Source organism: Sorghum bicolor, chromosome 1 (genome assembly GCF_000003195.3).
Source record: "Sorghum bicolor cultivar BTx623 chromosome 1, Sorghum_bicolor_NCBIv3, whole genome shotgun sequence".
NCBI classification, from domain to species: domain Eukaryota; kingdom Viridiplantae; phylum Streptophyta; class Magnoliopsida; order Poales; family Poaceae; genus Sorghum; species Sorghum bicolor.
In genome coordinates this window covers 52,965,492-53,029,117 of record NC_012870.2, presented here as the reverse complement: position 1 = coordinate 53,029,117, position 63,626 = coordinate 52,965,492, and the positions used below count along the sequence as shown (strand labels likewise).

General features: G+C 42.0%; 3 protein-coding genes across 7 annotated transcripts; all 3 read right to left on the bottom strand.

Moving 5' to 3' along the window:
• On the bottom strand, nt 5,774-11,848 carry LOC8083614 (probable ascorbate-specific transmembrane electron transporter 1). Of its 3 annotated transcripts, XM_021449752.1 has the most exons (9): nt 11,828-11,848; nt 11,174-11,292; nt 10,982-11,085; nt 10,638-10,723; nt 9,431-10,510; nt 9,277-9,325; nt 8,669-8,868; nt 6,054-6,304; nt 5,774-5,892 (listed from the first exon to the last, which is right to left on the bottom strand). In XM_021449752.1, exons 5-9 carry the CDS (start codon nt 9,593-9,595, stop codon nt 5,829-5,831), a joined length of 729 nt encoding a protein of 242 aa, XP_021305427.1. In that variant the 5' UTR covers nt 9,596-10,510; nt 10,638-10,723; nt 10,982-11,085; nt 11,174-11,292; nt 11,828-11,848; the 3' UTR covers nt 5,774-5,828. The 3 variants fall into 3 exon arrangements, with proteins under 3 accessions (XP_021305427.1, XP_021305438.1, XP_002464798.2); XM_021449763.1 differs by having other exon boundaries at nt 5,774-6,304; XM_002464753.2 differs by lacking the exons at nt 10,982-11,085; nt 11,174-11,292; nt 11,828-11,848 and having other exon boundaries at nt 10,638-10,974.
• LOC8083613 (uncharacterized ATP-dependent helicase C29A10.10c) lies at nt 11,368-21,697 on the bottom strand. 3 transcript variants are annotated; one of them, XM_021449743.1, is made up of 9 exons: nt 21,358-21,697; nt 19,287-19,416; nt 17,553-19,097; nt 16,860-17,048; nt 16,680-16,775; nt 16,403-16,571; nt 14,399-14,525; nt 12,539-14,314; nt 11,443-12,438 (listed from the first exon to the last, which is right to left on the bottom strand). In XM_021449743.1, the coding sequence occupies exons 3-9, from the start codon at nt 18,976-18,978 to the stop codon at nt 12,040-12,042; spliced, it is 4,182 nt and encodes a 1,393-aa protein (XP_021305418.1). In that variant the 5' UTR covers nt 18,979-19,097; nt 19,287-19,416; nt 21,358-21,697; the 3' UTR covers nt 11,443-12,039. The 3 variants fall into 3 exon arrangements, with proteins under 3 accessions (XP_021305414.1, XP_021305418.1, XP_002464797.2); XM_021449739.1 differs by lacking the exon at nt 19,287-19,416 and having other exon boundaries at nt 11,368-12,438; XM_002464752.2 differs by lacking the exon at nt 19,287-19,416 and having other exon boundaries at nt 14,399-14,522.
• LOC110432059 lies at nt 30,408-31,175 on the bottom strand. The gene has a single exon (XM_021452056.1). It carries the CDS (start codon nt 31,173-31,175, stop codon nt 30,408-30,410), a length of 768 nt encoding a protein of 255 aa, XP_021307731.1.

The following is a 63,626-nucleotide window of genomic DNA, read 5'->3' as shown; positions in this document are numbered from 1 at the left end:
ACGCACATTCTCCATTCATTATTCTTTTTGCGTACAAGGACCGGATTGGCGAGCCAATCGGGATGATACACTTCTTTTATGAATCCGGCTGCTAGAAGCCGTGTTATTTCTGTCCTAATAGCCTCCTTTTTGTCACGAGCGAACCGTCGCAGCTTTTGCTTGATTGGTCTTGCGGTCTTCGAGACATTTAAGGAGTGCTCGATCAGGTTTCGTGGGACGCCGGGCATGTCTGCGGGTTTCCATGCGAAAACGCTCACGTTGTCCCTTCGAAACCTGACGAGCGCGTCTTCCTATTTGGGGTCCAGATTGGCCCCGATGAGGGCCGTCTTCTCGGGGCTGCCGTCGACCAGTTGTACTTCTTTATACTCCTTGGATTTTGAATTCTTTCTGGCGGTCTCCTGCTCAGGTAGTCGGAGCTGGTCGGGAGGTAGCTGTGCGGCTTGGGTTGCTGTTTCTGCCATCTGGATTGAGAGGTCAATTGCTTCGGTGAACTTGAAGCTCTCTTCCTCGCAAGTATATGCAGTGTAGACATTGCCTATGATGGTCAGGACGCCCTTCTCAGTAGGCATTTTGAGGACCAGGTATGAGTAATGCGGGACCGCCATAAATTTTGTCAGCGATGGTCGGCCCAGTATAGCGTGGTAGGTCCCATCGAAGTCGGCGACCACAAAGTTGACGAACTCTGTCCGAAAGTGGTCGGGCGTGCCGAATTGCACAGGCAATGTTATCTGTCCGAGAGGCACTGAACTCTGACCTGGCAAGACTCCCCAAAATTGAGCGTCGTAGGGTTTTAATTGTGCCGGAGATATCTTGAGAGCGGGCAAGCTGTTGCGGAAGAGGATGTCAATGGAGCTTCCTCCGTCCACGAGCACGCGCTCGAATCTGATGTTGTTGATGCAAGGGTCCAAGATTAGAGGGAAACGACCCGGTTCCGGGATAGCGACCCACTGATCCTTCCTGCTGAAGGAGATTTCCCTGTGCGACCAGGAAGGAAATTTTGGATCGGCGATCAGACCATCAGTGCTGTCTATGTTAAGACAGGCTCTCTTTAGGAGCTTTCTTTCTCGTTTAGACTCGATGGAGACCTTGCCTCCGAAGATGGAATGGACCACGTCAGTAGGACTGACATACTGGTGTTGTGGGTCCCTATCCTGGTCTTCGTCCTCGTCTTCGTGATCGCGCCCATCTTGTTTCCCGTTTTTCTTGGAGGGATCGTCTTGGGCAGCCCGCCACGTATAGATGCTTTTGAGGACGCGGCATTCTTCCATGGTGTGGTTGGATTTGGGATGTAGTTGGCACGGTCCCTTCAACGTCTTGTTGTAGTCCTCTTGGTAATCCCGCCGTCCGTTGGGGCGCTTGACCGTATTCACCTCGTGGTCGTGATCGCGAGGGCGCTTGCCTCTGAAATCGTCGCGGTTGTCGCGGCGCCTGTCCCAGCCCTCTCTGTGGTCCCGGTGATCGGGGCGGCGATGGTTTCTGTTGTCGAAGCGGCCGCGACTATCGTTCCGCCGAGAAGGCTGGTCGGGACCTCTGGTGTCATCTCGGATGAGTTTTTCTGCGTCATCGGCGTCGGCATAATTTTTGGCCGTGGCGAGGAGCTCTGTCATCGTTGTTGGCCTTTTGCGCAGTAGCTTGAAGCGCAGCCCCTTGATGAAAGCAGATATAGCCTCGTCGTGGGAAATCTTCGGGATTTTTAGGCGCATATCCGAGAATCGTCGGATGTAGTCGCGCAGAGGCTCATTTTTCCTATCTCGTATCCTTTCGAGGTCGTACTTGTTCCCAGGCTGCTCGCAGGTGGCGATGAAGTTGTCGATGAAGGCTTGGCGTAGTTCTTCCCAGGAGTCGAAGGAATCCTCGGGCAGGCCTAGAAGCCATTGGTGACCGGCCTGGTCGAGGACTACCGGAAAGTAGTTGGCCATGACATGCTCATCTCCAGCTGCTGACCGGACCACGATCTCGTAAAGAGTGATCCAGTTCTCTAGGTTTTCCTTGCCGTCATATTTTTTGAGTTTCTCGAGCTTGAAATTGCGAGGCCACACGACCTGGCGGAGGTGTGAAGAGAATTGCTTCATGCTCGGGGGGCCGTGGGTTGCGTCATACTCGATACGACGCAAGTTTTCGTGAACTGCCCTTTCCGTGGCGCGCCTGTTGATGCGGTCCCGGGCGTCTTTGGGAGAGATGTTGTATCGAAGATCCCTGTACTGGTTTACTTCTTGACCACGCCTGTGACTCTGCTCGCGGTGACCGCCAGTGTCCCGACCGCCATCGTCACATCGTGAATCTTTCCGATGATCGTCGGGGGAACGGCTGCGGTGGTGCCTGCTGGGCTGCGGTGAGTCTGGTCGGAGGTGGCCTCTGTATAAGAGACGCCTTAGACTCTTTTGAGTAGAGTGGCTGTTTGCCCCATCGCGGCGATCAGGTGTGCTCGTACGCTGGTTCGGACGCCCTGGCACTCGGGAGTATCAGGGAGCCGATCTAAATTGGCCATGGCGACGGCCACATTGGCGCTCGGCGTTTTATAAACTTGCTGATCTCCGACCATGTCAAAAGCGTCGCTTAGATTATGCGGCGGGATTTGACGCTCCTCGTCCGCGCGTCGTCGGGCGCGATCGGCGTTACGCTGCTCGCGGAGCTGCCTCTGCTCGTTTGTTTCTCCGTCGACGACCGGCTCGTCGGCGCTGACGTTGAAAACGATGTCTCCTCGCCGGGGTGGGAAGACCGGGAAACGAGGGAAGCCCGGAGGATGTGACGGCAAATCCAAGTCGTAGTCCTCGTCCTCGGAATTTATGACTTCAGTGGGGACGGAACCAGTGCTCGAATTTGTGCTGGAAGCCTGGCCGTCCCGTAGCTCTTGGATCGTCACCATGTTGACGTAATGACGAGCTGGTCGACCGCTCCCCTTTGGCAACCAACCAGCATTGTTAAAGAGGGATCGGATGTGTCTCGAGTAGAGAGAGGCCGAGTTGTTCAGACCGCAAGGATAATCTTCCTCCGAGTTGGCCTCGATCTTGACGGATCGTCCTGAGGGAGTTGAGGTTATCGTCAGAGACGTCCCCAGCCGTTCGTGTGTAACGACACAAGTTGGCCGGTGGGAGTTGAAAGAATCCGCTAGAGCGGCTTGGTTAGGCTGGCGCGAGATCCTATCTATCAGTTGAGAAGCTTCGAGTAGCTTGGAATCAGCGCGATCAAGTGCCTGGAGAAGGTCCGAGCAGTCGATCTTCTTCCCCTTGTAGAGCGGGAGCGGTGGTCGGGCGCTCGATGCCGTCATCCGAGTGGTCGGAGCTGACGTCATCCCAGATTGGATCTGGGTTCCTTCCGAAACCGTGGTCGTGAGACCACCGCCGCGCGTCGTCCACGTGATCTGGCCGACGGTGAACGTGAGGCCTTCAGGCACGGCCGCGGAAGCTGGAATTGTGACCATCTTGTTCGTCGGAGAAGTTGTACGCACACCCCCTACCTGGCGCGCCACTGTCGACGAAAGCTGGTCGGCAGTCTACCTTGGGGTATACCCACGGTAGTAGTTTATCGGTAGACGGTGCGCAAACTACGAACTCGATGGTGACGCAAGACACAGGCAAGCTTTTTATCTAGGTTCGGCCGCCGAGTTGGCGTAATACCTACGTCCTGCGTCTGATTGTATTGATTTGTGTCGAGAGAATAATGTGTCCTAGGGGGATCCCTTGCCCCAGTCCGGAGGGCAGGGTTACAGATGTGGAAACTAATCCTAGTCGGTTACAATTGCCATTAATGCTAATGCATCTCTTGTGGTACTGAGCAAATGCAGGAACCAAGATAAGGGCGGAGGTCGTGAGCGGAGAAGGAATGAACCTTCGAATCCTCCCGCGACGAAGGATGGCCGAAGGAATACCGGAGGACGCAGCAGGGCCGGCGAGCCTTCGGAGCGCCTGCGCCAGGGAACCTCCGGCGTGGCCGAGCCGAAGAACCTTCGGCGTAGAAGCGTCGAAGGTTCAGCGGCCAGGCGAAGGATTCAAGCCTTCAACAAGCTGAAGCCCTAGGCGAGGAGCGCGCGAGGAGCTCGTAGTGTGAAATTACATAAGTGGCTTAGGGTCAGTAGACTGTAACATAGGAATATGCCGGGATATTCCTCCACCGTCACAGGGCATTTTTTTAATCACCTTAGGTCGGTTTCCGAGCCCTATATAAAGGGAGTGAAGCCACTATTAAGAAGAGATAGCATTTTACTGTTTCCACCTACTGTTCAGCTCATTGTTTACTGTTGACTGAGTCTTTCACTGCAACGTGTGAGGAGGCTCTCAGTGCACCATGTGCTGAAAAGTGCAGTGCGCATTTTCCCAACACCCACAAGCAGAACCTAGATATCCACAATAGGGAATATTCTCAGTAGATGCTCAATATTGTGGCCCTCAAAAATTTGACAGATGAGCTTATCCACTTACTCATTAATGCATGCTTTGCCCCCTTCGGGACAGTTGCGGCGCGGGCGTTTAGGCCTTATTTTCGAGACCGTAATACTTTTATTTTTATTTAATAAATATTGTCTAATTATAAAGTAATTAGATTTAAAAGATTCATCTTGTGATTTACAGGTAAATTGTATAATTAGTTTTTATTTTCGTATATATTTAGTGCTTCATGTATATGTCATAAGATTTGATGTGACGGAGAATTTTAAAAAGTTTTTGGATGTTAGGGTGAACTAAAAAAGGCCTTAGAGGCTGTGGCGGTGGTGACAGGCGGAGGAGAATAGAACGAGGACAAGTGCGAAGATAGGGTTTGGTGATTTTATATCTCAGGATGTGGGACCACGGTGCAGGCGTCCATACTTTTCCACGTGAGCCGCGCGCCGAACGATTCGTAGTTTGGCCTCGTTGTCAGGAGTCGGATGTATTCCGAACGGTTTTCTATGGTTCATGTGGCCTTAGACTCTGTTTAGATCCAGGATGAAAATTTTTTGGGTCACATCGGATGTGTCGAAAGGATGTCGGGAAAGGTTTTTAAAAACTAATAAAAAAATAAGTTTGTCAGGAAACTGTAAGACAAATCTATTAAGCATAATTAATCTATCATTAGCACATGTGGGTTAACACTTAAGGCTAATCATATAGTAACTAGGCTTAAAAAGATTCATCTCGCGATTTTCAACCAAACTGTGTAATTAGTTTATTTTTTATCTACATTTGATGTTCCATGCATGTGTCCAAAGATTCGATGGGATGGATGAAAATTTCTTGGGTGAGTAACTAAACAGGGCCTTATTTAGTTCTAAAAAATATTACAAAATTTTTCAGATTTTTCGTCATATCAAATTTTACGACATATGCATGAAGCATTAAATATAGATAAAAGAAATAACTAATTATATAGTTTATCTGTAATTTGTGAGATGATTCTTTTGAGCCTAATTAGTTTATGATTGGACAATATTTGTCAAATACAAATAAAGTGTTGCAGTACCTATTTTACAAATTGTTTTTGAACTAAACAATGCCTGGGTTTAAAAGAATTGACAGGAATATTCGTGCCCAATCCTAACGGTTTTGAATAACCGACAGGAATCTGCTAAAGTCCAAATGGTAGACAAAACCGCCGATAGCTAGGAAAAACTTCTGCTCTGGTGTCGTCCCAAACGTTCAGTTTGGCAACTATTCGGTTGGCGGCGTGCTCATTCATTTCGACAACGCTCCTCTGCTTTTGCGCTATGGCCAGGTTTTAACCCTTGAAGATGCGAAAACAGAAAGGGAGATCTATTCGCTAATAGAGCAATCTAAACTTTTTAGTGGCACGCACACAAAAACAATTGACTCGTTTTTTCTTTCATATAACAATGCACAAACATTTGCCTAGGTTCACAAAGTAAAAAATTGATCAATTTGTGCAGGACATGAAGAAGGATCCCCGTTGCATAGGGGCCTAAAAGGTAAAACGACAATTAGATGGCATTACTAGTATCATATCAAACTTATACGGCTAGCAGCAGCAACAGCAGCAGCTTTGTAAATGAAACAATATATCAAAATCATGTCAACACGCGCCTAATCAAACAACATGAATCATCACTTGCTAGCTAGTACCTTGACGGAAGGATGACAGCCAAGATGACAACAAGGCCAAACATGAGGATGGCGATCCCGGTGAAGTTGATGAGAAACACTTCGCTCGGGTAAGCGATGGAGCCGGAGACGAACTTGGCCAGGCCGGTCTCGGCAGTGCAAACGGCCATGAGGAAGATGGCGAGGCCGAAGAAGATGTGCCATGGGGCGTAGTCCGCCCTCATCGTCATCACGGCCCCCGGGAAGACAAAGTACACGAATGCCACCAGCCACTGCGAAATCAAACAATAAAATGAGCAAGTGCTACAGGGAAGTTATGGTTGGTTTGTTGTTGTGTGCTTGCTTCGTGTGTCATGTTTTGTTGGCTGTAGTGCACTGGTCTGGTGTGCACAGGAAGTACAGAATTTTCATGAAATTTTGGAGAAAACAAAAGTATCCAAATGAACTACATATGTTTGCTGGGCTGTGCCTAAAGGCCATGTGGATGATGATCAGCCCAGACACGCGGCCCAAACTTGGCCCACAGAAACTCTCAAGAGGGACATCTCTTAATTTTTTTAAAAAAAGAAAAGAAAAGAGACCATGGCGCGCTAGTGCTACCATCAATCCTCCACCAACAATGTGCCAAGGCGATTCAAGTCGATTATATATTATTTTCCTTTACGGAAAAAAGTTGATTGTTTCTCCTTACAGCTTTGTAGGCTATGGATAGCTTTTCTTTGAGGGAAGAAGTCCTTTTTTAACTCCATGACTCTGTGTGAAGTCCAATTTTCTTTCTTCATCTATAAAGGGGTGCTCCTGGCATATGTCTCATCGTCAGTTGTCGCAGAACGTAATCAAGGGCTGAAGGTGATGAGCCTACATCCTATGAGTGTACCTTCGATATTTCTCTATTGATTTAGATGTGTTTTGGACTGGTTCAAGAATGTTGGATCTTGCATGCATATCTAATATTTCGGAGTTGATCATTGAATCTGATATAAGGACTGCACTTTGGGTTTAGTCTTCAACAAGGTTTTCGTCGTTTGCGCCGAGAAAAATCACTATGGAAGACATTTCAAATTTTTTTCCTATACAAAATTGGGGGTATATTGTGTTGAGTTTTAATATAATTCACCCTTCCTTTCAAAAAAAAAAAGAAAGTTATTATACAAATATTTTTCTAGACACTTATCCAAAAAAATTGGAGAAGCTATACAATTAAAAATTCTAACTTCTCATTTAAACTTTACAAAATTCATAAAAAAAGTTGTTTTATCTTAGGAAAATATGAAACCATTTTCACAATTTTCCTAAAATCATGGTCTATGTTCAAGTGCGTACCTCCCTCGTGTCTGATGTGGCGTCCAATAGATTAAAACATCATTGAAACCGAAAACAAAATGTTTTAAAAAACATTAAAGAAGGCAAACGGATGGTTTTAATTTTATAAATGGAGGAAAATCTGATCTCGTGCATAATGTAGAGGACTTTTCCTTCTTTTTGAGAGAGAAGAAGGAAAGAGGGACAGGGGTGGGATGAGGCCCATGCATAACAGGGTCATGGGCCATGGTGAGGCCAGAATGAGTAACTTGTGATTGCAGCCTATACGTACGTGGGCTACAAATTGGGCTCACAGCAAAGAAATAAAGTAGAGCCATCCTTTTGGTTAGGAAGAAGTCCACTTTAGGTCACTCAACTTTTGCAAAAGTCTGTTTTTCATCCCTGAACTTCAAAACCGGATAAAATACATCCCTCAGTTTTTGAAACCATGCATATTATGTCCCTGACATGGTTATGAGCGGTTTTGAAGGCAGTTTTGTCTTTTTCATTTTTATTTATTCTGGCTAAATATTTGTAAAATTATAGTAAATCACATAAAATTCATAAAATAGTAATTCTAACTTTGTTGAACTTCAGATAAGTAGATCTACATAGTGAACATATAATATAGTATGCTTTAGTACAAATTTTTTATTGTAGCTTTAGATCTGTGTTTTTCTATAATTAATTAGAATAATTCATAGCTATAGTTTGTATGGTGCAATTGTGGTGAATTTTTTATGTTAGACTAATTATTATATATTTAAACTATGGTAAAAATTTCATACTCATTAGATCATGTATAACTTAGTTATAGATTTATTATAATTTAACAAGCATAAACCTAAATAAATCTATAACTAAGTAATACGTGATTCAATGAGTATAAAATTTTTACTATAACTCAAACATAGAATAATTAGCTCACCATATAAATTTCATCACGATTAGACCATAGAAAATGTAGCTATAATTAATCTAATTAATTAGAGAAAAACATAGATCTAAAGATACATCAAAAAAATTTGTACTAGAACATACTATATTATATATTCAATGTGTAGATCTACTGATCTAAAGTCTAACAAAATTGAGTTTTCTATTTTATGATTTTTATGTGATTTACTGTGATTTTTCAAAAAAATCAGCCAAAATAAATAAAAAAAAAAAGGTAAAACCGCTTTCAAAACCAGGTCAAGGATGTAATGTGCATGGTTTTAAAAGTTGAGGGATGTATTTTGTCCGGTTTTAGAGTTCAGGGATGAAAATTAGACTTTCACGAAAGTTGAGGGACCTAAAGTAGACTTTTTCCTTTTGGTTATACTTGACTTTACCTGAAGAGCATAGAGCGCTATGGTGGCAATCCCAAGCCAAGAATGCAGGGAGCGGATGTCAGGGAGGCCGTTGTCATGGTGAAACTTGACGGCGGCATACAGGCCGACGGCGGCGAAGGCGAGGGCTACGAGGTGTAGCAGCAGGTGCACCGCCTTCTTGGCTGCCCTCGGGCCCAGCACGATCCTGTACGCCATCACCGCTGTGTCCACAAATAATACATGAGAGCATCAGTCACTAAAGTTTCCCAAACGTGCTGGCACGGCACTACACAACCCTAGCCCAGCTGAGCATAATACGCCTTGGTAACAGGCACGGTATATAAAGCATGTCGTGTCACCCTGCCGCAATGTTGGCCCAGGCACGGCCCTAAGGAGTCTGAGCCGTGCCTAGCGTGCTACGCCGGCACGTTAGCCCAGCGTGTCCGTGCTGGCTCTGGCACTGATTTCTTAAAAACACTCATTCAATTTAGAATTTTACATAGATAATTTCTAAGTCATCAAAATCATCACAGAAATTCAAGGGAAAAAAACAGAAAAGACGTTACTATTTCCTTGCATCACTTTGGTTTCGCAGGCAGCAAAGACGTGCGTTTAATTTGTTGGTTTACCTTCTCCGGTGCAGATGATAAAGCCAATCACCATGAACAGAGGGTGTGCCTGACAAAAATGGTGCGCATGTTGTTATTACTCCAACTGTTCAAAAATGAAAAAAAATATATATGTATACCGTGCGATGCATGGATGGATTAATATTATTATTACCGTATAGACGAGGAGAGATTTGGATGTGGGCTTCCATGAGACGCCTCCACGAAAGTGCAGCACCCAGACGAGCGTGAGCGCGAGCACGGCAGCCGCCAGCAGCTGCGCCGTCAGCAGCATAGGCAGCGCCGTCATGCGGAAGCTGGCGCTGCTCTTCACAGGCATTATGGCGCGTCGTTGCCCTCCTCCTCGCCGCCGGCTGCCCGACGGCTACCACCACCACGGCCGGCTGCGTGATGGCATATATGTATGGTACGGGGGTTGACAAACAGGTGGATGGTTAAAAGGCCGTGTCCTGGTGACGGATCCAAGGCCGGTTCATGTAAACGAGGCTCCGGTGGAAGACAAGTCCAAGGACAGGAGGATGTGTAAATAATAAACCGGAGGAAAACTCTGGTTTGGCCTTTGGAGCGTTGTGGTACGTCTCCTTGTGCTTTGGGTCCATCTAATGGGGACAATTGTCGTGGACATGTTCGGACGGCAGAGGAAGAATAGCTCAGAGAGACTCTTCATCATCGGAGCATTAAATTAAATAAAAGAGACTGAAAAATAGATTGATGAACAATCAGGCCGAGTCAAAAACGTTTGCCGTCCAATGGAAATGGATGTGCACAAACGGACAAGTAACAAGCTAACAACAAAGCATGTTATCCCTCCGACTAGTAGCTGGTCCACGAATTGGCAACAACCCTAGTTTGTCCCCATTTGGAACATCAGCTGATTCTATATCAGCTCTGCGCAAACTAAGTTTTCTCCAAACAAAGTAAATGAACAAAGTACTACCTTCCCCTAGTAGCTGGACCTGTTGCTGCTTGTCTCCGGTACAAAAGCAAGTCGTGCTAAGATGCAAGCTATGCTTCTCCAAACAATCCATTAGCTCCCAAAAATCATTCATATACATACGCCTTAACGTGTAAATTCAACACATAATAACTGCCATATCATCTATCTGTACTCCCATATTCTTTCCTCCCCTGTTTTAGTCCGGTAGAGTTCTATCATGTAGGCTACCATGCATTCCAGATCACAACTCACACAGCTGCCAAAACTGCATCCGTTACCACTATGACATCACGGGCCCTGCACATACAATCAAGCACAACACCAGAGTTTATCAAAGATTAGCAAGACAATAAAGGACGGACGAAAACAACATTAGCAAGACAATCAAAGAAGAAAACAGAAATAAAAACCAAAGTGCTGCTACCTGGGATCTCTTCTCAAAAGATAATCAGAATGGAGAGTGCCACCAGAATCCAAGGAGAAAAACTAAATTTCAGAACTTCAACTGGCCTGTGGCATCAGATATAATGACCACCCTAAATTTAACTTACAAAATAAAAGATATCCCAAAAACAATATTTGCAATACAACAGTCAACCGCTTCTCTAACAACCAATATTGCAGTCTACATGCTACTTATCGCAGCATGTACACAAGAAATTCAGAATTAAGTCGCCACTTAAAAAGAACATCAAGAAACCACTAGATGAATCGATACTGAAGAAACAAAAATATGTGCACCATGGTAGGGCAAACAAATGCAGCTACCTGGGACTATGGGAGTGACACTGAGAGGACATCCGAGAAACCCGCGAGCAACAAAGTAGAGATGATTTCGAAGGGGCAGTTCAGATTTCTGGGTGCCTGTAATCCTGAAACATCACGTCCTCCCGTTCAGTTCTCTAATATATATGCATCCCAGGAAATATGCTTAATTATTAGAATAACTGTATCACTAACCTAAAGTATCTGTTAGCTTTGACATGCTAGTATCAGAAAAAGCAAATGGTTTGCAGAAACACTGACAGGTCAACTAAATACATGACTGACACAGACATCAGCAGTACAACATGTTATCCCTGCAAAGTGCCAAAACTAATCCATAGATCAACATACAAGCAGACAATCATGCCACTGATAATCAGGAAAATCACTACTACAAACATGGTAACATCCTTCAACAATATGCACAGAACATGTTAACAAGAACAAAGGGGAACAACATGAGCTGAATGAAATAATGAACTTTTTTTTCTCTAGATCTGACCCTGTATACAGAAGGAACTTATGTCATATGGTACAGAAGCCCTGCCTATGTTAGCATACTGATCCTACCAGACATATCAAGCATGCAACGATCGCAGCAGCAATCAGGCAACAATGCTTGATACCTACCCTGCTCTAGAGCCAGTGAGCTTTCTCCTGGCATGTTTCAAAATGGAAATGCCCATGCATGTATATATCTACGGAAAGATGGAGCTGGCTAAAGCAAGGACCACAATGTCAAAACACAGCAGACAGCCTTGTTCTAAGAAAGAAATTCCTAAGAACTCCATAACACTGAAGGCTAGCAGCCTTTCTTCAACCTGACATCAGGAGCCTTTAATCACCCACCATGAAAGCATCTCGATCCACTGACTGACATCATGGTAGATTCACACATCCTCTGCTGATATCAATGCTTTCTTGTGACCACCACACCACATGGTGCAAGGAATCTAACTGATCTTCTGAACATGCATCTGCACCTTGCTGAATCTGGACTGTCCCAGAGCTCTTCATCATTGTTCCATGCTGTACCAGAGTTGTAGATAGCAACACACTCCTTAAACTTCTCTCCTACCATTAGAAGAATTTGGCCTCCTGGGAACTCCAAACTGCAGATTATCCCTGGGGCGATCACCAGGTCGGCCAAAATCATCCAAATTCCTGTAACTACCATTTCTTGGAACAGAATTCAGACGCTCATCTTCATCAGGCCTCATGTTCATACCAGCTCTCGGTTCTGAGAACATGTCCAAGTGTCTTGGTCTAGGTCCACCACCAGTTCTCATGTTCCGGATGTTGTTGGAAGAATTCCTACCTGGAGTATTAGATGGAACCTTCATGGGTAGGAAATCCTTGGGAATGCTATCCAGGTCCATAAAACATTTCCTGGCCTTCGCATCCGCTATTAGTGATGCCCAGTCCTCAGACTGCATGAGAGCATTAGCATTACCAACAACCTGAAAAGCAATAAGACTATAAGTAACATGGGGTAAATCAAAAAGATCATTGAAGAACAACATTAGAACGCACTTAATGCATATTGTAGAGGAGACATACCCATAGAGCTCTCCTAGCTCGAGTTAGAGCTACATTCATACGGCGTATATCAGCAACAAAACCCACACCATGGTTTGAAGCACGGACACATGACATAATAATGACGTCACGCTCCTGGCCTTGAAAAGCATCAACTGTATTTATGTAGATATCCTTCCCTTCCTCAGTATTCATAACATCCTTAAATTCCCGCTGAAGGCATTTCAACTGCAACTTATATGGTGTGATTATACCAACAGAAACCTTCTTGGCACCATTTGCTTTCAGGAACTTCTGAAGGTGCTCATACAAACGCAATGCAAACTGCGCTTCATGAATATTCTGATATGAAGATGACCCACCCCTATGAGACTCACGGCCATGTGACATGTCATAAAAGATATAAGGTGCCATAAGTGCATCTCTGTAATATGCTTCATCAGGTAATTGAACAACACTCTCACTATCTGTAAGGCGACCTTGATAGAAGTATTTCGATGGAAATTCTCGGATCTGGGGATGCATCCTGTATTGCACTGACAACAAAATGGTAGGACAACCAGCCTGCTGAAACCTCTCGAAAAGACTCCTACTGTAAAGCAAAGTTCCAGCTGCTTTGCTAATAACAGTAGCAGGGAGCTGCTGTGGATCACCAACCAGGACACATCTAGCTGCACCAAGAGCCAGTGGAGGGAGGACTCCTACTTCACTAGCCTGAGCAGCCTCATCAATGACAACCATATCAAAGCCATGAGTCAGGCGAGAAAATAACTTACGCCCACTACTTGACACAGTTGTAAAAACAATCTCAGCTTCATTGGCAAAACTGGCTTCAAGACTTGCCCTAGCATCTTCCATATTGAAGTTACTGCCAGGACGGAACCTGCTTTCTAATATCAGCAGCCGTGACATCTCCACCAATACTTTATCCCTGCTTTCAACTGATGCAGCAAGTTTCTGTAGCAGAATATCACGGTTACGATCCCTTTGAGCAAGAACATCAGGATCTACCCCTACTGAACCCTGGGATCTACCAGCCGCTGCAACCATATTGAGTTCCCTTTGAAAATAGGCAATCTCCTGTGATAGCTGCTGCTCACGGCCTTTCAGCTGATGTAGCCACCCAATTACTTCATCACGGCCCTTCATTAAAAGCTGATCTGTCCTTCTTTCAACTGAAACGGCTTGTGCAGCACGAGACTGTGAATCAACTCCAACACGAGCAACATCAGGGCGGTATACCTTCATTTCACCATCTATAAAACCACGGTCAAGAACACGAGCAAGAAGCTCATCTGTTGCAGCATTTGATGGGGCACATACAAGCATCCGAGGCTTAGGGCAAAGCTTGGGAAGAGTGCGAAATAGATTCTGATCCATGCTCTGCAATAGTTCATCAATTGACCCTGCCGCAAAAGTCTCCGAACTGGTACTAGTACTACCACTTACTTGCTTGTAACTTTCAGGAGCAAGTTTCTTGAGCAAAGCAGCATAGTAATGTTGATACTGAACAAGATGGATAACATTTAGCATCCCCCACACAGTATGAGTTTTCCCTGTCCCCGGAGGACCTTGTACCAGCGTAAAAGGCCATGGTTCTTGTTTCTTTACAACACCATTGCTTGTGCCAGCAGCTGTATGTGTTGCAGCCCAATGAATTGCCGACAATTGAGGACCATTGAAACTACGATGTAGATGATCAGCAAAATTTGGGGTGAAACAGTCTGGCATGGCAGGTGGTTGCTCTTGATACTTTGGGAAATGCTCTGGACTTGGTTTAAGTATTGCATTTTGCATCTGAAGGAAAAATTTTTGTCAAAAACGACTGATATATAAGTTAGTAATAAAGGAAGATAATGGTTAGGTGTAATATAGCATTACCTGCCCACTAAGACGGCGGAACGCGTGCAAAGCAACATATTCTCTTTGCGTTGTTGCAAGAGAACCGAGTCCTGTTAGATACCATGTACTCCGAGGTTGGAGTTTCCTCAGAACATTAGCCTCACTGCTATGGATAAAACACAAGAAGAGCAAGACAACTTAGCAAACAAATACACAAGTGATGGAGAACAAGTTATGAATATTGTTCCGAAATGAAACAACTATAGCAAAGCAATTTGAAGTTGTTTCATAGTTAGCAATCAAGCACATAGAAGATAGAACTTCATAAGGGCTTGTTTGGATGCACATGTATCCACCTCAATCTGGATTGAGGTGGATACATGTGCATCAAAACAAGGCCTAAAGGGGTTTTGTTAATCAGCTAACAGGCTCCTAGGATTAAATGGGGAAGCACTACCCAAAAAGCTATAATAGACTTGTCAGTTCATAAATCAGTTTTAGCTCAATTCATCCAAATAGGCTGTTATGGTCAAGTGAGGCGCAGCCTACAAGGTGGTAGCGGCCTCAATGGAGGCCCTGTTCTCAAGTTGAATTTGGGCCCTATAGTATCCTGTTTGTAGTCAACAAAGGACTGTCGACTAAGAAGATAAACATTTGAACTTTGATACACTAGAAACATTTTACATCTACAGCACATTGCAACCTTTTAAATCACACATTACACTCCTACTGTAGTTTCCTTATCAAATTCTCTTATAAAACTTTGATTATAGCAATCGTTCACAAATTATCTTGAACACCAGAGGACAAATGAGCCTCAAAGTATGGCATGCGCCTTTCGTTTTTCTGACTAATGACAGAATTATTCTGTCTTCAATACTGTGGCGATGGGATCAATAAGCAGAGAAGCAAAACATTGGACATGACATTAAGAGCACAAGCATTCAAATTCTATAGCTGAGAAGCACCATCACTTGTGTGGTAGTGAGAAAACAAGATGATACAAAAGCCCCCAAAAGGCATATTAAGAGCGGCAGCAATCCAGCAATGCACATAAGCCTATGGCTTGCTTAATTATGATACTAAGAGCATCTCCAACAGATTATGTATCCCACGTCTCCTAAAAGTCTATATATGTGATCTCCTATTAATAGTAGTGTACCTTTTTCTTCTTCTCTCCCAACAGATTACCAATACCTTTAATGTGGATAGTGGAGAGGAGTGGATCTGTATTATAGGGATAGGATGAATAATCTGTTGGAGCAATAAAATACCTTATATTGCATATTTTTAGTATCGGGGATGGATATAAATAATCTGTTGGAGATGCTCTAACCATATCTTACAAGAAAACTACACAAGAAAACATCAGTACTCTATGTGGCTACCCGCTTCGCTGTGCTGCTGCTTCATGGCCCTGACTACACATATATGAACAAGCCTTGACCTATTGTGCTCAAGAAAATAGAGTCAAGAAAACTGCAGTAAAATGCAGAACAGTGGGTTCAATCTCAACCATTCAACAGAATTGTGTGTACCAAGAACATGAACAAAAACACACAGTACAAAGGTTATGTTAGAGAAGAGTTACTTATTTTATTTACCCAGAGACACGAAACTACAGTTTCCAACAAGTATAACCCTATATATGTTTTCTAGTGCATTCTATAGGAAAGTCTATATAACAGATATCCCTACTTCCTTAGGCATAGTTAAACAAAATAAGATTACCTATCATAAGCTGAGCTAGAGAGAAATCCATCTTAAATAGTATTGTTTTGTGGAGTGTGCACAATTCAATGTACAAGTACCCAAAAACACATTATATGATTTATAATTCTCTCTCATAAAACAACTTCAGTGACAGAAACATAAACAAACCAGTCATAAGATCTTTCCAAAGATATACAATAGCTAAACAAACATAGGTTCAGATGCTTTGGGAAGTTTTGGCCATGATAAACGTGGTTGCGAAAATGGAACTTGAAAGATATGACAATTGACAACTACAAGAACAATCAGATATTACAAAATTTGGCATACCTGTTAGAATCAAATAAATCACCAAGATAAAAATGGATAATAGCTCCAATAGGTTCACGTGTATCAATAGGCATATGACGCCTAACAGTACCGACAAGCCGTCCACATTCTGATTCAGCATCCTCATTTGAACCCATAGCCCTCCTACTAGATCGGCCTGATTGAGCGGCTGAAAATATCAACACAATAGCTAAATAAGAAAAACATTCTAGAGAGCTACATACTAACACAATAATTGTTGCAAATAAAAAACAAAAAAAAAATCGGTAAAATATACCTGAACCAGGCCGTGGAAATGACAGAATAGCGACATCACCTTCTTTGAAATTCCATTTATATTCATGCATCGGTAGAACAACAACATCATACCATCCTGGATGCATTAATAGTCAGGTGACTGCTGTGATTGGATATTCAAATATCTGTTCTAAAAGCGCAACAAACCAATCCCACATACCTCTTTCACGTCTTTCCACAGTTTTTACTCGCACCGCTACATGTGCATCTCTTCCCACAGCCTCAAGACTCTCTTCGTATGAACTATAAAGCTGAGCTCTGCATTCCTCAAAAAGCAAAGGCTCAAAAACTCTAATGTACTCCTCAGCAGATTCAAAGCTTCCAGGAACACACTCAAGTTCAGCCTCCTCTGTTTAGATAAGAAATATATGTCAAATGCCAAATTACAACAACAAAGGTGCACATGCAAACACAAGAGTGATTTACATTTTCTGGAACGGAACAAGATAACATCAAAAGTGCGATCATTAGTGAGGAATACATTGACCAAAATATCACTGGATATCCCAATAGGCAATGCCTGCATTGTAACATGAACAGTGAAACACATGCAACTCTACTTTGACCAAATGTAAACAATCTTCAGTACTGCCACATTTTTAATATATCATTTTAAAATGGATGAACAGGGGAACAATCTCCCTGTGTCAAGTCATGGTCCAACTTGTGTTAAACTGTTAATGAGGACACTAAAACATGGGGCAGTAATTGTTAAAAGGCAGGACCTAAGCAAATTCCACAAAACTTGCATGCATGTAATAAAATGTATATTTCACAAAGAAAAGTTCTAAATTTTCCAGAAGGTGCAATCGTATATATATAACCAAATCAAACAATGACAACAAGAAGCAACCTGGATTGTGCCAGAACTTGTCATTTGTCACCTCCCTTATAAGTCGCTCAACAGATGAGTCCTGATACTGTACATTGTTTACAAAAGTTTGCTTTTTGGAAATAGTAGACCTTTTGCTGGCTGGCTTCTGATCAGCATTGTTTTGTCCTGTTAGAACTGTTCTTTGGGAAGAGAATGGTCGACTCTTTGTTTGCTTCAAGTCCATGGATTGCTTCAATGAAGCTTGTCTTTGCACAGGCTGCTGATAACCATCTGAGGCTGGCTCTTCTGTATTCATTTTCTTTGACCGGCCCTGGGTACCCAACTCAGCATCACCATTGGATTCAGTGTGTTGGTCACTAGGATCTGCAGAATTGCTTCGTTCTGATCCCATCATTTCAGGTTGTCTCTGATCCCTGAATGCTTGCTGATTTTGTTTTTCTGCAGCCTTTTCACCAGCACCCCGAGAAGCTTCCTTCACAGTACGTGTAACAATCGGTGCTGGAAAGGATGACTGCCTCCTGGGTGTTGATGTCTTCATTGTTCCAGCTTGTTTCGCATCCTCCACATTGATGAAGACAGTTTGCCTAGCTCGTTTTTTGCCTAGCATGGCCTCTTTGTGTTCATTTAACTTGGGTCTCTTTGCGGGGTTGCTCGCAAACCTCAAAGCATAATTGGCTTCCACTCCTTTAACATCCTTTGACCTGTTGCAAGGATCTAGATCATCACCAGCCTGATTTCCTTTACATTCAGAGTTTTGCATGTCCTCTGATCCTGTGGAACCATGAACCAGATCTTTAGATACATCAACCATTTCAGCATCACTACATTCAGCAGTCGTATCATCTTTAGTCACATCACCAGATTTAATAAGATGGGGCTCACTCTCTTGGGATTCTTTCTTCAAATGAGTGCTTGCAGTACCAGTGAACTCATCTTTGTTGCTACTCCCTGCATTTTCAGAAATGCCATCTGCATCAGACCATTCTCCTTCTTCTCTTTCAACGGATTGTGACACCTGATTGCAAGTCTCAGCCTTTGGAGCAGCACTATCAGTGATTTGATTGTTCACCATGGACGGTGATGCTATACTAGAGTTCTGATTATCTTCCACCTTCATCGGCTCCTTTCTATTGTAGTCTTTGTTGTTCCTCACAAAAGGCTGAAAGCCGGAACCAATGGATGCATGCTTAAAGGCATTATTGTTCAATATCCCCTGCGACTGTGATCCTTCCCCTGGCTGAAACAATGTTGGGCCATACGTCGTCGGAACAGGAAGGGATTTCTGAGGTTGTGACACGACAACAGCAGCTTCTTGTGACGCGACAACAGCGGCTTCTTGTGGTACGACAGCAGCAGATTCTTTTGGTACGACAGCAGCAGATTCTTCTTCAGCTTCTGTTGGGAGTTCATTAAGGTCAAATAACATCCTTCCTCGAGAACCCATGTCATGTGTAGATGCATATAGCTTGAAACTTTCAACTAGTGGAACCAGTAGTGATTTCCTGGAATATAAGAGCACCCAATGGAGGGAAGTTACTATTGCCTTTCTGTTGGGACAAGCATCTGCAACACAAACATGCATACTATGTCAGTAATACAGCAAGAATAGGAAACTTCAAAGGTTGCTTGGATGCTTCGGTCCGCTAGTGAGGTGGTCAGCCAACAAGGGATGAACTAGGAAGTGAACAGAAACAGCAGACTGATCATTTCTTGGTACTGCAGGGAAGAACAATTTCAATCAGGTGGTGCAACCTGAATATCATTCTCCGCTGGATTCTTTTCATGTTCTGACCCAGGCCATTTCCTCCTCTTGTTGTCCACTTCCTACCCATCTCAAGAATTTGGATTATAGTGATACAGGATCTCAGCATCCAGGCCAACCCTTTTACAGACAAAGTAAATAAGTACATATACATGCCAGGAAAGAAGAAAAGATTGTGCATATTGCATATATGTAAAAGTTATGATGGCTACGCAAGAGCATAAGCTAGTCTAGACGCGGTATCATTTCTCCAAGGGAAACCACAAAGCAACACCATACAGACAAAAGCAAATGCGATAAGCATGTGTTAAGGTTTAGGAAGTTAATAAGCTATACAAAAGCAACAGCACAAAAATAGATTGTGTCAGGATCAGAGCTGGCTAAGTCCATTCTAAATAAAATGATTTTTCCAAACAAACAGAAGCTATGGAAAGAAAGATAAAAATGAAAGGAAGACAACTCCACCTAATCCTGCAGTATTAAGTATTAACACATTAATAAAACATCAACTACTTGCTTAGATTGTCACCCGAAGCACACGGTCCAAATGATGACGTATTACATGGTATTCAAGTCTATATGCTACCAAAAAACGACATAAAACATCTCTTCAAATTATCAAAACAAACACATAGCTAATACTCCAAATTAAAAGCCAAGAAAGTGAATAAGCTGAACTCCAGCATCTCTAAATGCAAAACCTGACCAAACTGTACAACCACTCAAAGCTAATTGAGAGCTAACTAATGCAAATAACTGATAATCTCCTTGTGTTGACTCAACAGGAACATAGATGATCCAGAGCCATCCAGACAGAGCCGGATTAAACAGAACATGTCATACCCTACATGTATGGCCAACAAATAACATCTCAACCTACAATTTTACACATGTACTCAAAATGACAAGCCAACAATACAGGATGTACGCTATACATTACATGTTTGACAAATGTACCTAGAATCAGTCCAATTCTAACACAGTTTCAACTACATCGCAACTGTGAATGTAACTAAAAAAAGAGGACGCCTAAGAACAAGCAGAATAATGAATCTATGGGCCTTCTACTTGCCAACTGAGGCAACCTAACATGATGACTAGGAGCGTTAATTTTTTTTAAGTAAATATTCAAATTCCATGGACAACCCCTGTTCCTAATCTAAAACAAATGCACCAACAGTTTAATGCTGATCTAACTTAGGACCTAATAAGACTAAAACAGGAAACAATGCATCCCTGCATGTATAAATAAATGGCAAGATGGATCCTGAAAATCTGCGACAATCCGCTCGTGCTCCGAATTAATTGCTAGCTAATAGCGACAGGAACATTGTAGAGCAGTTAACCCTAGGTCAAAGCATTAGAATCCGCTAGTGCTCTGAATAAATGGATAGCTAATAGCAACAGGAACATTGTAGAGCAGTTAACCCCTAGGTCAAAGCATTATTAGAAGAAACTAGGTTTAAGTTAATCTGAGCACGAAAGTTAACTGAACTGCAGAGGAACAACGCATGGACCATCCCAGCAGCACATTTCATCACTCTAGAAGAAAAGGGGGCTTTAACTTGTACTCCCTTCCCTTGTAGATAACACCAAGGCCCACTAACGTCCCCCTCTGCTTTCGATCTACCGGGATGCCGTATTTATGACCCCGCAATATATAAATGAAATAAATCTCGCCAAATTCTTCGCATAGAGTAAGGATCGCGCCTAAGAGTTGCTAGATTTGGTAAACCGGGCAGAGCCTTGATCCCCATTCCGGCTTCCAGGTTCCGCAGGATGACCCCGGAAAAAAAATAAAAAAGGTTTCCTCGTCGCACTAGTGCGCGAATTCGGCATCCCCAACCAGTCCCCGAGAAACGAAATTGAAATGAAATTGGAAATCAGTCCCGTCCTCTTATCTTAACTAACCGCGCCGCGTCTCACCCACCCACCCCCACCGCGGGCAAGCGACGCGACGCGCTAGGATCCCGTTCCGTTCCAATCCGTCCGTTCCGTGACACAAGCAGTCCTAGGGTATGATGGCATGGGTCCTGATTGGGGGGAGTAGGATCTCCGTACCAGGCGATCGTCGGGCGGCGGCGGCGGCCAGATCCAGCCAGGCGAGGGCGGCGGCGGCGGCTGTTGACTAGGGTTCGTTCCCCTGTTTGCCCTCCTCCCCCAGCAGCAGTTCCTTGGCTTCCCCTGTGGACGCGCTGCTTGTGTTCCTTTTTTTTTTTCCTTTTCTCTTCCAATACTTTTTTTTCCCTTTTCGGTTTGGTTTTGGAAGAGAGAGAGGTTAGGCTTCTTCTTCCTTGCGGCTTTCGATTGCTCGCCTCGCCTCTCACGAGCGCCCGGTCCCCTGCGTGACGAACGACTTGGGGAAAGAGAGAGAGAGAGAGGAGGAGGAGGGAGGAAGGGTGGGTGTGAGGGCAGGATGCCAGGGGTGGGGTTCTATTTATAGCGCTCCAGCCCGTGGCTACAGCCCCGGCGCTACGCGCACCAAGCGAATCCCACCCACGACGGGTTAGGCCGCTGTCGCGTGGGGCCAGAGGCCGGTGGGAACCAGCTGTCTGTGAGGATCCGGGCGAGCCCCCCGTGCGCGCGTAGGCGTGGGAGCGGTGCGAACCGGCAGGGGGCGCGTGGTGTCCGCATCTCGGTGCGGTCGCACCAGGTTGGAATTCATTTCCAGTTCCCCTCCCTTGTTTTCTTTCTCTATACTATAGGCCGACTAACTAGGTTTAAAAATTCGTCTCGTACATTTTGAATAAATTATGCAATTATTTTTTATTTTTATCTATATTTAATACTCTATGTATGCGTCTAAAGATTCGATGTAACGGAAAATTTTGAAAAAAAAATTAGATTTTTGGGTGGAAGTAAACAATGCCGTAGTAGTATACATATATACGTACATCTCCTCCTTTGCAATTGTTACCATCTCTTTTCATTCACACTCACGCGTCAACTGAACAGCAATCCAAATAAAATCATTTTTTCCACCCAAGAAATAATAAAAAGAGAAGACATGGAGGGCGGGGAAAAGGGCAAGGGCCGTAGGTGAGTAGTACGTGCCCCATTTCTTGGCATAATACATAATATAATTAAATTATATCATGGACAAGGAGGGAAAAGGGGGGGATTGGGTGGTGTGACGTGGGATTGAGAGCGGAGCGGCGCGGCGGATTAATTGGACGGGAAGGATTAGGACGGGAGCATGGAATGCAAGGGAGAATCTGCACTGCAGCTGCAGCTGCCCTGCCCCTGCCTTCCCTTTTTTTCTCTCTCTCGCGCGCTTTGCTTTCAGGCCGGCTGGGTCGTAGTTTGAGGAAGCATCTCCAATCTCCAATTAATGAATGATGAATGGCTCGTGGAATGGATGGGGATGTATCCGCGGCCGGGTTCCAGCGCCACGGCTATTTAAGGTACACTATTCAATTCCTTGTGCTGATTATTGGTGATGATGTGCCACGGCATTGCTTACTTCTCCCAAACGTAACTTAATTTGAACCATTTATGTATGTATGTATAATACCATAAATTTGTGATATGGAGTACTCCCTCCGTCCTCAAATACTGCTATTTCTAGCAGATTTCAGACAGATTAGTGTGGCAAACAAAAGACCATTCTACCCTCAATTAATGTGGGTTCCACCATTTAATCATGCACGTTAAGCCATGGTTCTCTGGTTCCAACGAGCTACATTTAATGCCAACTAAACATACTCAAACAATTACCATGTGCCAAAGTACTACTCCCTAGAAGAAATTAAATGGGTTGGTGGACCACGAAAGTTCCGAGGAGAATTTAATGGGCTGGTGGACTGAGTATGCTAGTAGAAATAGCAGTATTTGTGGATAAAATTTTCTCCTAAAAATAGCAGTATTTAGGGACGGAGGGAGTATTACATTCGGTGTATAATACTCCCTCCATACTCATAATTCTTGATGTTTAGAACATGATTGTGTAACCAAGGAGCGATTAATTAAGGGTTAGTTTTCCATGTCTGCTCTTAATAAATATGGTTACGAATACTCTCTATACAAGAAATTAAACTAGCTCAGTTGGTTAGTGTGCACACACTAAAGCATTAGGGGTGTGTTTGGTTACCTGGCTTCTTTCTAGCTTGGCTAGGAAATAAGCCAGGCTAACCTAAGCCTGACTCCAGCAAGCCAATATGAGTTTTTTGGTTGTCTACACTATCTAAACCTGGTTAGCATCTAGTTGTGTTTGGTTGGTTGGTTTGGCTGGGGTAGAGTCACCTCCTCTTTACACGGGTAACTTCACCATCTTTTGCAGCAATTCATCGAGCACACGATGAGCGTCACTCCGACGTGAACCAGAGCATGGGACGAGCCTCGTCCTGGTCGAGGGAGAGGGAGGGGAGGGGAGTGGGGGCTCGCCGACGAGCAGCTAGGAGGAGGTGGGGGCTCGCCATCTTCATCTTGTACCTCGAGAGAGGTGGAGGTGGCGACACGACGGAGCCAGCGATGGAGGCCAGCAGCATGCTGAAGCACCTCCGCCGCGACCGGACCTCCGCTGCTCCCGGCCAGCAGTGCGCTCCGGCGAGCCGCGACGCCGACGAGCTGGATCCCCTCGCCCTCGCGCGCTGGATCCCGACCCGCTCCGCCGCCAGGCTCGCGCGCTCCGGCGAGCCGCGACGCGGATCCCGACCTGCTCCGCCGCCAGGCTCGCGCGCTCCGGCAAATCTCGGCCTTCCGCTCCACCCCGCCCACCTCCCATCCTCGGCCATCTCGGGGGCGGCGGGGCGGGCCCGGCGGGAGCAGGAGCGGCGGGGGCTCGTCGGCGCTGGAGAGAGGGATGCCGAAGAGAGGGTGCGGGGGAGATGGCGTGGCACCGCCGACGGTCCAGGAACGAACGCGTTGTCAGGCGAAGGATGTAGACGAGGGCGGTGACGAGAGCTCAGTTCGGAGCTTAGCCAAGCCTGGCCCTCCAAAGAACGATCAACCCATGCGTTTTTTCAGAGCCTGGCTAAGGGGTGGTCGGTGGCTTCCTGGAGCCTGGCTTAAGTCTCTAAACAGAGAACCAAACAGCATGAAGGTGGCTTACTGAAGCCTGGTTGGGACTTAGCCACCCAACCAAACAGACCCTAGGTCTCAGGTTCAATCCCTGATAACCACTCTTTTTTTCTCTTTTTTTGTGTGTGGGCGGCATGCGAGCATTGAATGCGAGCGAGAGCGAAGAACGCGCATGCAGTGGCCAACGCGAGAGCAGAGAACATGCAAAGACCAACGCTGCGGAGAGTAATTTCATTCGGGCGAGTCGAACGAACGCGAACGCCCGGGGTAGTATCATCCGTGCGAGCAGTTGCGGCCGGAGAACGTCAAGTTTCACGAAATCAACCAAGGAGTCCATGACGTCTACTTTTTCAGGTATGGAGGGAGTAATAGTAGTAAAAACTTTCCAAACTTCGATGTCACTGAAAAATTGGTCGGACTCAAACTGCACAATTCTTAGTGAAATCACACCATCAAACTTTAATTCATATAAACATACCCAACATAAACAAATGTATTTGGAAACTAAGAGCACATTTTTCGATTATAAGGGAAACTGCTAAAAGATAATTTAACTAAGGGAAACTGCTAACATAGGGAAACTTGTTGTTTTTGTCACAAGAGGAGACAGTTAGACACCTTTTTCGATTATCAGATTTGGTTATGCTACTCCTATAAGATTATCTTGTAAGAATATTGACTTCTTATAGGTTGATATTGTCTTACCCCCACTAACTAAGTACGCCAAATTATTAGATATAAATTGTTTTCTAAATAGGGTTTTAACTACATTCATGTGGCTTAAAAGGCTCTCGGGACCACACGTCAGTTGGACAAATGACGTGGCCAAATCCTAATCCTAAGAGAAGAAACGGTGTGTGCTTGTAGCAAGTCACCACTTATCACAACAAAGCAAAGCCAAAGGCAAAAAAACAAGAACCTCACTTACCAATCTAAACGTTGCACTGCCATCTTTGTTTGTACTTCACCCATCATTTTCTACCCACCCTTTTTCTCTTATGTTGTTTAATAATCACCCAGGGCAATTATGGTGTCAAAGGTTGTCCCATGCTTTTCTCCTTGTCCTTTGTTCACTCTTCTTTTTTCTTTGTGGCCACAGAATTTGTACCATCAAACTTGTAAAAAGAAAGTTTGATATGCTTAATGTCTTGATATTTCCTAGCCACTTGGGCTACTGTCATATGTATGGCTAATTCGTGTTATAAGTTTTAGTTGACCAAAAAAAGGTGAAACACATAATTAAACACCACAAACGCATGGATTCAATGTGACCGCACGTAGAAAAATATTAAGAAGAATCAGATGGAGGTAGTGTGGTTTCGTCCATGATTCTGTTCGGTATTTGTGTAATTATGCACACTTCCAGACTTTAGGCCTTGTTTAGTTTCCAAATTTTTTTGGTTTTGGGTATTATAGTATTTTCGTTTTTATTTGACAATTATTGTCCAATCGTAGACTAACTAGGCTTAAAAGATTCATCCCATGATTTACAGGTGAACTGTGTAATTATTTTTTGTTTTCGACTATATTTAATGTTTTATGCATTTTCCGCAAGATTCGTTGTGACAGAGAATCTTGAAAAATATTTTGTTTCTGGGTTGAACTAAACGAGGCCTAGTATGAAGATCTATCGTCCCTCTTCTCTGTCTGCCCACTCTTGCACCTTACTTGAGCACCCAAGTAAGTACAGGCTAGAAAATGAACAATGAACAAATTACTATGAAACACGGTTTTTTAAAAGCTCATTTGGTAGCTTGGGAGTTCGACTCCTCACTTTTGCATACGCAGCATTGTAAAGAAAAATCCCCTCGTCTATCCCACGCCAGAGCGGAGCTACGATGCCACTATATATGAGTGAGATAAGGGTTTGGGAATTTTCTCGATCTACGTAAAGGTTATCTTCTTAAATGAAATACCTAGGGACCGTCTACCCCAGGATCGAGTTTTAAACACGGTTTCTTAAGAACATATAAAAGCACACAATTGGGAAATAGAGATGGACGCCTCACAATCATAACGTTCTTGTGCCAAGTACGGTTCCAAGGTTCTGCACTAACAAACATTACTGACTATTTTTGAGAATCCATAGATGAAGGTGGAAGCAACCCTCTTGTTGGCCCAAAAATGTCAGACAAGCACTAAATCGACTTTGGACGTGAACCCTCTCGATCTCTCGCAAAAAAAAAACAAAGCGAAACAAAATATAGGCTTCACACGACCCACGGATCAGGGCCATAGTCGGGGTGATTGGTGTGGAAAAGAGGAGTTAGATTTGATCTTTCACAGAGTCTTTTTTCATCAGCATTGGGCTAGAAATTGAGAAGAAGTAGTACTTTTGACTATTCAACTATTGCCCGAGTTTACTGTTAACTATGTAACTCTAAAACTAAAATTTTCCAGTATCAAACCATCAATACGGGATAAGGACACAGCTTAAGGAGATAATTTTTCTAAAACCTTTTTAGCTCAAGGACAGGAACACAAATCAATTTTAGCCTTTTTTTTAAAACACAACCCAAGAAAAGAGAAATCGACTAAAAAAGCTTACATGGTGATTGTATATTTTCTAAAAATAATAAAAATCAATTTATTTTTCTAAAAATTAATACTTATTCATTTAAACAACAAAATTATGAAATCAGCACCAACAGTTTTCTAAAAAATATATAACGTATTATGGTGCTATATATTTGGAGTTTTTTTTGAACATGGGACTGATTTTATTCATGCAAGATAGATACATCGTTAGCCAAACCATCAATGATGCAGCTAGGGGGATCATCATCCCAAATACAATTTTGTCTAAGCGATCGAGCTCGCTGTGCTAAAGTATGAGCAACCAGATTATCTTCCCTATTGCAGTGCTCAATTGTTATCTCCTGAAACCCACTCCACAAATTATTGCATTCATCATAAATTGGAGCTGCAGAGTTCGCTGAAAAACCCCCTCCCTGCATAATCTGCACCACTTCCATGCAATCCGATTGAATGATGAGTTTGTTGCATCCAATTCTTTGGGCTAGCATCAATCCTTCCTTAAGGGCATAAGCCTCTGCCATTGGTGCATCTACTAGGTGCCTGACGAAACTATGGGTGGCTGCTAGAAATCCCCCTGAGCTGTCCCGTATCACTGCTCCAACGCTACCACATCCCCCATTTTCGTCAAACCCGGCATCAACGTTCACCATAACCATCCCCGACGGCGGTTTCTTCCAACCTTGTCTCAACCTGCCAGTTTTCTTCTCAGCTAACATATAGTTCTTGGTAAGTGCGACAATTGCCATGGCCGACCTTGAGGATTTCTGAACAGACTCTTCATGGGTAAATTGCCGACGTTCCCACCAGTTATACCATCCTGCCGTCAAGACCAGTTCTGCCAGTCCCACTTGCAATGCATGAATTTGATCTTCATTTATAATAATCTCTTCTAGAATCACAGACCCCGATCGATCAATGTCAGTAAATTGTTGAATTTTTCCTCCTAAACCCATCGATCTCCAGATTGCTCTCATTCTGTCACAAGTAAAGATAAGATGCTTAACATCTTCAGCTCCTTGCTGACATACCGGGCAGCCTCCTGATTCACCAATATGCCGATTAGCTAGGATCATTTTACATGGCAAAAAACCATTGAGTGCCCTCCAACCGAATATTTTAATTTTTGATGGAATTTTCAACCTCCATAATCTCTTCCACAGCTTACTCCTTGATGTAGTCCCCGCTGTACTCCGAATAGCTCTGGTTCCAAACTTCTCCTCCCATTGACAGTGATATGCTGATTTGACTGAAAAAGTACCACTTCTGTTATAATGCCAGGCCACAACATCCTCCCTACCCGGTGTAATTGGAATTTGCCTAATCCGATACACATCGGTTGGCCAAAATATCGACTTTAGCAAATCCACATCCCAAGTATGATCAATGGGATTAATCAGTTCATCCACAGTTGTCACCAGTCTATTACCCCTTCTCGTCTGCACTTTCAAATTATGACTTCCTGGTATCCAATTATCTTCCCAGATTTTGATCTGTGATCCATCTCCCACTCTCTCGATATAGCCTTTCTTGAAACATTGGAGACCAGCAAAAATACTTTGCCATGTATAGGAACTCCCACTCTTCAACCTTGCATCAAGTAACTTGCCATCAGGGAAATAACGTGCTCTAAGAACTCTAGCACAAAGTGAGTCTGGGTTACTCAAACGTGCTCTAAGAACTCTAGCACAAAGTGAGTCTGGGTTACTCAGAAGTCTCCAAACCTGTTTTGCAAGCATTGCTAGATTGAAACATTGAAAGTCCCTAAAGCCCATTCCTCCCTTGCACTTTGGCACACACATTTTCCACCATTCCTGCCAATGAATCCTCTTACGATCTGCCTCATCTCCCCACCAGTATTGCGAGATGACACTTGTGATTCCTTTGCATATTTTTGTCGGAATTCTAAATACCATCATCGCATAGACCGGCACGGCCTGAGCTATAGATTTAATAAGAGTCTCCTTTCCTCCTAAACTTAGAGATTTTTCCTTCCAGCCTGCAACCCGAGCCACCACCCTGTCAATTAGGTGCCTGAAGCAGTCGCTTCTGTCAGCTCCCACCATAGCTAGTAGCCCCAGATATTTGTCTGTGAGTGACTCAGTCACAATATTCAGACTTTCACAAATTTCAGCCTTTACTTCCACATTTGTGTTTCTTGAAAAATAGATACTTGATTTTGCCTCACTTATCTTTTGCCCGGAGCTTGCACAATATCTGTCTAGAATATTTGCTAGGCAATCGGCATTTGCCTTGTCCGCTTTCATTAGTATGAGAGAGTCATCCGCAAATAGTAAGTGTCGAGATTGTAGGTGCCCCTCTGCACACTTTTACCCCCTCCAATTCTCCTCGTTCCTCCGCTTTCCTAATCATACACGATAGGCCTTCAGCTACCAACAGAAATAAATAGGGTGATAGAGGATCACCTTGCCGTATGCCCCTGGTTGGTATAAACATCTCTGTCTCAAAATTATTGAATCGGACTCTATAGCGAACCGAGGAAACACATGCCATAATTAATCGGATCCAGCGATGATCAAACCCCAAACTGGACATAATCTTTTCCAGAAATATCCACTCCACCGTGTCATAAGCCTTGTGCATATCTAGCTTGATAGCACAAGCTCCCTTGCTCTCTTTTTTCTTCTTCATTGTATGTATACATTCATATGCCAATAGAATGTTATCTGTTATTAATCGTCCTGGGACAAAAGCGCTCTGGGAATCGCTAATAATCTCAGGTAGCATAGATTTGAGTCTAAACGCTAGCATCTTGGAGATAACCTTATACACCACATTACATAATGAGATTGGGCGAATTGGGTTACCTTCTCAGGCACATCGACCTTGGGAATCATAACAATGGTTGTATCATTCCAGCCCATAGGTATAGTTGCATTGTTAATTGCTCCCAACACTTCTTCAACAAGATCATCCTCCACAAAGTTCCAGAAACGTTTGAAGAAAATAGCGTGGAGACCATCCGGGCCAGGGGCCTTCAGGTCGCCAATGCTGAATAAAGCTTTCTTTACCTCCTCTCTTGTGAAGGGTTCAAGTAGAGCTTGGTTCATTTCATTTGTGACTCTCCTATCCACGTCATTCAGAACCCCATCCTCCACATCCAGAACCTCTCTGGTGAACAAGGTACCAAAATAGTCCTTCACCATCGTCCCCATTGTGTCAATATCTTCATGAAAAATTCCCTGATCATCCACCAAACCTTTCACCAGATTCCTCTTCTTGCGGCTTAAAGCAAAATGATGAAAAAAATTAGTATTCTTGTCCCCATGTTTGAGCCAATTTGCACGTGCCCTTTGCACCCAATATATCTCCTCTTGTTCTAGTTGCAATTCAATTTGGAGCAGGATTTCCTTTTGGGCATTCACAGCCTCATCAGTCTGCTCTCCTTTCTTCAATTCCTCCAATTTTCTCCTAAGGTTCTTCATTCGTTGGACAGGTTTCTTCAACACCTTCCTATCCCATTCATGCAGCTCTGAATGAACCTGGTTCAACTTACTCATCAGGAGCCCTCCCTGTCCTTGTGCAGACGCACGCGCCTAGGCCGTCTGCACCACCTCCTGCACCGTCTCTTCCTTCAACCATTTGGCTTCAAAACGTTTTGTACAATTAACCTGATAGTGCCCCTGCAAATTCTCAGTCCTCACACTTAAAGGCCGGTGATCAAACTTGAGATACTCTCCATTCACAAGCTCAACATTGGGAAACATCTCTCTCCATTGGTCATTAATTACACCACGATCAAGTCGCTCCCTAATCTTCCCCCTCTGCCAGGTGAATATGTCCCCTGTATACCCCATATCAGATAGACCACAATCATCAAGAGCATCTTGAAAGTCTTGTAGTTGACTTTGTGATCTTGCTCTGCCTCCTTCCTTTTCATGGTGAAGCAAAATTTCATTGAAATCACCCATCATCAGCCATGGCAACGTACTCATGCTATCTTTAAGTTCTCTCATCGCCTCCCAGGTCTGTTCCTTATGGTAGGGGTCTCCATAAATCCCAGTAAGACGCCACTCCTCCTCTTCTTCCATTACTACGTCAATATAGTACTGGGATATATTTACCGGTCTAACCACCACCTCCTTCTTCCAGAGCATCAACAAACCACCACTACGGCCATCGCTCTCATGGATGGCAAACTTCTCACATCCCACTTTTCGTTTCAGGTTTTCTACCTTTGCTTTACTCAGATGTGTCTCAGACAGAAAAAGAACATCTGGATTCTCCCGCCTCTGGACCTCCAGAAGCGCTCGAACTGCCCGGTGGCTAGCAAGCCCCCGGCAGTTCCAAGCCAAGATTTTCATTGTGCTCGGTCACTCTCCTCGAAGGAGAGCGCCGATCTTGCATTTGTTGGTTCATCATTCACCTCCTTCTCCCCTTCGCTCCTCCTTGGCCTCTTTTTTTCCTGTAGAGCAAGCGGACTGATAGATTGATCCCCCAGTTGCTTAGCTATCTCCACTTTTTCAACGGCCATACCATTCTCATCTTTTTCCACCACCATATCCTCCTCCTCATCTTTATCTTCATTCAAGGAGTCATACATCTCATCAGAGTCCTCTATTCCCCCATTGCCACGTCCAAAACTTCTCCCACGACCTCTTCCTCTTCCTCCACCGCGACCCCCTCTCTCGTTCCTCACCATGGTAGACGGCATGAAAGCAACTCTCAGCCACTCCCCCCATTCACACTTCTCCTTTGGGTGAACCCCATCCCCACATTCCACAACCTTGTGTCCAATGCATCCACAGAAAAAACAGAAGGTTGGGAGCTTCTCATATTGTACCAGACACCTCATTTTCTCCTTCAAGGTAATTGGAACCACTCGGACCAGGGGCTTCTTGAGATCAAGCCAAACCCTAGCCCTAAGAAACGGTGTCGAATTGATCTTTCCATCATCCACCGACACAACGATGCAATCTCCTACCTTCTTAGCAACTTTCTCTGCCAACACTTTCTTCTTCATAAGCATCTCCGGGACCCCCTGGATCCTTGTCCAGATTGGGATCTTATCAAGCTTGTACGTCTTCACATTAGAGTACCCATCGTACTCCTCCATAACAATCGCCGATCCACAGAATAACCATGGTCTTCCCTCCATAACCCTGTTCCAATCTCCTAAGCAGTGGAACTAGACTACGAACAAGTTGGGTTCCTTCGCCTTGAAAGTCACCTCTTTCGCCGCTCCCCACGCGTTCCTCAGTGCGCCAAACAGCGCCGCATGACTAAACGGCTTGGTCGTATGCACTCTGAACAGGGCCAACCATCGAACCTCCTTGATGAGTTCCTCAAACTCCTCTGAGAAATAAAGGTCTTCTTCCTCCTCTCCTTGAAGTGTCAGACTTTCAATATGTTCCTCCAGACTTGGCATCGTTCCATCCCCCACATCCTTTTCCTTCCCCTTCTCGTTCTCAGTACTCGCCATGCAGATCGATCAACAATCTTTTCCAACCCCGGATAGGGATCAGCAGAGCCGGCGATCAATTTCGGTGGAGAGATCACGTAGATCGTACGTGAGATAGGTGGACTCCCGCCGCCGCCGCCGCGGGAGTAAACGAAACCCTAGGTTAGGGGACTGTCACGTTGGGGCGTGCTGTCTTTGACTAATAGGGAAGGCGATAAGAACGGAGGAGCTATATATTTGGAGTTATTTGATCTTGTAGTTGATCCTAACAAATTGGCCCGAACAGTATGTGCTATAATGTTCATATTTTTCTAGCCCGACCCGACTAAAGAAAAAAATGCCCTGCAAATCGGAACAATTAAACACCATGATCAATTGGTGTACGTGCACACGAAACGTGCATCCCGCTGATCAAATTTACTTGAGCTCCGGTAATAAATTTAGGAAGCCGATCAACTAGATGAGAAATTGCTTGTCTGGTTGGGGCTCTGTCAGGCATAACTGATTAACTGCATAAAGCCTCACGTGACTGAATCCTTTTTTTTTTGAGGGAACAGGTGACTGAATCCTGTCCTACAAAGGCTACATGGCTACACCATGCAAGCATCGATTGTACTCGTCGCGTTGACCTGCTGCAACACACGCCGAGTCGTTGAGTCTCGATGCAACACCGAGTGAAGGAGGAGACCCTTGCGTTGTCAATAGATTGAAAAACGCCCAATCGAAGGAGACCAGACCAGAGGTGTGCAGAAAGGAAACATCCAAGAGAGACCAGACCTTTTGGTCTTTTAGGCCAATATATATAAAATAACCTTCACTAGTACTTAATTCATCCCAAATTATAAAACATTTGACTTTTTTAACATCAAATTTGACCATTTATCTTATTCAAAAGTTTATGCAAAATATTATATTTTTTGTCGGTTTATTAATAAAAGTTCTTCAATAATGACTTAAATTTGACTATTTTTTATAATTTTTTAAAATAAGACGAGTGGTCAAATTTGAGATAAAAAGTTAAATATTTTATAATTTAGGATGGATGGAGTAGCATGTTTGGTTGCCTACTTGTAAGAGTCTAGCCTGGATTCGGAAACCAGGCTTAGCTGTATTTGTTTCGTTAACTAAATCCGAGATTGAGAAGAGGGCTTGCTTGGTTGCATGTAATGAGATGTGTTACATTGAATTGAGATAAAAAGGTACTCCCTCTATTCTAAATTATAAGTTATTACAAAAATCTTAGAGAGTCAAAACATTTTTAAGTTTGATCAAAATTATAGAGGGAGAAATACAAAGATTTAGAACATAAAATGAGTATACTATGAAAATATAATTAAGGACGAATCTAATGATACTTAGTTGGTATCATAATAATTATTATTTTATTATATAAATTTGGTCAAACTTAAAATAGTATGACTCTCCAAGATTCTTGGAATGACTTATAATTTAGGATGGAGAGAGTACCAGGATAATATTTTTTCGGTTAACTTAGTTGTATATCACTTATTTTATCATATTAAACCATAATTTACTTTAAAATATATTAATATGTCTTAAATTATGCTAGTCATATACTATATACTAATACTAGCATTAACATTACTAGTATCTTGCATCCCGCGAGCCTGATTCCGGAGAAACAAATTTCATTCTCGTTTCTCAGGAGCCAAGCTCGTTGGCTGCCTTTGTATCTCCGGAGCGTAATCTACTGATCAGCGTCTGACTACCTTGCACCGATACGGGATACGGATACGGCGATACCGATACGGCGATACGTTGATACGGCATTTTCAGAAAATAAGGATACGCCGATACGACAAGTATATAAATATACAAAAAAAAATCACAATACTCCTATTAAGAATAATTTTCACTCTAGTAGAATAATCAACAAATAGAGATGACAAAATATAGACATGGCTAGTACCATGAAGCATTTAAGATACTTGGTTTCACACTAGCAGAAAACTAAATATTGTTTTTAATATCCTTACAGCAGAATAATAAATATTAGGATACTATAAGTTTTAGGCTTAGTCCGCTACTACATCTATTGTGTACGTGTGGTGGCTAGTAGGGTTTTAGTGTTGTGTAAATGGGCCACAAAAATGAGCTGCTAACTTGATGGACTTCAATTTGAGAGGTTATGGGCTGGGAAGTATCGGGAAGGTATCGGTCTAGTATCGACGAAGTATCGGATTTATTTTATTTATTTTTATTTCTCTATTTCCCCGATACTTCTCCGATACCGTATCGACGCCGTATCGGATACGTATCGCGATACCGGTACGGCGATTTAGAGAAGTATGGGATAACATAGGCGTCTGATTTAGATCAACATCCAGGCAACCAAACGTTGTGGGTTGTTTGAATTTGAATAGCCACCGCTGCCTGAGATGCCGAAGCAGCGGCGTGCCGTGAATGAATTGCTCTGCCTGCGCGATGAGCAGATACGCATATGGTGCTTGAAACTGACAGTGCGGTGATTGTTGATAGACTGAAGAATAATGAGCAGGATCGATCGGTGGCCTGGTCCGTAGTTTGGTGGTGGTTAAGATTAGCAGGTGTCAGACTAATTAATGTAGCTCATGAGCTTGCTCACTTTACTACTAGGACTGGTTGTAGTCAAGTCTTTTTTTTTTTGCTTCTTTTCATGAGTTTGCTTTATCCTAGGCTTGTAATGGCACTATTTGATTGTTAATAAAGTTCTTTTTTTTTTGCAAAAAAGAGAAAATTCTATGGGTGCTTCTTCCATTAATAAAACGGTTCGTACGTACTCTGTCAGTTTGTTTTCAAACATGTAACGTTTAAAACAAACTAATCAGTCTAAAATAAATAATAGTTTCAGTCAAAAAAAAATAATAGTTAACTTGTTTCAAATGTTATGTTTTAATTCGTCAAAGGAGGATAATTAGTAAGTATGATCCAAGAAACTTTTACAGTTTTGTTGGATCCGTCTCCCATTGGTAAAGAGATTAACCAAACAAAGTGATGAATACAAAAACTTGTTTGTGCAATTTACATGTACCATACCAACTTTACCTCCCTCATGCGCTCCTCCCACCGACACAATAGAAAGCACTCAAAGACAGACGTTTCACTTCACCCCGGTGCTAGGCCCGCAAAGAAACAAGCCTCATGGGCCAAATTGTTAGTGAAGCTTACGCTACCAGACTCCCTCATTTCCTTCCTTGTCCGTATAAAAGGAGAGTGGCCTTCTTTACTTCATAAAAATTTTGGTTTTTTTTATTACTGTACCATTTTTGTTTTTATTTGACAAACATTGTCCAATCACGGAGTAACTAGGCTCAAAAAATTCATCTCACAAATTACAGGTAAACTGTGTAATTAGTTTTTATTTTTATCTATATTTAATACACCATGCATGCGACCAAATATTCGATATGACGGAGAATTTTAAAAAATTTTGTGAACTAAACAATGCCTTTACTCGTCCACGGACAAGTGGATCTGATCTGTCAGCGCTCTTTGTAATAAAAAATGGAGCTGACGACCACCAGATGACACTAATGTTGTCCCACATGTCAGTGACGGCTGTTTGGTTGGTGTGGAAGTCTAGCAAGGCAAAGATGTTCTACGAGGTGTTTGGTTGGTGTCGTTAAAGTCTAATAGGTGCTCTAGCATTTGACAATTAGTATTCAATTATAGACTAATTAGACTCAAAAGTTTTGTCTCGAAAATTACTCTCTAATCATATTTTTAGTTTCTAAATAGTCTATATTTAGTACTTTATGTATGTGTATAAACATTCAATGTGACATACGGTAAACTTGATTGCCTAATTTTTTTTATCACTCATCACATCGAATATTTGGATACACATTTACGTAACTAAAAGAACATCTATAGAATAATTTGCGAGACGAATCTTTAAACCTAATTAGTACACTAATTATCAAATAAAATAAAAATACTAGAGTACTTGTTAAATTTTAACACCCCTAACCAAACTCTCCTTAATGAGAGCGTCTTCAAAGTTTTATGGGCATTACATGAGACGGTAACTCAGACCTTGTTCAGTTGGCAAAATTTTGGGATTTCGGGTATTGTAGCACTTTCTTTGTATTTGATAAATATTGTCCAATCATGGACCAATTAGACTCAAAAAATTCGTCTCATAAATTACAGGTAAATTGTGTAATTAATTTTTATTTTCATCTGTACCTAATACTCTATACATATGCCGTAAGATTCAACGTAACGGGGAATTTAAATTTTTTTGGCAAAGCTTTTCGGGAAAAACAAGGCCTCAGTAAAAAAATCATGGGGTGTTTCCCACGACTTCAAACTGCACGCCACCCACATCAGTTTAGCGCGCTACTACTTTCCTCCTCCCCGCCTTCTCCCGGCATTCCTCCCCCTCCCTTCTGTCCTCCATCCCCTTGCGCAAACTGGAGCAGAGCAGCTCTCAACATCCAGCAGCTCTGACGGTGGCCGGAGTTTCTGGCCAGCGCGGCTCCAGCGGGGGAAGAAACAGGCACGGGGGCAAGCAGCACAAGCAGAAGGCAGCGGTGTCGCCTGCATCGCTGTCGTCCTCCTCATCAGCGCCACCGTGGACCACCTCATCTGCGCCCATCGGGGACTTCGTCACCTGTGCCACCGGCGAGTTCCTCGTTTGCGCCGGCGCCGCCGACAAACTTGACGCCGCCGCCACCGCATCCTATGGCACCAGGGCTACCTCAAGTAGCAGGATGGGGGACCCAGACCAAACATCTACCTGCTGCTTCTTCTTTTGATTAGAACATGAAAATACCAACGAGCTGTTGGCAAGGCAAGGAGATTCTTCGGTTTTCTGTAGTAGTATGCATCCTCTGCCTTTGTACGCATTTTCTGCAGTATGCATTTGGATATGCTGCGCCTGCATATAAATTTCAGTCAGAAAAGCAAATTGTAGTATGCGTATATGCCTTACTGGCTGATGTTGTATTTTTATGTATGGCTTTCAATATTTGTTATTGCAATTATCTATCACCTCTATGTGGGGGAATTAAGAATGAACTCGAGGGATTTGTAATAGGCGTGGAGAACATTTATACTGGAATATGAATTATTAACGTCCGTACTTTGCTCGGATACAACACACAATGAAATAGATGGGTTTGTTTACAGGGTCGGCTCTGCAGGCTGTTGACCATATAATTAGATTGAAATTAATCTCATATATATACAATCTAAATATAGCATATGACTCACACATGTGTGCTAGGGACTAATATAAATAGGCCCCACTCTGTAGCCTCATTATGCATTATGAGCGGCACTACGAAAAAGACCGAGGAATAGAGGGTAGACCCTACAAACTCTACAACTGAGACTTTCATGTTTTCAGTTATCTACTTAATCTTAATCCATGTGGACTTGTACAACTAGATGATATATCCACCTTTTACAGACGAAATTTATCTCTGATAGATCTTTACTGTGTGAAAATTAGGCGACACTTCTATTTCTATAGTACCTGCATGCTTCTCTGATATATCCATCTGGAATTGGTCAACACTTCTATTACTGGGTTTTTTAATTATGTGAAAATTTCAGTCTATCCACCAGGTGGTTGTATGTTGGCTGGTGCTATGACTTGCTAAGATCTGGGAAATTTATATTCAAAGTGATGCTATGTACTTACATACCTTCAGTGAGAGGCTGAGAGCTCATCCTCAACTTTTTTTTTTCCGCTGGGTGAAAGCAACTATATATGAATCCTAGTGGGTGCAATTCAACAGTATTGTTCTCTCATAACAAATTAACAGATTTGTTGGGAGAGAAAAATAGTGCTAAATAGCTGACTGATTTGACTAATAATCTCAAGCGAACATAGCAGCGAAAACAACCATATGAATGCTAGTGGGTGCAGTTACCTATCTATCTTATTATCTGTCTTGTATCTATCTTAACTCTGAATGTGAATGATGCACTTTCTTGATCTGAATATGAATGTGAAACTGCTACACCTGCGGCTGCAACCTCGAGAGGCGAGAGCAGACCCAAGATAAACTCCACAGCGACGAGGTAGGTACAAATAATCTCAACACTAGCCATAATAGAATAGAACACGGTAGCAATTATAATTAATTAAAATGAAAAAAAAATTATTGCAACGCGGCGCTTGATAATTTGGTATCGACTTGGAGTTTTTTCTTTAGAAAAGGAACCTGCAATTAATGAATAAGGAAACAAATGAAAGTACTACTCCTAACATGATGTCAGGTGGATTAAATCGAAAACATATATTCCCTGTTCTAGTGAGACAGCAAGTGTTGCGTGAGCATTTGGAATTCCATGGTCTGGGGATGACGATATGGTTGGACGGTGACCAGCTGGACAAGTGATTGGAGCAGTCCTTGATCACAGCATTTATTTATATTTTTTTTGAGTGGAATATTATTATATTTTCTTGTCCAAGGGGTCGTTTAGCTTGGTGAACACAAGAAAGCGGTCAAGGCCCATTAGTCTATTTTTAGGCTTCAGTCTTCCTCTCAGTCCCTGTCTATTGCAAATGGGCTTACTTTTCTCGGCCTCCGAAGCACCTCCCACGGGATTGTTTTTCTGTCGTGGAAGGTAACAAAGCTGCTTTTCTTTTGGATCCGGACAAAAGAAGGTACGTAGTCTCTCCATTCTAAATTATAAATTGTTTTAAAAATATTTAAAAGTAAAATTTAGTAAAATAATAATATTTATAGTATTAACTTAGTATCATTACATTGTTCATTAATTATATTTTTATATTATATATATTTGGTGTTATAAATCTTTGTAATTTTCTCTATAATTTTGATCAAAATTAAGATACTTTGACTCTCCAGTATTTTTGGAATGACTTACAATTTAGGATGAATTGGCCTATTTCTTTACAAAAGGACGACAAAAACACACTCGGCAGGCGCTGCTAATCTCCACGTGGAATCTTCTATGGTCTCCTAAATTTCTAGGCCAAATACGAAATGGAGGATACAGACCAAGATAAATTATTGCAGACCACATCATGTATGCAAGTATGCAACCCACCATGTAAACTACAAAAATTCTTCGGTAATGTCTTACTTAACCATCAAGACGTGCACGAAAAAATCCAAATAAAACATACAATCAACCTCTGATTGCATATTAGCAAAATGTGTCATGTGGTTTAACTTTGTAGGCTCATTGGAGCATCAGCAGCTATCAGCATGCGACTTATTAGAAAAATGTAGTGGGCATGATTTTAGAAAAAATAAAACTGGTTCATATTTTCTAAGTTGATTTCTAATATTAAATCAAGTTCTAATATTTTAATTACATATTTCTTCTAGAAAACTATTTGGATAACTTTTTGAAAGCTTATTTATACAATGAGTTAAAACAAAATTTTCTATATTTTCTAATATTAAATCAGATTTTAGTATTTTTAAATGCATATTTATTCTAGAAAAGTATTTGAATATTTTCTAAAAGTATTTCTATATTTTTTATAAAGTCTAATTGACTTCCTAAACTATCGTAAAAGCCAAATCTACCTTCCTTGTGGCTGACTTGGTGCCACTTAGAAAGTGGGCGCTACGTTAATCAAAACCACTGGGATCCTCAACCGTTTTGCATAATTCCTTTGGCAAATGAGGAATTTTGCCAAGTCCCAAATAAATATGGCAAATATGAAAAAAAGGCAATCTCCAATGTTTTGACATTAATCACTTGAAAAAAAAAATCTGGCGGCAGGAGGAGGGAGTAATCGCGTGACCACGCATGGGGGCGATAGATTTTGCGAGGGACGCGATGCCAAGCACGGAGGGGCTTGGCATATATGGGAGTCCTTCCCCTCTATTTGCCAAGTTAACAAAATTGCAAAGCCCAATTATCAAATCGTTGGATAGGTGTTTTTTTGATCTTGTTTTGCAAATACATGAATGCAAAGTCTATTTGCCAAATAGTTGGGAATGCTCTTAGGGAGATAATTGGATGGTTTCCATAGTTAGAGCAGGTACAATAATAGGCTTATAGCCAAGCTAATGCTGATGTGGAGGAGAGAAGAGAGGTACAATAATGTAGAGGTACAATAATGACTCTTATGTAAGCACCAAGCTGGGCACGGATGCATAGGTAGTGGTGGACCCAAATAGCAAGTATAGCACCCGGTTTTAAGAATAAAACCAGATACACACCATATGTGAGCCCAGAAAGTCAAATCTCACATACAGCCACAAATAGGGGTAATATCAATAGACAATGCTTATATATAACGAACTTAGTATAAAAGATATAACCTTAAATAGCAAACAGCGGAATGACACTCCGTTCTTCAGGCGAAAGCTCCAAATCTACAGGGACAACTGACTGGTTGAGCACAAGCCTAAACTCTTTTCCAAGCTTGCAATCTGGTAACCCATCCGGGATTTTTATCCAAATAAAATGTAAAGGCAAGCGTAAGTACATCTCGTACTCAGCAAGAATAACATAGGGTTCATGAGGCTCAAAGGCTAGACACTGGTTGAACTGCATGTAGCTTTTAGTTGTCACAATTTTAGCATATGAGTAGCATCAAGTTGTCAAGTCCCATAGTAAACTCATGATCAAGTAAAGTGAATAAAGAATAGCATGAACAACATATTAACAAAAATAACATTAATGATTTGCCATTAGTGATCATTTATTCTGTATTGGTCTAAGGCCGCTCGTGACCGTGAGCACAGCTGATATATCAGTTTTACACTCTGCAGAGGTTGTACACTTTCACTGTGAGTCGTGATTTACCCTTACGTCCGAGGTCATGAGTCTCTTAACCCTCTTCCTAGGGAGGCCGACAGGGTTCACTATGAAACCTTTCAAAGGTTCGTCTAACAAGTTAGGGCCGTTTGGTTTCATTAGTCAGTCAATGTGATTCACCCGCAGGAATCCATGGTCTGCTATTCCCCATTTGCGCCACAAGGGTAACCACTAACAAGCTAGAAAAGGTCCTCATACTGAGCTAAAGCCAGAGCCATGTAGCCCTCACAGTTGTACTGTATGTCCCGGATGGTCAGATACAAATAAGTCCTTATGGAGAGAAACTAGAGCACCATAAGATAGCCCAATGCTCCAGCCCTCTTTTCCAAAGTTGCTAAAAAGTCATCTTTTAATGTTCATTGCATATTCCATTAATCAAATTACAAGATCATGGTTTAGTGGAGCACTAGCATAAGCTACCCAATGCAAAACCATAGGTGACAAGGTATAAGATCAATTCTAGGAAATCCTTAACAAAAAGACACATGCAATATAAATGGTGTGATTAAAGTTGTTAGGAAACAAGGATGATCCCATGCTATACTTGCCTTAAACTTAGATCCTTCTTCTAGTTCCAAACCTTCAATGATCTGTTTCTTGATCACCACGTAAAGCTCACCGACCGGACATGATCACAAAGCACCACACAAGCATCTACACAATCATACACGAAGCAAGCAATATAAATAAATTAAAACAGTACACCAATCAATAAAGAAAAAGGTTTGAAAAAACTAATCTACACATTGCTACAAACACACAGACGAAAAAGCACTCTAATCGGAGCTATGGTTCAAAAGAAACGACAACCAAAAGATTATATAAAAGAAGAAAACTATAAGCTTCATTTACATAAAACATGTTTAGGATATTTGTAACATCCAAATTTTGAATTTCAATTAATAGGATTTAATTTGAATTATTTAAGAATTTTAGTGAGCATTTAATGTAGCAAATAAACAATTTTGTGGAAATTTAAAATTTATCATAAGCTTAGTAACATGATTTTGTGCATTCATGCTGAGACATATTTTATTTTGTGTTGATTGTATTTAGTTTATATTTAATTGTCCTCAAAATCCTTTTTGAAAAAGGTTTTAAAAAAAAAAGAATAAAACAAAACAGAAAAAAAAAGAAAGGAAGCCTTCCAGGCCGAGGCCCAGCTCCCCTCCCCCGCGCCCCTCTGCCTTGGCTCGCTGACGAGCCGGCCCCGCAGCACAGCGCCTCCCCCTTTCTCTCTCAGTCGCTGACAACTGACCCCACCCGGCAGTGTCTCGCCCCTCCCATCTTCTTCCCAGCGTCGTGGGCGAGACGGACTCGGCCGGATCGAACCGAGGCCCGAGTTCTCGGGATTTCCTTGCCAAGCGCGCAAACTGACCACTATAAAGCTTCCAGCATCGCTCCCTCGTCATGTTTTCGCATCTAGGTCGCCAAAACCGAGTCCCCGTGCCTTGTTTCGCGAGTTCTGGATCTCGCCGGGAGCCCTTTTCGCCGCCGCGCGTGGACACGCCCCTCTGCTAGCTCTCGGACCCAACCAAGCGCTTAGACGAGATCGTGGTGAGCTCCTCTTCATCCCGGTGTTTTTCTTTCTGGAAACGGTGCTCGGAAACGAGAAGCCGGCGAGCTTCCGGCGAGCTTCCGGGCGGTGGCCATGGCGCCACCGAACCGGTGCCCAACTCCGGCCGGATGTGGGTGACCAGGAAGGCTACCAACCGTTCAACCGAAGATCAACGGCCAGGATTAAAACGTACCCTTTCGCTGCAATTCTTCGTAAAGAGTCCCTGATAGTTTTCCATATTTGCCCCGCGGTCCTTGGCGCCCTGAGCAAGATTCCGTTTTCGAAGTGGGAAAGCGTATTTTCTGTCGGCCGAGTTCAAATACGTTTTGCAGAAATTACAGAATTGCCACTGATTTTATAATGCTCATAAAATATTCATTTTAACTCCGTTTTTGTCCATTCAAATTCCGTTGTATTCGTATTTACGATCTCTACATGTTAGAAATATTAGTTTACTGTTTTGAAACTTTTTAATTCTGCAGTAGTATTTAATTAATTATTTCTTTATAGGAAATCTTAGAAAATTCATATCTCTCACGTTTTAATTCTGATTTTCGTGAACTTTACGTTTGTGTGATCGTAGCGCTGCGTAGAATATTTTGATAAACTTTTATATTTGTTTTACCACTGTTTGGTGTATTGTTCTAATTATATCTTGTTTGCTTCGTGTATGATTGTCTACATTGGATTGCGTGTTGTTGATTGATGATTGGGATTAGACGGTGAGCCGTACGTTGGTGCTCAAGATCAAGTATTTGAAGACCAGCAGGCTCAGGAGAGCTTTGATCAAGGCAAGTATAACTTGGGATCATCCTTGTTACCTATTCACTTATAACTACACATATATATCATATACATGCTATCACCTTGTCGACCTTAGCAAAATCATAGATGATTGTTACCTGTATTCCTTGCTACCTACTTGATATGCATTGGTGTAGATGTGCTAGTGCTTGATATAATCCATGATCTTGTAAGATGATAATAGCTATGCAATGAACATAAAAGAATGACATATAACTGTATGAGATCTTGTCTGTACGTGATCACCCGGGATAACAGTGCAACCATGAGGGCTATTATGGCTCTGGCTTTAGCTCAGTATGAAGCCCTTTTCTAGCTTGTTAGCGGTTACCCGAAAAGGCGGAGGGGCTGAACCGTTTTGGGTATAGTGTGGCCTCTGTCTGTATGAGTATAGGCTGCGAGTCATTGTGCCATCGGAAGGGGGGCTCTATATCTGCGCGCAAAGGAAACCTTGCGGCCCTAACATGTTAGACGAACTTTTGAAAGGCTTCATAGTGATCCCTGCCGACCTTCCTTGGTAGTGGGTTAAGAGGTCGACGGGCCTCGGGCGAAAGGGTAAATCATGACTCATGGGTAAAGATGTACAACCTCTGCAGAGTGTAAAACTGGTATACTAGCCGAGCTCACGGTCAGGAGCGGCCTTGGGGACATCTACATTAAGATGATGAGCTTGTTATGTTATTATGTTCATTTGATTATTGTTTATGCTATGAGTTAATTATGCTTACATTTGATCATGGGATTAATGGATTATTTCAGCTTCCTTGACAATTGCTCATTAATTATGAACATGCTATCCACCATTAAAAGCTAAATGCAGTCAAACCAGTGTCAGCTATTTGAGCCTCATGAACCCCTGGTTATACTTGTTGAGTACGATATGTGCTCACTCTTGCAATTTCCCAACACCTCAGGTTATGATAATGAAGATGACTGGAATGAGGATTATCGTTATGAGTACTAGGTTTGGAGTCAACCAGTCAACAGTGTCCCTGTGTGGAGCTTCCGTCGAGAGCGTTGTTTACTTTATGCTATCATTGTTGTATGAGACTATGTGATTCAATATATATTCCGCTATGTAATAAACACTGCAATGGTACATTTGAGATTTGTCTACTTATGTGTGTGACTATTCCTGGGGCACATATGAGTCTTTTATGCATCCTATTTTGTTCTTAAAATATGGGTGTGACAAATTGGTATCAAAGCTTTGTTGACTGTCGGACGCAAGCCTAGTTAGAAATTGGTCGTCTTAAGGTTTTGAAATTGCTATAAAATCCTTGCTCTATAAACCTTGATATTTTCTTCTACACTATATCCTATTCATCTTCACCTTGTTGTTTATTTTAAAGACTTGTTCTCATCCCCACTCCTTGCTTTGAATATGCTTTTAGAACCTTCTCTTACCACCTGCTTACATAGTTGAAAGAGAATTTTAGGAATCTTTGCCCTTAATAGGAAGAGAACGATAGTACCGCAAGTTGAGTTAATGCTTGAAATGTGAACCTTTGATGCTTGGTTTGGTTTGTTATTATGCTTATGCTTGATTTGGATCTTTGTAATGAGTGCAATGATCTTGTGGATTTCCTCTACAATTTCATTTAGTTTATAGGCTTAAGGCATAAGGATTAATGAACTGAATAGTTGGGGTTGGTTAAAATTCTGTTTCTGTCCTTTGCTGTTTTATGGAGCAGTCTGCTATGAATCTGGTACATCTCAAAATCTGTTCATGCAATGTCCATCAAATGTTTCTGGGAACAAATAGACTTCCATATCTTTCCAATGCCGCAAGAATGACCATATCATCGATTATGAGCTGAGAGTTATGACTGTTTCAAGTTGAGGTTTCTGCGCAGTCTGGAATTCTGGAACAGTTTCGGTTGTACCCAGTTTTTGGTTAACCTCACCTTGGAATCTGGTAATATGATCTAAATGGAAGTTGTAGACAATTTCTTTATCTTTCCAGCGGTGTACAGCATGTATCCTTTTGAATTCTGGAACTCGAGATATTACTGATTTTCTGATCTGCTGATGTTGGATGTTACCCAGAAAATTTCAGATTCGGTTAACTCTTGTAATTGTCATGTTGGACATTACTAAGATGTGTTTATATACCTTGGAATGCAGATGGCAGCAAGGGGAAGAGGCAGAGGCAGAGGCCGTGGCAATAGTGACAATGCCCCAATTATTGTGGAGGAACTTATGCAAACTCAGAATCAGATGATGCACGTCTTCATGCAACACCTACAACAACAACCTCCACCAACATCACCACCTGTTCATGTGAGAGATAAGCGGGGGGAATTCATGAAGGGAAGACCTCCGGTATTTACACACTCAGCGGATCCCATGGAGGCGGATGATTGGTTACGTGCTGTGGAGAGGCAACTAAACATAGCACAGTGCAATGACTTAGAGAAGGTGTTGTATGCTTCTGGACAACTTCAGGGAGCAGCTCAGACCTGGTGGGAGTCATATCAAGCTGCTCGTCCCAACAATGCTCCTCCTGTCACTTGGTTAGAATTTTGCAGAGACTTTAGAGCACGACATATCAATGAAGGAATGATGGAGCTCAAGCAGGAAGAATTCAGATCTCTCAGGATGGGTTCTATGTCTGTGGCTGAGTATCATGACATGTTTGAGCAGTTGGCTCGCTATGCTCCAAACGAAGTCAGAGAAGATGCTGACAAACAACGTCTCTTCATGAAAGGTCTTTACTATGAACTCAGATTGCAACTGGCTGGAAATACCTACCCTACATTCCAGGCTCTGGTGAACCGTGCCATTGTGTTGGATAACATGCGCAAAGGTCAGGATAAGAAGAGGAGGATGCTAGCACAAGGGTCTGGAGGCAACAACCGCCAACGTTTCAATTCTCCGCAGGGCGATCAACAGAGGTACCATGGACCAGTTAGTCAAGGGGATCGCAACCAACAATCTCAGCGTAATCCTAATCAACAACAGAGTGGACAACAGACTTCTCGCTCGGGAAATTCAAATGCCACCTCTATGAAGAGAAGTGCTTCCAATACCCCTACTAGGTGTTTTCGCTGTGGGAAAGAAGGTCATATGTCATATGATTGTCCAGAGAGATTCAACCAGCAGAACAACAATCAAAAGTCTAATTCTCATGGAGCAAAGGTGAACCATGTGGCTGCAGAGACAGTACAAGAGGGACCGGAGATTATGATGGGTACGTTCAGTATCAACTCTATTCCCGCTACAGTTTTATTTGATTCTGGAGCTTCGCATACATTCATATCACAAGCATTTGTTAGAGTTCACAGCATACCACTAGTTGCCCTGAAAACCCATATGCTAGTAAACTCACCGGGAGGGACTATACCAGTTTCATATTGTTGCCCCTCAGCAAGTCTTTCTTTAAGGGGGTGGATTTCCCTGTTAGTCCCATGGTTATGAGAACCTCAGGCATAGATGTGATATTGGGTTTGGATTGGATGAAGAAATATGCTACGGAAATTAAGTGCAAAGAAAAAGTAGTAGTTGTGACAACACCCAAGGGAGAGAGAATCAGTGTGGATGTAGCAGTGCAGGCTCCACCCACAGCTACAGTGAATCAGCTGGATGATGGTGTTGATCTTCAGGACTGGGTAGGGAATAAATTTTCAGATAAGTTACCAGGTATGTTACTTGACTAGAGACATGAATTTGTTAGTGCATTGGAATCGGTTTTTAGAGGTAGAAGCAACTTGGAAAAGAGAGGATGACTGGAAAGGGTCACAACTACACAGTGGTTTGTGTTTACCTGGCTCAATCTCGAGGACGAGATTCTTTTAAGGGGGTAGAGTTTGTAACATCCAAATTTTGAATTTCAATTAATAGGATTTAATTTGAATTATTTAAGAATTTTAGTGAGCATTTAATGTAGCAAATAAACAATTTTGTGGAAATTTAAAATTTATCATAAGCTTAGTAACATGATTTTGTGCATTCATGCTGAGACATATTTTATTTTGTGTTGATTGTATTTAGTTTATATTTAATTGTCCTCAAAATCCTTTTTGAAAAAGGTTTTAAAAAAAAAAGAATAAAACAAAACAGAAAAAAAAAGAAAGGAAGCCTTCCAGGCCGAGGCCCAGCTCCCCTCCCCCGCGCCCCTCTGCCTTGGCTCGCTGACGAGCCGGCCCCGCAGCACAGCGCCTCCCCCTTTCTCTCTCAGTCGCTGACAACTGACCCCACCCGGCAGTGTCTCGCCCCTCCCATCTTCTTCCCAGCGTCGTGGGCGAGACGGACTCGGCCGGATCGAACCGAGGCCCGAGTTCTCGGGATTTCCTTGCCAAGCGCGCAAACTGACCACTATAAAGCTTCCAGCATCGCTCCCTCGTCATGTTTTCGCATCTAGGTCGCCAAAACCGAGTCCCCGTGCCTTGTTTCGCGAGTTCTGGATCTCGCCGGGAGCCCTTTTCGCCGCCGCGCGTGGACACGCCCCTCTGCTAGCTCTCGGACCCAACCAAGCGCTTAGACGAGATCGTGGTGAGCTCCTCTTCATCCCGGTGTTTTTCTTTCTGGAAACGGTGCTCGGAAACGAGAAGCCGGCGAGCTTCCGGCGAGCTTCCGGGCGGTGGCCATGGCGCCACCGAACCGGTGCCCAACTCCGGCCGGATGTGGGTGACCAGGAAGGCTACCAACCGTTCAACCGAAGATCAACGGCCAGGATTAAAACGTACCCTTTCGCTGCAATTCTTCGTAAAGAGTCCCTGATAGTTTTCCATATTTGCCCCGCGGTCCTTGGCGCCCTGAGCAAGATTCCGTTTTCGAAGTGGGAAAGCGTATTTTCTGTCGGCCGAGTTCAAATACGTTTTGCAGAAATTACAGAATTGCCACTGATTTTATAATGCTCATAAAATATTCATTTTAACTCCGTTTTTGTCCATTCAAATTCCGTTGTATTCGTATTTACGATCTCTACATGTTAGAAATATTAGTTTACTGTTTTGAAACTTTTTAATTCTGCAGTAGTATTTAATTAATTATTTCTTTATAGGAAATCTTAGAAAATTCATATCTCTCACGTTTTAATTCTGATTTTCGTGAACTTTACGTTTGTGTGATCGTAGCGCTGCGTAGAATATTTTGATAAACTTTTATATTTGTTTTACCACTGTTTGGTGTATTGTTCTAATTATATCTTGTTTGCTTCGTGTATGATTGTCTACATTGGATTGCGTGTTGTTGATTGATGATTGGGATTAGACGGTGAGCCGTACGTTGGTGCTCAAGATCAAGTATTTGAAGACCAGCAGGCTCAGGAGAGCTTTGATCAAGGCAAGTATAACTTGGGATCATCCTTGTTACCTATTCACTTATAACTACACATATATATCATATACATGCTATCACCTTGTCGACCTTAGCAAAATCATAGATGATTGTTACCTGTATTCCTTGCTACCTACTTGATATGCATTGGTGTAGATGTGCTAGTGCTTGATATAATCCATGATCTTGTAAGATGATAATAGCTATGCAATGAACATAAAAGAATGACATATAACTGTATGAGATCTTGTCTGTACGTGATCACCCGGGATAACAGTGCAACCATGAGGGCTATTATGGCTTTGGCTTTAGCTCAGTATGAAGCCCTTTTCTAGCTTGTTAGCGGTTACCCGAAAAGGCGGAGGGGCTGAACCGTTTTGGGTATAGTGTGGCCTCTGTCTGTATGAGTATAGGCTGCGAGTCATTGTGCCATCGGAAGGGGGGCTCTATATCTGCGCGCAAAGGAAACCTTGCGGCCCTAACATGTTAGACGAACTTTTGAAAGGCTTCATAGTAATCCCTGCCGACCTTCCTTGGTAGTGGGTTAAGAGGTCGACGGGCCTCGGGCGAAAGGGTAAATCATGACTCATGGGTAAAGATGTACAACCTCTGCAGAGTGTAAAACTGGTATACTAGCCGAGCTCACGGTCAGGAGCGGCCTTGGGGACATCTACATTAAGATGATGAGCTTGTTATGTTATTATGTTCATTTGATTATTGTTTATGCTATGAGTTAATTATGCTTACATTTGATCATGGGATTAATGGATTATTTCAGCTTCCTTGACAATTGCTCATTAATTATGAACATGCTATCCACCATTAAAAGCTAAATGCAGTCAAACCAGTGTCAGCTATTTGAGCCTCATGAACCCCTGGTTATACTTGTTGAGTACGATATGTGCTCACTCTTGCAATTTCCCAACACCTCAGGTTATGATAATGAAGATGACTGGAATGAGGATTATCGTTATGAGTACTAGGTTTGGAGTCAACCAGTCAACAGTGTCCCTGTGTGGAGCTTCCGTCGAGAGCGTTGTTTACTTTATGCTATCATTGTTGTATGAGACTATGTGATTCAATATATATTCCGCTATGTAATAAACACTGCAATGGTACATTTGAGATTTGTCTACTTATGTGTGTGACTATTCCTGGGGCACATGAGTCTTTTATGCATCCTATTTTGTTCTTAAAATATGGGTGTGACAATATTTTAGAGATATATCTAAATTAAATTTAGTCAAATTATAATTGGTTTGGAAAACTAAGATAAAACTAATTTATTTACAAAAGACCGAGATGGCAAAAGTTGCTTTTAATTGAAAAATTAGTTGTATATAGATTGATCAAATTATTAAACTTTAACTTTATAAAAGACAAGTGATCGTGGAAATATCTAAATGAACTTGGTACGTGGTATAAGAATATTATACTGAAACATATCTCATTTGACTTTAATAAAGTTAACACTTAAAGATAAAACAATGACATTACCCTATACTGCTTTTCATTAGAAGGCTATTGAATAATTACTAATCTAATTATTACGTAAATTATTAGATTCATAATCAAGTAACATGATAAACTCTAAAACTAATGTGTAGAGCGTATTGACATGATTCAAGCGCAAGTTTAACGGATCAAACCGGAGTTAAAATAGAGAGAATACAGACTCAAGAAACAAGTGTATTTCCATTGTACTTTTGGATTTATTTTTCTAAAGGAAAACGAGATTGACAACATGATGATGTCATCATGCTAATTAGAACAAAACACGCAGGGCGAAACTCCATTGCCTGGCAACCAAGATTCTCATCGGAGAACAGTGTATACGACTCGGGTTTAGACAGGATGTGCATGGGAACGAAGAGAAGTTCTCAACAAACTCACCTATCCAACTTTCTTGGGCAGAGATAGCTCGAAGATGATACCGGGCTCGGCGGCGGATAGCTAGGGCAAAAGAACAAGCTTTTAAAACTCGATTATTTTCTACTCATCATGTTCCACCGGCAGCTGCATGCTCCTGCATGCTGCACGAGAGCACCGCTTTGGACCAAAGTGAAGATTAGAGGCGAGCTCAGATTGTATCAGATCAGTGCAAAGTCTCGAGACCGCTGATCTTGCGAACCACGCGAATATGCACTGGAGACAGGGATGCCGTGCTGGTGTTATGAGTCTGCTGCGGTAAACATGGAGATCAACCTATAGGCATTCACAGAAATTCAGCAAGAAAATCACGTATATGGACAGAAACAGAAAGCCTGCAAGTCCGTGGTTTATACGTGATCATTTAAGATCAGCAACCAGAGTAGCTATTAGATATGATGTACATGAACGACCATCATGTGGGTGTTTCTTACCAAAGCACGACGATGAACTCGGAACCGGTCGGACAGCTGTATGTAGATGATAGCTTTGGATGATGCAACAGCGGCATCGAGTGCAAGAAGACCTGCACGACGATTTGGAGACGTCCTCAAGGATGGCTAGCGACGAGAAGAGGACACGAGATATTTCCTAAACTAGGGACTTCTCTAACAGTAGTTGTGGGGTGCTTTGACAAAGGGTTGGTAGATATATATAGGGAGGAAAACTCGCCACATCTATATCAATAGACAATATGGTACTAATTAATGTTGCACCTTCCACATTTAGTAATGGGCCTAAATAAACATTAAAGCCCATTAATAAATAAAGACATAGTCTTTGGGATTTATTAAATTTATTGCACTTGAAATTTAAGCGTTGAAGAGAAAGAGATATCCTATTATTTTCGGAATTAATTAATTTCATGTATAGAACAATTCTAGAAAAGGCTAGAATTATTATTTAAGCCCCCGAAAAATACTCCAAAAACTTCGAAAATTCAGGGAAAATTCTCAAAGTTATTATGGAATATGAGGAACCCAAATAAAGTGTTTGGAGCTCATGATGAGATAATATGGAGCATCTAAAAATTAGATTATGCTCACGGAAAAGACCGGAAAATTTTCTGAAAAGTTTGCTTGATGGATAAGAAACTGAAAGGAGTGACTTAGGTTTGAAAGAAAAGATTGTGAGAGACTCTGAATGAAATCTTGATCTGAGAGACAAGGAATTTGATTGTAGAAAAAGATAAATACGTACCGAAAAAGGAAGATCGATCTACTAAACGTATTTAAAAAAAAACTTTGCTTAGTCTCAACACACAAAGGAGCAACAAACAAACATCACATAAAACATATGTACCAGCATGTATGCACAACAACGTTGCTAAACCCTATGATGAATTTTAATTTAAGGAAAAATTTTATTTTACTATATTTTCATGAGCACAGAAATACAAAATAAATTATTTTAGCTTTATTTTCAAAGAAGCAAAATTTAGGGTGTTACAATTCTACCCCCCTTAAGATGAATCTCGTCCTCAAGATTCGAAAGATGGTGACCAAAGAGATGTGGATACTCTAACATTGAATATTCTTCTCTTCCTTGAGTGGTTCTATCGTCTTGGTAGGGATTCCACTTTACTCACTCATGTACTCCAATCACTAGACCACTTTTACTTTCCTATTAAGAACCATGAATCAACCAACATTTTATTGTGCTATCTTCTTCATGTCATCTCTTAGTACGTCTCATAAGGGCCACCTTCCAATGTTCAATCCCTAACTTGAAAACCAATATATTTTTCATGTGTCGATATATGTCCTTCTGACAAAACACTTTTTAGGCTACCCTTCATAAGGCCCAATCCATAACATTGGAGACTATACTCAGGTTAAGTTGCTCCACTCTTACACACAACTCCTTAGTCTTCTACCATAACACCTAATTAATCTTTGCAGTTCCTCTTGTTCCCAAGTGAGCTCTATTAATTACTAACTTTGCAGTATTAGTGTCATCACTCTAGTTCGACACTCAACTCCTCAAATTTCAGTGTCATTTGAACTCCTCTAGCACACTCTTTATGCTCTGAGCATTCGTAAAGGCTTTTTCTCCTTCAAGTGATAGCATTTTTTTCCTGTCATAACTCTTGATTCACTCAAATCCATCGACAATGTGACCAGCTCAAATCCAACTTCCTAAAGATGCCCTTTAGATTCTTACGTTCTACACAGATATCACTCCTTAGAACCAAGAAGATAGTATCTCAATGCTCCACTATGGATACCTCAACATCATGTGCCAAGTGGTCTAACTCACTTAGTTGACTTATGCATAAGCCCTAACTTTTATTGTTTAGAGCACATCTAAAGTCTTGATGAGATAGAAAAACTCTCATGTCAATCATTAGAACACATTCAATGAACCCTCAATAGAATCTCATTATTCCAATGAATCTCTTAGTCACTCTTATGTCAAGATTACAATGCCTCCAACAAACCTATGATAGCATCTTGCCATGCCCATGAAACTCTAAGTCTTATTCACTTCCTTTGGTGGGTCCCAAACTCAATGCATCCTTGACTTTCTCATGTTCACCATAGGGACGACATCTCCTAGGTGAGAACTTCCATCATCCATAACTTACTTATCATGCTTTGTTTAACAATGAAGTCTTTTGAGTCTCCATAGAATCAATAGTAGATGTACCATATCCACTTCCTATGTTGTCAATGCCATCTCGCCTTAGGTATGTTGAAGTTTGGACTCCTATTTGATCATGGTTCGAATCAAGATCAAATCTTGATGAATATACAGTCTCCTTGTAGATGGAACCAACATGTTAAGAACTTCTTAGCAAGGATACTGATAGTGACTTCTCAACCATAGGAGTGATCGACACTTCCAAGTCAAGTGCTTGAATGTATAAAACATTCATCTTGTGACTTCGTTAGCTTGGCTACCCCCCTTAAGAAGAATAAACTAGGGGGCACAAATGGGTAGCTTGCTCTATCTTTGAAGTGAGTTTTCTTATCATGAGATCTTCTAATACCCAAGAGAAACTCATATGCACTGACAGGTACAAGAAACCTAAAATTCTTCGTGAAATGAAAATCTACAGCTTAGTAAAACAGCTATGACTCATACTCCATCCAGCTGATATACTTATGGCCTACTCCGTCAGAAATCTGACAAAATCCTCTATGACTTTTGTATAGAATACTCTCATGTTCTGACATTAAGTTTGGGTAAAATAGCCAGGCATATAATAAATCTCAAAAATGTTTCAGCACAGATGCAGTAACTTGCAGAAGTCATACCTCGAGCTACTTAAATCATATGGTGACCATCCTTATGTTGTTGAAAAGCTCATGAAATCCTCTACAACTTTTGTATACAACGCCTTTCCAGATTCTGATGTTAATTTGACTTAAAATAGAAAATACTAGGACTATCCAGTCTTTGAAACAGAACATCAACATCCAATTATAAATGTCATATCTCAAGCTCTACTTATCCGATAAAGTTCCAGTTTATACCGTTGGAAAGTTTAGCAAACTGTCTACAACTTTTCTATAGAAAACTTTTCCAAATTCTATAGTTACATTTGTCTCAATTAGTAAGCAACCGAAACTGGTCCAGGTTCCTGACAGCACAGTTGTATCACCTTGTGATTTTCATAACTCCAGTTCCAGAATAGCTATAGGGGTGATTCTTGAGGTCAGACAAAGATCTTGAAATCTACCATTGTCCAGAGTTTTCTTGTGGTTTTTGATTGCCCACGAGCAGAGGTGAGGATAGATTGCTCCGAAGTGATAGGATATAGAGAACTGAAGATAACCAAAACCCAAGCTATTTATTTCATTAATCCTTATGCCTTAGACCTATAAGCTAAATGAAATTATGGAATAATCCACAAAATCATTGCAATCATTACAAAGATCCAAAGCATGCATAGGCATAATAACAAACCAACTAAGCATTGAACGTTCACACTCACTCAACTTGCGATACTATCGTTCTCTTCATAGTAAGGGTAAAGATCCTAAAACTTCTGTTTCGAAGACAGGGGTAAGAGAAGATTCTAAAAGCATACTAAGTCAAGGAGTAAAGATGACAACAAAGATTTTTAAAATAAGCAACAAGGTAGAGAGGAATAGCAAGGGTAGAGATATAATAGAGATGAAAATACCAAGGTTTATAGAGCAATGGTGTTCTAACTATTTCAAAACCTTAAGATGGCCAATTTCTAATTAGGCTTGCGTCCTACAGTCAGCATTGCTCTGATACCACTTTGTAGCACCCGGTTTTAAGAATAAAACCAGATACACACCATATGTGAGCCCAGGAAGTCAAATCTCACATATAGCCACAAATAGGGGTAATATCAATAGACAATGCTTATATATAACGAACTTAGTATAAAAGATATAACCTTAAATAGCAAACAGCGGAAAGACACTCCATTCTTCAGGCGAAAGCTCCAAATCTACAGGGACAACTGACTGGTTGAGCACAAGCCTAAACTCTTTTCCAAGCTTGCAATCTGGTAACCATCCGGGATTTTTATCCAAATAAAATGTAAAGGCAAGCGTAAGTACATCTCGTACTTAGCAAGAATAACATAGGGTTCATGAGGCTCAAAGGCTAGACACTGGTTGAACTGCATGTAGCTTTTAGTTGTCACAATTTTAGCATATGAGTAGCATCAAGTTGTCAAGTCCCATAGTAAACTCATGATCAAGTAAAGTGAATAAAGAATAGCATGAACAACATATTAACAAAAATGACATTAATGATTTGCCATTAGTGATCATTTATTCTGTATTGGTCTAAGGCCGCTCGTGACCGTGAGCACGGTTGATATATCAGTTTTACACTCTGCAGAGGTTGTACACTTTCACTGTGAGTCGTGATTTACCCTTACGTCCGAGGTCATGAGTCTCTTAACCCTCTTCCTAGGGAGGCCGACAGGGTTCACTATGAAACCTTTCAAAGGTTCGTCTAACAAGTTAGGGCCGCTTGGTTTCATTAGTCAGTCAATGTGATTCACCCGCAGGAATCCATGGTCTGCTATTCCCCATTTGCGCCACAAGGGTAACCACTAACAAGCTAGAAAAGGTCCTCATACTGAGCTAAAGCCAGAGCCATGTAGCCCTCACAGTTGTACTGTATGTCCCGGATGGTCAGATACAAATAAGTCCTTATGGAGAGAAACTAGAGCACCATAAGATAGCCCAATGCTCCAGCCCTCTTTTCCAAAGTTGCTAAAAAGTCATCTTTTAATGTTCATTGCATATTCCATTAATCAAATTACAAGATCATGGTTTAGTGGAGCACTAGCATAAGCTACCCAATGCAAAACCATAGGTGACAAGGTATAAGATCAATTCTAGGAAATCCTTAACAAAAAGACACATGCAATATAAATGGTGTGATTAAAGTTGTTAGGAAACAAGGATGATCCCATGCTATACTTGCCTTAAACTTAGATCCTTCTTCTAGTTCCAAACCTTCAATGATCTGTTTCTTGATCACCACGTAAAGCTCACCGACCGGACATGATCACAAAGCACCACACAAGCATCTACACAATCATACACGAAGCAAGCAATATAAATAAATTAAAACAGTACACCAATCAATAAAGAAAAAGGTTTGAAAAAACTAATCTACACATTGCTACAAACACACAGACGGAAAAGCACTCTAATCGGAGCTATGGTTCAAAAGAAACGACAACCAAAAGATTATATAAAAGAAGAAAACTATAAGCTTCATTTACATAAAACATGATTAGGATATTTTAGAGATATATCTAAATTAAATTTAGTCAAATTATAATTGGTTTGGAAAACTAAGATAAAACTAATTTATTTACAAAAGACCGAGATGGCAAAAGTTGCTTTTAATTGAAAAATTAGTTGTATATAGATTGATCAAATTATTAAACTTTAACTTTATAAAAGACAAGTGATCGTGGAAATATCTAAATGAACTTGGTACGTGGTATAAGAATATTATACTGAAACATATCTCATTTGACTTTAATAAAGTTAACACTTAAAGATAAAACAATGACATTACCCTATACTGCTTTTCATTAGAAGGCTATTGAATAATTACTAATCTAATTATTACGTAAATTATTAGATTCATAATCAAGTAACATGATAAACTCTAAAACTAATGTGTAGAGCGTATTGACATGATTCAAGCGCAAGTTTAACGGATCAAACCGGAGTTAAAATAGAGAGAATACAGACTCAAGAAACAAGTGTATTTCCATTGTACTTTTGGATTTATTTTTCTAAAGGAAAACGAGATTGACAACATGATGATGTCATCATGCTAATTAGAACAAAACACGCAGGGCGAAACTCCATTGCCTGGCAACCAAGATTCTCATCGGAGAACAGTGTATACGACTCGGGTTTAGACAGGATGTGCATGGGAACGAAGAGAAGTTCTCAACAAACTCACCTATCCAACTTTCTTGGGCAGAGATAGCTCGAAGATGATACCGGGCTCGGCGGCGGATAGCTAGGGCAAAAGAACAAGCTTTTAAAACTCGATTATTTTCTACTCATCATGTTCCACCGGCAGCTGCATGCTCCTGCATGCTGCACGAGAGCACCGCTTTGGACCAAAGTGAAGATTAGAGGCGAGCTCAGATTGTATCAGATCAGTGCAAAGTCTCGAGACCGCTGATCTTGCGAACCACGCGAATATGCACTGGAGACAGGGATGCCGTGCTGGTGTTATGAGTCTGCTGCGGTAAACATGGAGATCAACCTATAGGCATTCACAGAAATTCAGCAAGAAAATCACGTATATGGACAGAAACAGAAAGCCTGCAAGTCCGTGGTTTATACGTGATCATTTAAGATCAGCAACCAGAGTAGCTATTAGATATGATGTACATGAACGACCATCATGTGGGTGTTTCTTACCAAAGCACGACGATGAACTCGGAACCGGTCGGACAGCTGTATGTAGATGATAGCTTTGGATGATGCAACAGCGGCATCGAGTGCAAGAAGACCTGCACGACGATTTGGAGACGTCCTCAAGGATGGCTAGCGACGAGAAGAGGACACGAGATATTTCCTAAACTAGGGACTTCTCTAACAGTAGTTGTGGGGTGCTTTGACAAAGGGTTGGTAGATATATATAGGGAGGAAAACTCGCCACATCTATATCAATAGACAATATGGTACTAATTAATGTTGCACCTTCCACATTTAGTAATGGGCCTAAATAAACATTAAAGCCCATTAATAAATAAAGACATAGTCTTTGGGATTTATTAAATTTATTGCACTTGAAATTTAAGCGTTGAAGAGAAAGAGATATCCTATTATTTTCGGAATTAATTAATTTCATGTATAGAACAATTCTAGAAAAGGCTAGAATTATTATTTAAGCCCCCGAAAAATACTCCAAAAACTTCGAAAATTCAGGAAAAATTCTCAAAGTTATTATGGAATATGAGGAACCCAAATAAAGTGTTTGGAGCTCATGATGAGATAATATGGAGCATCTAAAAATTAGATTATGCTCACGGAAAAGACCGGAAAATTTTCTGAAAAGTTTGCTTGATGGATAAGAAACTGAAAGGAGTGACTTAGGTTTGAAAGAAAAGATTGTGAGAGACTCTGAATGAAATCTTGATCTGAGAGACAAGGAATTTGATTGTAGAAAAAGATAAATACGTACCGAAAAAGGAAGATCGATCTACTAAACGTATTTAAAAAAAAACTTTGCTTAGTCTCAACACACAAAGGAGCAACAAACAAACATCACATAAAACATATGTACCAGCATGTATGCACAACAACGTTGCTAAACCCTATGATGAATTTTAATTTAAGGAAAAATTTTATTTTACTATATTTTCATGAGCACAGAAATACAAAATAAATTATTTTAGCTTTATTTTCAAAGAAGCAAAATTTAGGGTGTTACAGCAAGTGTTGTGAGAAGAAATAAGAAAGAGAAGAGATTTTAGAGACAAGTATAAGACAACTTATTGTATAACTTGGCTGTAATCAATCACTTGGCTTATAGCCAAGCACTTGGCTTATAGCCAAGCACTTGGCTCTATTATTGATCTTGCTCGCTCCTTTGGAACGTAGGATTAGAAAAATAGAGGAATGCAAGGATAGGATAGGATTGCTGGTGAAAAACAGAGGATTAAAGGCGGTAGGAAACTAAGAATGGGGATGATGCTCTAAATGGGGGTATCCGCGGTTGTTCTCTAAGAGCATCTCCAACAACTTGGTAAAATTCACTTGTCAAATCTTGAGTTGTAGCAAGTTGCTAATTTATTTAGCAAAAGAAAAAAAAGGATGTGTCTCCAATAAGTTGCTATTCTCACTTGGTAAAAATAGAGGATGACAGATGGGACCCGCTCACTTGGTAAAAGAATATGTGTCTCCAACAAGTTGCGCTCGGGATAGCAACTTGACAAATCTCGGCAGTAGAAACCTCTGGATAGCAACTTGGGAAATTTAGCAAGTTGAGATAAGGAGTTGTTGGAGGACGATTTTTATGCTTTTAGCAAATTTGGTAGGATAGCATGTTGAAATACCAAGTTGTTGGAGATGCTCTAATATAACTTAATGAACTTAATATATAATTTCTTTTCTTATTTTTTTATTTAGTTTATTAAGTTTTTTTAAAGAATATTTAGTTTATTAAGTTAGACTAAATCAGAACCACAGATATATATTTAGAGCACCATCCCCATTCTAATAGGAAACTTTGAGTGCTTGTTGTTTGGATGACCATAGGGAGCTTGTAGGAATGGAAAACTTAGGATACTTAAATCACCTACTCCTATCATATTAGCCAACTATATATTTGTTTGGTAATGTCATTAGAAAGAAATGCAAAAGTAGTTAGAACGAAGCCACTTACAAGTGGGGCCACTAGAGTATTACACTACTTCATGAATCATGACCATAGCCAGAGCTAGCTGTGCGATGCTACTTTTTTTTTGACAACAGTGCGACGCTACTTAGCCCTTGTTGAGTTGACCCTAAAAATTAAATTTTTTTCAAGATTTCCCGTTACATCAAATCTTGCTTTACATGCATAAAACATTAAATATAGATAGACAAAAATAAAAACTAATTGCGTAGTTTGCCTGTAAATCACGAGATAAATCTTTTAAGTCTAGTTAGTCTATAATTGGACCATAGTTGTCAATAAAAACAAAAGTGTTATAATACCTCAAACCAAAATTTTTTAGGAACTAAACGAGTCCTTACTAAACAATGCCTTGCTATACTACTCGATCTTACCCCTTCCTCGTCTAACTTATGTGTGTCTCTCAGCGTCGTTGCCAGCAGCAGGACGTGCACGCGACCGAAGCTGCAAGCTTCGAGTGGCAAATACGGCCGGTGGTGCCGTAAGCTGACGGACAGGCGACGACGAGTTGCAGCGGCGGGCCGGGCGACGACGACCTCGAGCTCGCACTGGGCAGGCGGGCGGCCGGACCAACGCGTAGCTCCGTTTGCTGTTTCTTTGGCTTCGTATGTGGTGGGAACTGTGTACAATTCTGCAGCAATGGCCTGACAATTCACTTGATTTTTTTGATGAAGGAATTAGCTAGACCATTTTGTGTGTGGATATATGATACTGAATGCTCAATACCATAAAATATAAAGATAGGATTTTAACATAAAACATACATTATCATAAATGCAACATTACATAATTTCTAGCAAACATTACAACAGTTTGGACCATCTACTCTTTAGGAGCATAATGGCCAAACTAGTACATGTGGGCATCGCTAACATGACTCTTTCGAGATTACTAGAGGTCTCTAAATATATCAAAGTCATCAAGAAGGTTGTCCTCACTTTCGTCCGTTTGGACGCCTCCATTTGCACTGACGACCCCGTTGTCGTGCCTCTCAGGCTGAATTTCAGGCTCAGTGAGAAAGTGAGACTCATGTTGATCTTTTCCTTTGTTCTTTCTCTGTCGGTAAAGGTCAACGAGGTGCTTGAGGGTGCGGCAATTACGGGACCAATGCCCCTTTGCTCCGCATCTGTAGCAATAATCGCCTTGCTCTTCCCCACTGTGGTCACCTCTTTCCTTTTTTGGGGTCGAACCTACCCTTGGGCTTTCTCTTTCCTTTGACCTTGAACATGACACCCCTCTTCTCCTTCCACTTTCCCTTTCCACGGCCCCTCCTGCTGTTGCGAAAACTCTCAGCAACATTAGCATGTGCTTCAAGCACAATTATTGAACCAGTGGGCCAGGCAAGATGATTGTTCATGAGAACCTCATTCTGTTGCTCGGCAACGTATAGTACTTTACTTAACTCAGAGTACTTAGTGTATCTTGAGTTTCTGTACTATTGTTGAAGTACTATGTTGCTAGTGTGGAAGGTGGATAGGGTTTTCTGGATCATATCAGCATTAGTGATGTTCAGGCCACATAGACACAGTTTGGTCACAATTCTGTGCAAAGCGAAGTTATACGTAGCCACAGACTTGAAGTCTTGGAAGCGTAGGTTTAACCAGTCTTGTTGTGCTCTGGGGAGCACAATAGTCAGCTGCTGGCTGAAGCGGTCCTTCAGGGACTGTCACAAGACTAGTGGATCATTCTCTGTCATGTACTCGCGCTTCAAGTCAGGGTGAAGGTGGTGTCGCACGTAGTCCAACGCCTTCGCCTTGTCTTGCTTTGTGTGCTCATCTTTGCCAGCTTGAGGCTAGACAATGGTATGATCGAGGCCCATGCCATCAAGTCTGATCTCAATGTCGGTCGCTCAAGTGAGGTAGTTGCTGCCATCCACGAAGAGCATCTCAAAATCCCTCTTTGCGATGTTCGACATGCCTGCACAATTAATGTACATGATTAGTAAATGTCGGTGTGTAATATTTAGGATTACGACTTAATATAGTCTTCAGGACTATATAAATTTCCCAGGTGTAATCTTCAGGATTACTTTGCAATTAAATACTAAGGATTGCAATAAAGTAAATACGTATAATTTAAATGCAATAGAAAATAAAATAATAATAATAATAATAATAATAATAATAATAATAATAATGATAATAATAATAATAAATAAATAAATAAATAAATAAATAAATAAATATGGCGGACTTTGGGCCGCACATGATTTATGGACTTTGGGCCGTGTATTTATGTATTATAGTGGGCTTCGGGTCACTATTTTGCGCAAATAATAAATAATATATGTTGCCCATCCTAAATGGGCTAACGTGCCAAATTCATCCTTAATGGGCTGGCCTGATAGGCCCAATCAATTGAGGCCGTCCATCACGATGGACGGCTCATATTCATCCATGCTCCATATAAATTGGGAGGGTAAAACCCTAACCCTAACTTTTCCCCTTCCCATTCTCTCTCTCCTCCTTATCCTCTTCTTCTTCATAAAACAGGGAGAGGAGGGGAGGTGTTGGCCGGCCTCCTGGGTGCGATGGCCTGGCCAGGGGAGGGCGCGCATGGTGGCCGGTCGTGTGAGGGGCACAGGGCGAGTCCAAGGGCTTGCGGCCCCCAGCGAGCGCACTCGGCAGCCGGCGCAGGTGGCTCGTGGCCTCTAGCGAGCGCTCCCAATGGAGGTGGCTTGCGGCCTGTTGACGGTCAATAACTTCAACTTTTATTACAAATTTAGACCTGAAGGAAAACATGAAAACACACTAGTCTAGGGTTTTATCTGACAACTTTCACGAGTTTTACATATTCTGTATTTTCTAAGGTGAATTTTAGAAAAGTTGAAAAGAGGGACTCTAGTGCAAAATAAATACGAAACTTATCCGCCACGGGAAACATCGCGAGAAGACTCAAGAAAGATCGAGAAGGCACCCGAAGCAATGGGGGGCCTAGCGGCTGCTAGGTTAGGCCGACCGGCCCCACCCTAGCGCCAGTCAGTGCCCCCTTAGGGTTTTGGTCCTCCTCTTCCGGAGGCTTCCTCCATCGCCTCCCCTGATGCATCTCGGCCCTTGGTTAAGTCGGTTTGATCCCTGTTGGGTATTTTAAACGCAAATAGAAAAATTCGCAAGCGCACGGATACCGATGTAGCTTTCATCCGGGAGTATTCCAGAGTATCGATTTTCCACAGAGAACGTGAGTATACTAATTAAGAATCAAGATCGCCCAAGGATAACTATATAATTATTTTTGGTAGGAAGAGAGGAAGTTTCCTGAGAGTTCTCTAGTTGATCTAAGAATCAAGAATTACTTCAAGATTATCTATATCGGGACATCAGAGCACTAACCACAGAAAGAGATGAGAAGGGGGCTAGGAAGGTCTGACTACGGTCCTACAAACACCGATCCGAACGTGGTGGAATATGTCGACCGTTAGGGATGTCACTACCCTAAGGCTACCACAACAATCCGTAGGATTGGGTGCAATTCCAGATAATTGCAAGACTAAACACCACGTCTAATCTATTAATTACTACTCTAGCGTTATAAAGACTAGAGCACTTGATGCAAGCGGGAATCCAATAAATAACTTGAATGTAAATAAAAGTAATTAAAGAACTCAGGAATTATAAATTGAAGAACCTGGAGAACGATGAAGAACGAACCAGATGCTGCAAAAGTATAAAGTGAGGAAGATCTGACAGATTCGGCTCCTCCTCCGCTCTCCTCTTCTCTCTCCCTATTTTCTAGATTACAACTAGAACTAACTAGAACTAGAACTAGAGGAACTAGAACTAGAGCTAGATGAACTAGAACTAGAACTAGATGAACTAGAGGTAGAACTAGAAGAACTAGAGGGATGCTCTCTACTTGGATGAAGAATTGAAACCCTAGCTTTGATTCTGTAGAAGAGGTATGCTCTCCAGGGGCCAGGGGCCTTGCTTATATAGTCTTTTCAGATGAATCTATGTCATCGGATCAAACCGACATTAATCGCACGGTTTTCCATGGTCCCTTAGGTCGGTGGAGCACGATCCGCGAAGTTGAAGCTGATTGGTTACTGTAGCTGGGCGGGCACCCAAGGGACTTGGGCGGGCACCCTGCCCCCGGGCCCGATCGGCCTCCCGTTCGTTCCCGTGGCTTCTGGAGTCTTCTAGATGGTAGAAA

What these genes read in the sequence shown, in the direction of transcription:
- LOC110432059 (XM_021452056.1), bottom strand. Translation starts at nt 31,175, where the DNA reads ATGAAAATCTTGGCTTGGAACTGCCGGGGGCTTGCTAGCCACCGGGCA.
- LOC8083613 (XM_021449739.1), bottom strand. Translation starts at nt 18,978, where the DNA reads ATGGGTTCTCGAGGAAGGATGTTATTTGACCTTAATGAACTCCCAACA. An exon ending in CAAGTTCTGGCACAATCCAG is followed by an intron (nt 17,049 to 17,552) that starts GTTGCTTCTTGT and finishes TTATCTAAACAG; the next exon opens with AGGAGGCTGAACTTGAGTGT. An exon ending in ATTTCCACGGCCTGGTTCAG is followed by an intron (nt 16,572 to 16,679) that starts GTATATTTTACC and finishes TGATATTTTCAG; the next exon opens with CCGCTCAATCAGGCCGATCT.
- LOC8083614 (XM_021449752.1), bottom strand. Translation starts at nt 9,595, where the DNA reads ATGCCTGTGAAGAGCAGCGCCAGCTTCCGCATGACGGCGCTGCCTATG. An exon ending in AATCTCTCCTCGTCTATACG is followed by an intron (nt 9,326 to 9,430) that starts GTAATAATAATA and finishes CATTTTTGTCAG; the next exon opens with GCACACCCTCTGTTCATGGT. An exon ending in GCTGTCATCCTTCCGTCAAG is followed by an intron (nt 5,893 to 6,053) that starts GTACTAGCTAGC and finishes TTTACCTTTTAG; the next exon opens with GCCCCTATGCAACGGGGATC.